At 36.8% G+C, this 60,948-nt stretch overlaps 6 protein-coding genes and 1 pseudogene across 8 annotated transcripts in view; 6 read left to right on the forward strand and 1 right to left on the reverse strand.

Moving 5' to 3' along the window:
* Positions 1 to 751, forward strand: part of LOC101844575 (olfactory receptor 5AC1-like) — a 921-nt gene extending 170 nt beyond the window's left edge. Inside the window, exon 1 of the mRNA XM_005076746.2 lies at positions 1 to 751. This exon is cut by the window's left edge and continues 170 nt beyond it. Within this exon, the coding sequence (XP_005076803.1) occupies positions 1 to 751 (751 nt within the window).
* A 10,880-nt stretch (positions 752 to 11,631) lies between these two features.
* On the reverse strand, positions 11,632 to 12,552 carry LOC121141768 (olfactory receptor 5AC1-like). Its single transcript, XM_040750298.1, has one exon. It carries the CDS (start codon positions 12,550 to 12,552, stop codon positions 11,632 to 11,634), a length of 921 nt encoding a protein of 306 aa, XP_040606232.1.
* Positions 12,553 to 21,420: 8,868 nt separating this feature from the next.
* Positions 21,421 to 22,341, forward strand: LOC121141769 (olfactory receptor 5AC1-like). Its single transcript, XM_040750299.1, has one exon. It carries the CDS (start codon positions 21,421 to 21,423, stop codon positions 22,339 to 22,341), a length of 921 nt encoding a protein of 306 aa, XP_040606233.1.
* Positions 22,342 to 28,569: 6,228 nt separating this feature from the next.
* LOC101844305 (olfactory receptor 5AC1-like) lies at positions 28,570 to 29,745 on the forward strand. Of its 2 annotated transcripts, XM_040750300.1 has the most exons (2): positions 28,570 to 28,577; positions 28,830 to 29,745. In XM_040750300.1, the coding sequence occupies exons 1-2, from the start codon at positions 28,570 to 28,572 to the stop codon at positions 29,743 to 29,745; spliced, it is 924 nt and encodes a 307-aa protein (XP_040606234.1). The 2 variants fall into 2 exon arrangements, with proteins under 2 accessions (XP_040606234.1, XP_005076802.1); XM_005076745.1 differs by lacking the exon at positions 28,570 to 28,577 and having other exon boundaries at positions 28,819 to 29,745.
* A 3,404-nt stretch (positions 29,746 to 33,149) lies between these two features.
* On the forward strand, positions 33,150 to 34,125 carry LOC121141770 (annotated as a pseudogene).
* Positions 34,126 to 42,752: 8,627 nt separating this feature from the next.
* LOC101843775 (olfactory receptor 5AC1-like) lies at positions 42,753 to 43,685 on the forward strand. The gene has a single exon (XM_005076744.2). The coding sequence runs from the start codon at positions 42,762 to 42,764 to the stop codon at positions 43,683 to 43,685; it is 924 nt and encodes a 307-aa protein (XP_005076801.1). The 5' UTR covers positions 42,753 to 42,761.
* A 13,231-nt stretch (positions 43,686 to 56,916) lies between these two features.
* LOC101843499 (olfactory receptor 5AC1-like) lies at positions 56,917 to 60,335 on the forward strand. Of its 2 annotated transcripts, XM_040750302.1 has the most exons (2): positions 56,917 to 56,934; positions 59,430 to 60,335. In XM_040750302.1, exons 1-2 carry the CDS (start codon positions 56,917 to 56,919, stop codon positions 60,333 to 60,335), a joined length of 924 nt encoding a protein of 307 aa, XP_040606236.1. The 2 variants fall into 2 exon arrangements, with proteins under 2 accessions (XP_040606236.1, XP_005076800.1); XM_005076743.2 differs by lacking the exon at positions 56,917 to 56,934 and having other exon boundaries at positions 59,412 to 60,335.
* The last annotated feature ends 613 nt before the right edge of the window (positions 60,336 to 60,948 follow it).

The raw sequence follows: 60,948 nt of genomic DNA on the forward strand, positions 1-60,948 counted from the left end.
TCCTATGTACCTTTTCCTTGGAAATTTAGCTTTTGCTGATGCCTGTACTTCATCCTCTGTGACTCCAAAGATGCTCATGAAATTTTTAAATAAGAATGACATTATATTCCTGGGTGAGTGCTTTGCCCAATTTTATTTTTTTTGTTTCAGTGCAACCACAGAAATTTTCCTCCTCGTAGCGATGGCCTATGACCGCTATGTAGCCATATGCAACCCTCTGCACTATGTAATTGTGATGTCCAAAAGACTCTGCACTGTGTTAATAAGTATGTCATATATAATTGGTTTTCTAAATCCTATAGTTCATGTGGGATTATTGTTCAGGTTAACATTCTGTAGGTCTAATGTAATTGACCATTTCTATTGTGAAATAATGCCACTCTACACAATCTCTTGCACTGATCCATCTCTTAATGCTCTGGTAGCTTTCGTTTTTGCTTCTTCCATACAAATCAGCACCTCTGTGACTATTGTAGCCTCTTATGCCCGTGTCCTGGTTGCTGTCCTGAACATGAAGTCTAAGAAGGGCAGACAGAAAGCCTTCTTCACCTGCAGTGCCCACCTGCTCTCTGTCTCTTTGTTCTATGGCACTCTCCTCTTCATGTATGTAAGTCATGGGTCTGCATCAGGCAAACACCAGAATAAAATGTATTCATTGTTCTACACAGTTGTGATTCCTCTTCTAAACCCCTTTATTTACAGCTTAAGAAACAAGGAAGTTTTAAGTGCTCTGAAAAAAGTCATAAAATGATCACTACCTTTCGAAAGTTTCAGGTGTTTCTGTATCCATTTTTTCTCTTTTGCAGTATATCCTACTATTTGAAAAGTGTGTTTTGAAAACAATAAAATAATCTTACCTATTGTTATAGTGCACACACCTGTCTATTATCCAATTGTATTAAAATATTCAGTGTGAGAAGACTGTTTTCAATAATAGTAGTAGTAATAATGATGAAGATGACGATGATAATAAAAGAAACAAAGAAAAGATTTTCTTGCTTTCCAGGTACATTCATTCTAAAATTATTGATTTTTATATTTATATGAAAGACACACACACACACAGAATCAGAGATAGATAAAGACAGAGATAGATAGATACATAGATAGATAGATGGATAGATAGACAGATGGAGAACACCATGAGTGTTTTGGTGCCCCCAGAGAGAGATCCTGAAAGGAGCTAGAGTCCCAGGCAGCCAGGGATGGCTGAGTGAGGATCTTGGATAGAAGAACTCTGATTTTCGGGAAAAGCAGCTCATACTTTGACATCTGGGTCATCATCCCTCCCCTACCCCAATTTCAATTCACACTTATTAAATTGCTTTCTTTAGTATATTGATAAACTTACCCCCAATTTTCATAAATTTAAAACTCTTGATATTTAAATATTGAACATATGCATAGATCCTCTGATCACAAGTCTATTTTTCCTTCTTCATTCTTGAGGAAGTTTCATAGCAAATCTTTTCACAAAAAGAGACATGTAATTATGTCAAATTCTGAAAAAAACAAAGCCTTTAAAATGAGTATTTCTTGAGACTTATGAATAGTCTTAATGGGCTAAATATTTCTTTCACACTCACCAAGACACACTAATTTATTAGCTTAAAAACAAAACAAAAATGTAATGGAAAGCTTGGTAGATGACTCATCAGTACAACATTTGCTGTAAAGCCTGGCAACCTGAATCAGAACCCCAGGACCCCCCTGGTGGAAGGAGAGAAGTGACTGTAACAGGGTTTTCCCTGACCTGAAAACCATGGTATATACCCTCCATCAATAAAAAAATACTAAAAATTAATGGAGCATAACAGAAAAATTATAAATTTTATAAAAATTCAACCATTTGTTTTTAAATTAATATTGTTGTACCCCTGCATTCCCAACTTGCAGATGCCAACTGATTATAACTATTTTCTGTAATCAAAACATTCACCCGGTATTAAATTGACTTTTCCTTCTCTAAAGTAAGGATGAGTCTGTAAGGCAATTATGGAAGTGTGTGGCCTTTTTGTCCTTCTGAATATGTTGGATATGGACTTCTGAATATGTAATAAAGGAAATATGTCCACATATACTTGACATGTTATTTTCCTCCTTGTAATTAAATTTGAAGAGTCTCGTGAGTCCTACAACCTTCAGCCCACAGTGGACAGACTGGCTTCATGCATGTTGGTTCCATTTCTTCCATATCTGTCTTGGCTATTCTGATGTATGGTCTCCAATCCAAGCAGATTGTTCTTTGTGAGTGAAGACTCTGAAAAGGTTATGTCTCAATTGCACCAATTAAACATAGTGTAAAAGTTTTTGCCTTTTAATAAATGTGTAACTCATATGAACTTACCTTATGCATTTATGAAATGTTAATCTATGTATGACTTTGTTGCCTGTATATACCTGCTGTTTCATAAAAGTGTATACTAATTTACAGTGTGATTCACTCAGTAGGGAACTATACAGTATTATGTTTTATCACCCATATTGATTGAGAGCAAGAGAGAGGATAAAAAAGCTGCAGACAATTTATGTTTCAGGTGGAAAAATATTTTGAAAACACGACAATGTAATCTATTATCTTCTTTTAATTTCTTTCTGTCTGTGATCACCCAAGATAGTTAAATTCAATACCTGCTTCAAGACTATACATTCTGAGTTTAATTTTATTTTTGTGCTACCATTGTAGGAGTTAGGAGTTGTGGACTTTCTCTCTAGTACAGAACATATAACACTTGCCTTTCTGCGTTTTGGTTACCTCACTCAACACAGTATTTTCAAATTCCATCCACTTACCTACAACTTCATTATTTCATTTTTATTACTGCATACCACATTTTCATTATCCATTCATCTGTTTAGGAAATTTATGCTGTTTACATTTCACTGCTATGGTGAAGAGAGTGGAAATGAGTATAGTTGAACACGTTTCTGTGGTGCAGGATGTTGAGTACTTTGGGCATACACCAAGGAGTGACATGTCTGGGTCATGTGGTAAATTTACTGATTTCTATTCTTTTAATATGCCATTTAGACTCTGTGTTTATGCCATTGCTACATGCTATATGGTGTCTCTGTTACATGTAATTTCTTTCTTCAAGAAGACTCTCTAATTTGCATCGTGATCTATGAAGCAGAGAACTGCATTGTGTGGTGACTACAGAACAGACAGCTGAGGAAGTAAAATAGGATTGTAATGCTGCCAGGTCCTGTGTCAAACAAGGGACAACAGACCACACATGTTTATAGGTGCTGGTCCTTTTTTGGACACTTTTAATGACTACTTCTATTTCCTTAGGGGTTATAGGTCTATTTAAATTGTCTATCTGATAATGATTTAACTTTTGTAAGTGATATCTATTAAGAACATTTTCCATTTCTTTTAGATTTTGGGGAGTAGTTTTTGAAGTATGACCTAATGATTCTCTGAATTTTCTCATAGTTCAAGTCCCCCTTTTTATTTCTGATTTTGTTGGTTTTGATAGTCTCTCTGCACCTTTTTGTTAGTTTGAATAAGGGTATATCTATTTTGTTCATTTTCTCGTTGATTGATGGTATTATTTTCTTTATATTTTATTGATATCAGACATCAGTTTGATTATTTCCTGACATCTACTTCCCTTAGGACTGTGTGCTTCTTTTTGTTCTATGGCTTTCAGGTGTGCTGTTAAGTCACTAGAAAGATATTTCTCCAAATTCTTCATGAAGGCACTTGGTACTATAAACTTTCCTCTTAACTTTTATTGTGTCCCATAAGTTTGGGGTATGGTATGCATCATTCTCATTGAATTCTAGGAAGTCTTTAACTTCTTTCGTTGCTTCTTGCTGGACCCAGTGGTGCCTTTGTAGAGGGATTTTCAGATTCCATGAGTTTGTAGGCTTTATGTTGTTGAAATCCAGCATTAACCCGTGGTGGTCTGATAAGACACAGGTGATTATTACAATTTTTTATATGTTGAGAGTTGCTTTGTGGTTGAATATATGGTCAGTTTTGAATAAGGTTCCATGAGGTGCTGAGAAGAATATGTATTCCTTTGTTTTGGAGTGAAATGTTCTGTAGATATCTTTTAGATCCACTTGATTCATAACATTTGTTAATTCCATTGTTTCTCTGCTTAGTTTCTGTCTGGATAACCTGTCCATTGGTGAGAGTGGGGTGTTGAAGTCTTCCACTATTATTCTGTGGGGTCTGATGTGTGACTTAAGCTTCAGTAATGTTTCTTTTACAAATGTGAGTGCCTTTACATTTGTGGCATATATGTTCAGAACTGAGAATTCATATGATGGATTTTTCCTTTGATAAATATGAAATGCCCTTCTCCATCTCTTTTGATTAATTTTATTTAAGTCTATTTTGTGATATATTAGGATAGCTACATTAGTTTGCCTCTCATGTCCATTTGACTGGAAAATCTTTTTCCAACCTTTTACTCTGAGGTAATGTCTATCTTTGATGTTGAGGTGTGTTTCTTGCATGCAGCAGAATGATGGATCCTGTTTTCACATCCACTCTATTAGCCTGTGTATTTTTATTGGCAATTTGAGTCTATTGATATTGAGGGTTATTAACAACAAATGATTGTTAATTACTGTAATTTTTTTTGTTTTGAGTGTTGGTGGTGGCTGTATGTGTGTGTGTGTGTGTGTGTGTGTGTGTGTGTGTGTGTTTCCTTCTTTGGGTGTGGGATTATCTATTGTCTTTGATTTCATGGGTGTAATTAACTTCCTAGTGTTTGACCTTTCCTGCTAGTACCTTCTGTAGGCTGGATTTGTGGATAGCTACTGTTTAAATTTTCATTTGTCATGATATACCTTGTTTTCTCCATCAATGGTGATTGACAATTTTTCTGGGTATAATAGTTTGGGCTCTTAAACTCTGCAACACATCAGTCCAGGTCTTTCTCAAATTTAGGGTCTCTGTTGCGAAGTTGGATGTGATTCTAATAGGTCTGCTTTTATATGTTACTTGACCTTTCCCCTTGCTGCTTTTAATATTATTTCTTTGTTCTTTAAGTTTAGTATTTTGATTATTATATGGCAAGAGTAATTTCTTCTTTGATCCAATCTATTTGGTGTTCTATAAGCTTCTTATAGGCATGTCCTCCTTTAGGTTGGAAAATTTTTCTTCTATGATTTTGTTAAGTATATTCTCTCAGTTTTTGAGCTGGAATTCTTCTTCTTCTATTCCTGTTATTCTTAGGTTGGTATTTTCATAGTGTTCCAGATTTCCTGGATGCTTTGTTTTAGGAATATTTTAGACATAAAATTTTCCTTGACCAATGAATCTAATGCCTGAGATTATTTCCTGCATCGCTTATAATCTGCTGGTAATGTTTGCATCTGTAGTTCTTGTTAGCTTTCTCAGATTTTCCATTTCCAGGATCCCTTCTGTTTGTGTTTTCTTTATTGCTTCTATCTTCATGTTCTGGTCTTGAATTGTTTCTTTCACTTGTTTTTTTCTTGAGTATTGATTTCATCAATATTATTGATTTCCAATTTTTTGTTTGTCTTTTACTCAGTTTCTTTAAGGGATTTTTTTTCATTTCCTCTTTAGGACATCTATCATCTCCATAAAGTTATTATTAGGGTTGTTTTATTGTGCTTCAACTATATTGTATTGTTCAAGTCTTGTGATCATTGGACAGGTGGATTCTGGTTCTGCCATATTGCCTTTTCTATTGTTGATTGTGTTCTTACACTGGCATTTAGGCATTTAGGCATCTGGATTTGGGATGACTATAGGACTGGGCATTGATTCCTGTTTGTGTTTGTTGGATGTGGCCTTTGATAAACCTGCTTGGAATATGAGCCCCAGTGTGGAGCCCAGGGGAGGGGAATACAACACGATTATTTACAGACCTTGAAATTACAAGGAATCATAAGGAAAAAAACAACAAAAAAAGCCCAATGATCTTCCTGCAGTTAGGACCAGCTTTCAGCAGCTTAGAAAATGAGAGGAAAGCAACAGAATTAGAAAACAATCATTCAACTTGATTTTTCTGTCTGAGATATTAACCTTAATTCTATGGGGTCAGAGAAAGGGAACAAAACTTAACTCTCTGGGTACAGAGAAAAAGGGAACTCTCTCTCTCTCTCTCTCTCTCTCTCTCTCTCTCTCTCTCTCGGTCTCTATATCATCTTTTTTCCTACCTTTATCCAAATGTATCCATCTGTCTCTCTTGATATCTTCCTTCTAACTACTTTATTCTTTTTTCCTTATTTTTTATTACTTTAATTTTAAATAGCTTGCTTCATGTGTCAATCCGAGTTCCCGCTCCCTCCCCTCCTCCTGCAACCACCCACCATTCCCCCCAGCCTCCTACCCTATCCCCACTTCCTTCCACATCAGGGATATCCAGAGTCTGTCATTTTGCTCAGGGCAGGGTCCAGGCACTCCCCTAAGAGTCCAGCCTGAGAGAACATCCCTCTTTGTGTTATGGACACACGAAGTCCGTTTGTATAACAGGGATAAACACTGATCCACTGCTCAGGGCCCCATAGGTTGCCCAGGCCGCCTCACTGACTCTCACACTCAGAAGGTCTGGTCCAAGAGCTCCCCCCCTGTTCAGATCAGCTGTCTCTGCTGGTTTCACCTGCCCATTTTTTGCCGATTTGCTCATTGCTCCTCTCTTTCTGCCACTGGGTTCCATGGGATCAGTTCAGTGTTTAACTGTGGGTGTTCGCCTTTTCTTCCATCAGTCACTGGATGAAGGTTGTAGGAAGGCAAGTTCATTATCAGGAATGGACATTTAAGATAGTTTCTCCACTATTGCTTAGCTTACAAGTTGGTGTCATCTAGACATCTAAACTGGTGCCAGATATCTCTTCAAACCTATGACTCACATATTATAGTATTTCTCATCCTGTTCTCCCCCTATTCTACCCCCCTCTCAACCTTCCTGTTCCCTCATGACCTACTCTCTCTTCCTCTTCTCCCCATCTCTTCTTCCCAGCTCCCACTCTCTCCACACACCCCTCCCATCATGTTCCCAATCTGTTCAGGAGATCTTGCCTCATTCCTCTTCTGTGGGGTACCATGCATATCTCTCTTAAGTTTTTCCTGTTTTGCAGACTCTCTGTCAGTGGAATTGCAGTCTGTAACTATCCTGATCCATGTCTAAAATCCATATATAAGAGAGTACATACCATGTTTGTCTTTTTGTGACTCGGTTACCTCACTCAGGATGGTTTCTTCTAGTACCATCCATTTGCCTGAGAATTTCAAGATTCTATTGTTTTTTTTTCCACTGAGTAGTACTCCATTGTGTAAATATGTACCACATTTTCTCTATCCACTTTTCAGTTGAGAGGCATCTAGGTTGCTTCTAGGTTCTGGCTATTACAAATAATACTGCTATGAACATAGTGGAACAGATGTCCTTATTGTATGAATTTGCATCTTTTGGATACATGCCTAAGAGTGGAACTGCTGGATGTTGTGGCAGATTGATTTCCATTTTCCTGAGTAATCTCCATACTGATTTCCAAAGTGGATGTACAAGTTGGCACTCCCACCAGCAGTGGAGGAGTGTTCCCCTCTCTCCACATCTTCTCCAGTATAAATTGTCTTTAGTGTTTTTTATTTTAGCTATTCTTACAGGAGTAAGATGGTATCTCAGAGTTGTTTTGATTTGCATTTCCCTGATGGTTAAGGATACTGAGCACTTTCTAAAGTGTCTTTCAGCCATTTTAGACTTCCCTATTAAGAATTCTCTATTTAGTTCTGTACCCCACTTTTTAATTGCATCCTCTGGTGTTTTGGAGACTTGTGCTTCTTGAGTTCTTTGTAAATTTTGGAGATCAGCCCTCTGTCAGATGTGGGGTTAGTGATTATCTTTTCCCATTCTGTGGGCTGCCTTTTTGTCTGATAATGCAAATTTATACAGACAATACAGAAACCAATATGACAGTTCCTTAAAAAATGGGAATTGATCTACCTCATGACCCAGTTATGCTTTGGTTGGGCGTGGACCCAAACCATGTGCCATCCTACCACAAGGACACTTGCTCAGCCATGTTCATTGCCACTTTATTAGTAATTATACAAAACTAGAAGCAACATAGATGTTTTTCAACAGAAGAACAGATAAACAAAAGGTGGTACATTTACAAAATGAATTATTACTCAACTGTTTAAATAATATCATCATGAAATTTGCAGATAGAACTAGGAAACACAATTCTGAGTGATGTAACCCAGACCCAGAAAGATAAACATGGTGTTTATTTTATAAGGAGATATTAATTATTCAGTAAATGATAACCAAGCTTTATTCAGAGAGGTTAGATAAAAAGGAAATGCCAAGGGGGAAATGCATGAATCTCCCTGGGAACTGGAAAATGAGTAGATTTTTGCAGGTGGGCTGGAGGCAGGTGGGGATAGGAGTCAGAGGCACAAGATGTAGAAGGGATCAGATGTGTGTGGAGAGATGGGATGGAGGGAGAGAATGTGGAGATAGATGCCAGAATTGTGGGGCATTTTGTGGGTGGTGTGGAAACCTAGTACAATGTAAACTTCCTGGAATCTATGAAGGTGATCCTAGTGATGATTGCTGATAATGGGGAATAGAGTCTCAACTGACCATTTCTTGTATCCAGGCAAGGCTTGCAGTGGTGTGTCTGGGTTGTATTCAGGTAAGTTGTTGGTCAAGGGGGTCCCATGGAAATTCCCAAACAACCCAGGCTGATGCTAAGAACAAATCCCAAAACTGAGAGCAAGACCACGTTGCCAAGGACAACATCCACACAACTCATTGAATGTGGAGAAGTGGAGATGGTACTTATATTGAGCCCTTCCACTATGTTTTAGTCTCCTTGGTGTGGGGAAGTACTCAGTAGACTACCAAAACATAAATTTAAACACCAACTCAGCCATAAAACCTTTGACCTACAATCTGTTCTTACCATAAAATATGGTAAGACGGCAATGATGGCACAGAACTTGTGGGAGTGGCCAAACAAAATTTGATTTGGCTTAAGGACCACTCCATGAGATGGAACCCACACCGGACACTGCTTGGGTAACTAAAAACCAGAAACTAGACAGACCAAAGACTTAGGGTAAAACCAAATAGGAATGTTAAAAAAACAACAAAACAACAGCTACAACATACACATAAACCAAAACAATAAAATTAATCATGATGGTATTCTGCTATACTCACAGATCAGTGCCTTATACAGTCATCATCAGAGAGGCTTCCTCTGGCAGCAGATGGAAGCAATAGAGACCCTCAGCCAGATATTATTTGGAGACAGTCCAATTTAAAATCTCACCAAACCCTTCCCCTCATTTCTCAAGGAATCTGTCAGAAGAGGATGCAGAAATATTGTAGGAGTCAGAGAGGGTGGAAGACACCAGGAGAACAACACCCTCCGAACTGACTGAGCATGGCACATGTGAGCCCACAGAGACTAAAGCCACAAACACATGGCCTACATAGATCTACATCAAGTCCTTTGCATTTATATATTGTAGCTATTCGTTCAGTATTTTTATTGGACTCTTGACAATGAAAACAAGTGGGTCTCTGACTCTTGTGCCTGCTTCTGGGACTCTTTTCCTCTTACTGTGTTGCCATGCCCAACATGAATATGAAAGTCCTTGCTTAATTTTATTATATTTTGTTTCTGACATGTTTGGTTGTTATCTCTTAGAAGCCTTTTCTTTTCTAAAGAGAGTCAGAAAGGGAGTGGGTCTGGAGGGTGTGGTAAGTAGGGAGGAACTGGAATGAATGGAAGGAAGAAAGGCTATAATCAGGATGTATGGTATGATAAAATAACCTATTTTCAATAAAATAAGACAGTATGGGACCATCAAATGTAGGAAAAATCATTGTGAAATGTATTTTTGATGAAAAACAACAGGAAACAGAAGCAGCTTGGCATAGAAAACAATTTTAGATTGTAAATGTTTGGCTCTAACAGTAAATGATTTTTCCAAAATGTAAATGCATACGATGAAACTAGGGGGTTAACTATGTTGTACAATGCATGAAAGATAAAATTTAAAGCTAATGTGCATATTAGTAAGTTCACTAAATTATGTATTGAAAATTCCGTAGGTCAAAATTAAATGCACCGACATAAAAATTAATCCTAACTTTATACTTGCAAAATTAAGGTTATATGTTTATTTTAAAATGAAAAATAGGTTGGAAAAATATTTTTATGCTCTATTCACTTATGGAATTGATTATTCGAAACCCGATGTGGGAGAATGTACTCGCATGCCACCATGACCAGGTTAAAAATATTTTAATGCTTAATGCTAAATTTATATGTTTCCTATAGGGTTGAAATCTTCCCTAGTCGGAATATCAGTGCTTCAGCAGTAGGAAATACTATGCTGGGAGCAGTTATTCTTACTCAAGAATTCTTGATACATTACATATTTTGAGTGTTTTGTTGTTGTTGTTATTGTTTTGTTTATGAGAAGAAACATGGGTAGATAAGGAGGTGAGGAGTATCTGGGAAGTGTTGTAGGAAAGAAAAGAACTTCAGCAATACACATTGTATGGAAACTTTTTATATAAAGAACTTTAAAATAAGCTTTGAAATGACTCATAATTATGTGATATTAAAATAATTTAATCTATTTTAATCATTTAATTGCTAAACTTTGGTAACTTAGCAAATATGACAGAATATCACCCCCCTTAAAAGTCTTGTTAAATCTTACATAGTTATTTTAGAGCTGGGAATATGGCTCAATGGGTAAGAAGGTATGTTGGGCAAGAATGTTTATTCCCTGTATCTATAAAAAGAAAGGATAATCAATATCCACAGCATAGTAGGGGCTGGAGACCAGAGGATCACGGGGACTTTCTGGTCAGAATCCAGACTCAAGGTTAAGTAAGAGATCATTTATCAAAATCACTAAGTTGGAAAATGAAAAAGTAGCTGGGTGGTGGTGGCGCACGCCTTTAATCCTAGCACTCGGGAGGCAGAGGCAGGCGGATCTCTGTGAGTTCGAGGCGGGGCTGGTCTGACAGCCTCCAAAAAAATACAGAGAAACCCTGTTTCGTAAAACCAAAAAAAAAATGAGAAAGTAGGACAACTGATATATTCTGACCTACAGGCATCAGACACACACACACACACACACACACACACACACACACACACACACACACAATGTGAGCAATGGCAAAAGTTAACTACACAAAGTAAGAGATTCCTTGAAACCAAGACATTTTGAGCATCAAATGTGGAATGTAAGTTTTCCTGTAATTATGAGAAGATAAACTTACATTCACAATTTTTAACCATTAAATAAAAATTTACTAAAAGTAGTAAAACATATTTTGAAGAGCATAAATATATTTTAAACAAGGGATTTATATAAAAATAGGAGTTCCTTAGGGAATAGAAATTCACATATATATATATAATCTGATATATTAGAGTTTGCTTATATTACAAGGAGATTTAATTTGTTGAGTTAATTTTTATTTATCTGTATGGATTTAAAATAACAGATAATTGAGATATGCTTTTAAAGTGTACACTAATGATTTAGAAATCTGTGATATTTATGTTGCAATCACTATTAGCTTACTATATGTGATAATACAATATTAGAAATTTTGATGTATTTAAAAATTAAACACCAAAAATTTTTCTGGAAAATATTTATGGTTTTATAAATTTTCTCAGAGCACCTAAAACTTCCTTGTTTCTTAAGCTATAAATAAAGGGGTTTAGCAGAGGTATCACAATGGTGTAGAACAGTGAATACATTTTATCTTTATATTGACTTGGTCCAGACCCAGGGCTCACGTACATGAAGAAGAGAGTGCCATAGAACAAAGACACAGAGAGCAGGTGAGAACTGCAGGTGGAGAAAGCTTTGCTTCTGCCCCTCTCAGACTTAGATTTTAGGATGGAAAAGAGGACACAAGCATAGGATACTATGATACTCATGAAAGTAATAGCTTGTATAACAGCAGCAAAAATGAAGACTACTAATGCATTAATAGATGGGTCAGTGCAAGAAATTGTATAGAGTGGCAAGATCTCACAGTAGAAATGATCTATTACATTGGACCTGCAGAATGTTAATCTAAATAATAATCCTACATGTACAAGTGGATGCAGAAAACCGATTACATATGAAACACTTATGAGGCAAGTGCATACTCTGTTGGACATCACCACAATATAGAGCAGAGGGTTGCATATGGCAACATAGCGGTCATAGGCCATCATTACCAGAAGGAAACATTCTGTGGTTGCACTGGATGCAAAAACGTAATACTGGGCCATGCATTCAAAGAGAGAAATCATTCTACCATTGTCTAAGATGTTGACAAGCATCCTGGGAGTCACTGAGGATGAAGTACAGGCATCAGCAAAGGCTAAACTTCCAAGGAAAATATACATAGGAGTGTGAAGATGGGGATCCTTCCAGATGAGAAAGATTAAGCCAAGGTTGCCCACCATGGTGGTGACATAGATGAGGAAGAACACCAGGAACAGGGGGACTTGCAGGTCTGGACGATCTGTTATTCCTCTGAGAACAAACTCAGTCAGCAGGGTCCTGTTCACCTCCATAACATCCCCTCAGCCTGGTCACTGCAAGGAGATTGAGATGCAGAAGCTGTGACCAAGGTTCAAACAAGATGTAGACATTATGAGCAAGATTCAAACAAGGTGGAGTTGATGTCAGTGTCATATTTCTCTCTCAGATTCTCATTAATCAAGTCATATGTACGTGGAATACTTCTGTATTTACAAATACACCTAACATAGGAAGATTCTTAGCATGGTTTTGAGATATAAGGAGTTTTAATTATATGTATTTATGAGAAATATTAGGAGATAGCCTAAAGACACCAATAAGGTTTTACAGTATACTCACAGTCATTTTAAGGTACCTAGATAGCTATAATGGTTTATATACTAGTAAGAATGGAAATTATTCAATGCATTATATGCTCTGGTTACTTTAAACAATACTGATAAAAGTACAAACTGAATATCAATTTCTCAACTGATTTTCATGTTATTTATAATGAACAACAAAAACAGAAGGAACTTTAGTTTTAACAAGATATCACTATTTTTTCCTAAGAGAAACAAAAATGCAATAAATCAAACTCTTATTTCAAATGAGTATTTTTTAAAATTTCTTCAATTAAAATATATTGACCTGGCATTAGTTCATTTAGAAAACTATTTATGTCTTCTATATTATTACACTGTCATTCTTAGCTCATGACATGAAATCCATAGCTGAGGTGACATAGTCAAAAAATTAAAATAACTGTTACTAGAGGAAGCACATTTTTTTCACACAAACACTAGTGATTTGATGCAAATTAAAGAACAATACAAGAGCTCTCCTTACATTTGCCACTTCAAAAAGGTATGTATCTGACAATGCCTTTTAATAGTTCAATTACACATGCTTCTAAGGAGGTTGTGTCTATACTCCAGTTGCTCCTATAGCAGTACAAAGGAAGTTATCAAAGTTAGTATGTAACATTATAAAAAAGTCACAACCCTATAACAAATAACTTCATGCAAACAAGAAATGCTGTGTGGGAAAAATCAGTCTTCTATAGGGAAGAGCACACCAATTGTTTACCCAGTACTAAGTTGTCAGCCCTGAAAACATATATACAACTGAGAGGGTCGTTTTGTATAGCTAGGAACATATATATATATATATATATATATATATATATATATATGTGTGTGTGTGTGTGTGTGTATATATGTATATATATGTGTGTGTATATATATATGTGTGTGGTGTGTGTGTCTGTGTATAATATATATGTGTATAGGTAAGTACGTATATACATATATGTGCATAACAGTTAAAGAAAAAAAGCCATGAATTTGAAAGAGAGTAGTGGTAGGGATTATATGGATTATATGGGAAGAGTTGGAGAGAGGTAAAAATATGTCTCAAAAATTATATTGAAGAGGAGTGGACTGGGGGTGGGCTAGGGCATCATGAAGGGGGATGTGAGGTGGCAAGTAGGTGGGAGGAAGTGTGGGGGAGAGCTATGGTTGGAATGTAAAATGAAATAAAAAATAAAATGGATAAAAACATGCATACAAATAACACTGAAATAAAAGTATTGAAAAAACAGCCATAATAAGAAGTCACAATGTCATCATTTTCTGGATTTTGTTTAAATGTTCAAACTGTAAATTTTTTTAAATAGAAAATCAGATGAGGAGAACATGATGATGTAAATTAATATAAAATGTCTATGACAAAGATACACAAAGCAAAAATAAACTCTCAAAATAATGTTTGAAAGCTTCACAAATTGGAAAATAGTGAGAAGAATAGCTTATGTTGAAACTTGGCATTAGGAAGGGGAATCCAATTCAAGGTTAACACAGTTCATCATTTAGTAAATGACACATTATGCTTGGTTATGAGCATCAGTAGTGATTCATATATTGAAATCCTTGAATTGCTGATACATGGGTGTGCTTATGCTTCTATATCATGTTGATAAGTTCCTTATGAACTTGCTAATTATTCCATACCACAGTTTGTGGCTACCAGAAACACAATTTCTAAAAACATATGCTTTCTAATTACCCTACCTCAATATGTAAAACTTAGAGTTATTTTAAAAAGCATGATAAGAATAATCTTGAGAGTAAAAATTATATGGATCTGTTAAGGGATTTTTTTCTGAAACAAAGAAGTAATACTGTAGAAATTATTCCTTCTCATTTTTTTTGTTGAGAATGTGAAACAAATTCTTTTTTGGGGGCTTGACTTGGCATCATGACATATTAACTAACAGAGAAGCTGATGAAGAGTCTAATAATTATATGGTATTCCACACTAAATCTGCAGAGGCATCAGACTATTCTTGCTTAGTATCTGCCAAGAGTTCAGTAACGAAAGTGACTCTTCAGATACAAGACTATCCTACATATGTGTAGGAATGCTATCTAAACCATGAACCAGGCAAGAACGGAACTGACTATCCTAAGATGTCACACACTTCTGTGGTTCTCAGAAGTTGAAAAAACCTTTCTGCTAAAGGAAGATTTGCAGAATACAGTTTCTTTGTAAAATATACAGCATATTGGTTTTATTGTATTATTTTACAAAGCACACTAACACATATTTAATTTCAAAATCTTTGAGTCTTAATTGCACCTCTGAATACCTGGGTTATCCTCCCTAATCTAACTCATACATCTTCTTTTTAACTTTTCTCTGAAAAATTTGACTTTACAAAGAAGCATACACTCAGCAATCTATGTCTATAGTTTTTCATTGATGTCAATAATCAGCATAGTGGAAACACTAAGCATAGAGTTCTTCACACATTCACATAATTGACTTCAAATTTCTAGTGCACAAATACCTATGCTTAAAGACTAAGAGGATCTGACAAGATTTTAAAGTTTTTCCCCATCAGTACTGCTTTCTATTCAATAATTCCCCTCACCAGAGATATTCACTGTCTATTAGTACTTTTATGAAAAACTGTTAGTATTAAAAGCTTCTACTCAAAAAAGTAATTACATCCAGATAAAATACTGTAACTCACCTGCTTCCCATAAGATGTATGGATGTGGATGCTATGAGATTTAAGTCATCATGAAGATCTCTTCTGGTGAAGAACAAAAAGAACATAGGCAATTGTTCTCTTCATGTTAATTTTCCTTAGGAAGAGTTAGGATTGAATGATTTTTTTCTCACATCTTAAATGCTTCTTGTGAGTTTAACATTGAAATTCCTTCAATGCTAATAAATGAATCCCAGTAGAATAGCCAATCTCTAGATAGTATTAAAAAATTAAGAAGTCACTAATAGAGAACCTATTATAACAATTGTTTTCGTGTTTTCTTTCTTTTGAAAACAAAAGCATTACAACATAATGAAAATAAAACATGTATTCCATTGGGAGTCTCCTGGTGTTTTAAATGTAACTGACTTTCCTACTTGGCTGTAGATGTGAAGGAAGAAACCAAGAAGAACTACCAGACAGGTGCCATATATGCTGATCCCTGTACATAGGAACAGCTCTGAGACTCGATGAAGCATGATAAATTTTGTTGGCTACAGAGTCCTCATGACTTCTTATTAAATGCCCTCCTTTCTTATGGAGTGAATGGAGATTTATATTACACTTTGGTTATATAGTCCAAATGGATTTACAAAGTTGACAGATATCTTCTACCTGCTCCATCACAGAACAGAGAGTCTTCTTCAGATGATTTGTGCACCAAGAATTCCTCACTTGTGTTAATGTAGATATGTATGCTATCTTTAAATTTTTGTCTATTTTCAGGAAAAAAGGACAAAGCACCAATGAGGACAAGTAGCTCAGGTGACCCCGCCTCTCAGAATGCCTCTGTTGCAGTTTCCTCAAAAATCTGCATCTGGTACAACCTCAAAGCCAGCACAACAGACTACTTCATCCAGGGATTCAGTTAAGCCCTGAACTTCCCGTCACACAGAGACTGGACAGGGAATGATACAGCTAGATTCCAGGACTTTACTATTTTCCCAATTTTCCCAGTGTCCCCTAAAGATGCTATTGCCCCCATACATCAGGAAGTAATTTTGCCCACGTTGCCCAAGATATGGGGTGGGTGTTTTTTGGTCATTCAGGAGGTTATGGATATTTAGTGGGGTTAGTTGCAAGTTGTTATGAGTCATAGTCAGGGATGACATTAAACGAAGGAGGTTAGATTAAGGGATTTCTTTCTCTCCTATCTAGTGAAAAAAAGGGGATGCAGATATAAGAATGATAAGATGAAAGGTAGATTATTAAATCCATGTTTAAACTAAAAGGCAACTACTAGTCTCAAACATTTTACATTGGTGTGGAATTTTGTATACTGATGCAAATTTACGGTTATTTTTGTTACAACATTTTGTGTGTGTGTGTGTTCCTACTCTTGTTTAAGGTATTGTACTTATGCTGCTCATTTCAAAATGTAGTGTAAAGTTCTAGACCTTGAAACCTATTGTTAAACTGTTTAGGATAATTAAGAAATTTAAATTCCAGGACACCCTCCAAAGCAATACAGAGAAACCCTGTCTCGAAAACCAAAAAAAGCAACAAACAAACAAAAAGAAATGCAGGTTAGTGGTCTGCTTTTTTCATAGCACTCAGGTTCACCAGCCCAGGGGTGCCACCACCCACAGTGAGATAGGTCTCTCACATCAATCATCAATCAAGAAAATACCTCACAAACTTGCTCATAGTCTAATCTATTGGGGGCATTATAGCAATTGAGTTTCTTCTTCCAACATGATTCTAGCGTATGTCAAGTTCACATAAAAACTATCCAGCTTAATTGATCATCTTTCTATAGACAAATACAAAACTCAAGTCCAAGTAGATCAATGACCTCGACATAAATCTAGTTACATTGAATCTGATGAAAGAGAAAGTGGGAAGTAGCCTTGAACACATTGTCACAGGAGACCACTTCCTAAACATAATACTAGTAGCATAGACACTGAGAGCAAAAATCAATAAATGGGACTTCCTGAAACTGGAAAACTTCTGTAAGGCAAAGGACATGGTAAATAATAATTAGTTCTCTAGGAAACTCTGAAATATGATTGCCCATATAAAACATAAAAACTAAATTTTATCAGTAAGGAGAAGAACTGCATCCAATGCAGCATCATTCTACAGGAGAAACTCTAAAAACTGTTGTTGTCTTGTTGGATTGGTACCAGCAGCTTTCACTACTTAGATAATGAACAGTATACGTCCAGATGATTCATTTATTTCCTCAAAATCTCATTTATAAACCCTTGTAGCATTAACTATATTCTTTAAAACTCTGTAATACATTTATATATCTGATATTGATGCCACACAGTTGTTACAAATATTACACAAATATTATAAATATCAGTTTCTAAAAATAACTTTAGTGACATAGCTACTTTCCTCCAAGTCCTTTCTATCTTTTCTTTCATAGTATAACAAGATAATTAAGTCGTACACACACTTAAAGTTCAACAAAAAGTTACATTAGTTAAGACCTAGATTAACTTCAAACAGAGGCCATAGTAATGTACCTAAGTCAGCATCACCACAGTTCATTTAGTGTGACACATTATACAATTATGCACATTACATATGATTCATATATTGAAACCCTTTATTAATGATCTACAATAGGAAATTATGCTAATAGTTCCTAAAATAATAATGCTTACTTTAATAATTATTTATCATTTCTCTTAGTTCATTTTCTGACAAGATAAATATTAGTCACAAAAATTATGAACATAATGTTATTAAATTTTATTAAATTGAATCTGTAGATTACTTTTGATAAGACGGTTATTTTTACTATGTTGATCCTACTGATGCATGAGCATAAAAGATCTTTCCATCTTCTAATATCTTTTCCATTTACTTTCTTCAAGAAAACCTGAAGTTCTTGTCATAATAGGTCTTTCACTTGTTTCATTACAATTACTCCAAGATATTTTATATTATTTGTGGCTATTGTGAAGGGTGCTGTTTCCCTGATTTTTCTTAACATGTTTATTGTTTGTATATAGGTGGACTTTACTGATTTTTTAAAGTTAATCTTGTATCTAGCCACATTGCTGAAGGTGTTTATCAGTTGTAGGAGTTCCCTGGTAGAAAATTTAGGGTTACTTATTTATACTATCATATTGATACTACTTTGACTTCTTCTTTTCCAATTTGTCTTCCTTTGATCTCCACTGCTGGTGGGAGTGCCAACTCATACAGCCTCTTTGGAAATCAGTATGGAGATTCCTCAGGAAAATGGGAATTAATCTACCACAAGACCCAGCAATTCCATTCTTAGGCATATATCCAAATGAGGCAAATTCATACAACAAGGGCATCTCCTCCACTATGTTCATAGCAGCATTATTTGTAATAGCCAGAACCTGGAAGCAACCTAGATGCCCCTCAACTGAAGAGTGGATAGAGAAAATGTGGTACATTTACACAATGGAGTATTACTCAGCAGAAAAAAACAATAGAATCTTGAAATTGTCAGTTGTTTTATCCTAAGTCAAATGCAATTGGAAAGTATGTTACATATAAAATACACGAAGACTCTTATTGGAATACATGTTTTATTATCATTAAGCTGTAATGCTTTTGTTTTAGAAAGAAAAAAGATATGTGGAAACAATTGTTATAATAGTATTTCTCATAGAGACTTCTTAAATTTTGCATGCTATCTGGGGACTGGCTATTCTACTGAGATTCTTTTAGTAGCATTGAGGGAATTTCAGTACTAACCTCATAAGTAGTATTTAAGATGTGAGAAAAATCATTCAATCCAAAGTCTTCTTAAGGAAAATAAACATGAAGAGAACAATTGCCTATGCTATTTTCATTCTTCGCTTTAAGAGTTCATCGTGATTATATCTCATGGCATCCACATCCACACATCTTCTTATGGGAATTAGGTGAGGATACAGTATTTTCTTTGGATGCTATTATTTTTTAAAACAGAATATTTTAATACTAAGAGTTGTTTCTTAAAATTGCTAATATACAAGGGACATCTCTAGTGAGAGTATTTATCTACAAAATGGTAAAGAGTACCGATTAGAAAAAAATACTCGAAATATCTTGTGTGATCCTCTTAATCCTTACATATACACTTAGTTATTTTTAGACCAGAAATTTGAACTCAATTGTGTGAATGTGTGAAGAACTCTATGCTTAGCATTTTGGTATTATGTTTATTTACATCAGTGTAAATCGCAGACTTACAGATTGTTAAGGGAATGTTTCTTGGTGAAGCCAAAATTTGGCAGAGAAAAATTTAAAAACAAGATTCACAAGTTGGATTAGGATAGACAACTGAGTTATTTGGAGGTCTAATTGAGACTAAAAGACTTTGAAATAAAAAAATACTCCTGTAAGATAATGCTATAGAATGAATATGCTGGATATTTAACTAAGTGAGTGTTTTCTGATAATGACATTGCAAATCTTCCTGTATCAGAAAGATTTTTCCATTTGCTTTGAACCACAGAAGTGTGTGACATCTTAGGATAGTCACTTTCTCTTCACCTGGTTCATGGTTTTAGATAGCATTCCCAGAAATATGTAGAAAGGATTAGATTAGGTATCTAAGGAGTCAGTTTCACTGTTGAATTCTCAGAAGGTATTAAATAAGGATAATGATGACTTTGGAGATTTAGTGTAGAATACCAAGTAATTATTAGACTCATCTTCAGCTTCCCTGTTAGTTAACATGCTATCATGGTCAATCAAACCACAAACAAAGATTGTGTCCCATATTCTCAGCAAAAAGGAAAGTGATAATTTCTGCAGTATATTTATATATATAGTTACATAAAATAACATTCTCAGTCTATATAATGTACTCATATGTATATGCTTTCAGTGCTGGTCATTTAGTATTGGATAACCAGTTAGTACATTCTTCCATATAGAAGACTGTTTTTCCTACTCAGCAATCCTTGTTTGCATGAAGTTATTTGTTTCAGGGTTGTGACTTTTTTTGTAATGGTATATTCTAACTTTGATAACAAACTATGTAATATTATAGGAGCAACTGGAACATTGTTACCATCTCCTTTGAAGCATGTGTAATTAAACTATTAAAATGTATTGTCAGCTGCATACTTTTTTGAATTGGTAAGTGTAAGGACAGCTCTTGTATTGATCTTTAATATGCAAACAAATCACTAGTGTATGTGTGAATATGTGTGTTTCCTCTTATAACATTTGTTTTAACTGCTTGGCCATATCACCTCAGTTATTGATCCTATGTAATAAGCAAAGAATGAAAGTGTCATAATATAGAACATACCAAATAATTAGTTTCCTAAATGAACCAATGACTGGTCAATATAATTTTATGGTGGAAATTAAAACAATATTTATCTGAAGTAAGAGTTTGATTTGCTATTTTTTGTTTGTCTTAGGAAAAATTAATGATATATATTATTAAAACTAGAGTTCTTTTTGTTTTGTTATTCAGTATAAAGAATTAAGAAGTAGCTGAGGAATTGATTATGCAGCTTTGTATTTTTATCAGTGTTGTTTAAAGTAACTGCTGTGCATAATGCATCAAGTAATTTCCATTCTTATATATAAATTGTTATAGCTATTATACAACTTAGAGTGATTATGACTGCACTCTAAGACCTTATTGGTGTCTTTAGGCTTTTCCTTATATTTCTCATAAAAACATATTAAAATTTGCTGTACCTTATAATCATTCCAAGAATCCTCATATGTTAGGTGTATTTGTAAAAACAAAAGTATTCCATACTCATATGGATTTATTAATGAGAATCTGAGAGAGAAAATATGACACTGACATCAACTCCACCTTGTTTGAATCTTGCTCATAATTTCTACATCTTGTTTGAACCTTGGTCACAGCTTCTACATCTTAGTCTCCTTGCAGTGAGCAGGCTGAGGGGATGTTATGGAGGTGAACAGGACCCTGCTGACTGAGTTTGTTCTCAGAGGAATAACAGATCGTCCAGACCTGCAAGTCCCCCTGTTCCTGGTGTTCTTCCTCATCTATGTCACCACCATGGTGGGCAACCTTGGCTTAATCTTTCTCATCTGGAAGGATCCCCATCTTCACACACCTATGTACATTTTTCTTGGAAGTTTAGCCTTTGCTGATGCCTGTACTTCATCCTCAGTGACTCCCAGGATGCTTGTCAACATCTTAGACAATGGTAGAATGATTTCCCTCTTTGAATGCATGGCCCAGTATTATATTTTTGGATCCAGTGCAACCACAGAATGTTTCCTTCTGGTAATGATGGCCTATGACCGCTATGTTGCCATATGCAACCCTCTGTTCTATCTTGTAGTTATGTCCAACAGAATGTGCACTTGCCTGATAAGTGTTTCATATGTAATCGGTTTTCTGCATCCACTTATACATGTAGGATTATTATTTAGATTAACATTCTGCAGGTCCAATGTAATAGATCATTTCTACTGTGAGATCTTGCCACTCTATACAATTTCTTGCACTGACCCATCTATTAATGCATTAGTGGTCTTCGTTTTTTCTGCTGTCATACAAGCTATTACTTTCATGAGTATCATAGTCTCCTATGCCTGTGTCCTCTTTTCCATCCTAAAAACTAAGTCAGAGGGGAGCAGAAGTAAAGCTTTCTCCACCTGCAGTTCTCACCTGCTCTCTGTGTCTTTGTTCTACGGCACTCTCTTCTTCATGTACGTGAGCCCTGGGTCTGGACCAAGTCAATACAAAGATAAAATGTATTCACTGTTCTACACCATTGTGATACCTCTGCTAAACCCCTTTATTTATAGCTTAAGAAACAAGGAAGTTTTAGGTGCTCTGAGAAAATTTATAAAACCATAAATATTTTCCAGAAAAATTTTTGGTGTTTAATTTTTAAATACATCAAAATTTCTAATCTTGTATTATCACATATAGTAAGCTAATATACTGCTAAATAATGAAATGTAATCTTTTGTCTCTGTGATTGTCATAGAACTATTATGGACTTTTAAATCATTAATGCACACTTTAAAGGCAGATCTCAATTATTTGTTATTTTAAATCCATACAGATAGGTTAAAATTAACTCAGCAAATTAAATATCTTTGTAACATAAACTCAAGTGTTTACAGGTGTATAAATTTTAATAGTCATGTGTGACTATTAAACTCTATATTTGTAGAAATCCTCAGTTTAAAATACATTTATGCTATCCAAAATATGTTCTACTACTTTTAATGTATTTTTATTTAATGGTTAAATGTTGCAAATGTAAGTTTACCCTGTCATAATCACATTTTATATTTGCTATGGAGAAAAATCTTGTTTTTACGTTAAGCTCTTACTCCATGTGGTAACTATCCTAATTGTTCACAGAATATGTGTGTGTGTGTGTGTGTGTGTGTGAGAGAGAGAGAGAGAGAGAGAGAGAGAGAGAGAGAGAGAGAGAGAGAGAGAGAGAGAGAGAGAGAGAGAGAGAGAGAGAGAGAGAGAGAGAGAGAGAGAGAGGTCAGAAAAAGATATCGGTTGTCCTGCTTTTTCATTTTCAACTTAGTCATTTTGAGACAGGACCTCTCACTTAACTTTAAGTCAGGGTCCTGTCCAGCAAGTTCCAGTGATCCTCTGGTCTTCAGCTGCTAGTATGCTTTGGTTAATAGTGAGCCTGTGCATTTTACATGGGTACTGAGGATTCAAACTCAGGTTTGCCCAACAAACTCTCTTATCCATTGGTCCATCTTCCTAGCCCTCGAATGGTTATTTATGTGAGATTTAACAAGACCTTTGAAGAGGTCAATATTTCTCACATTTATTGAAGTCATCAAATTTTAATATTTAAATAACTAATTTTAAGTACTTTAATATTATATAATTCTGAGTCATTTAAAAATTTTTATTTAATAAGTTTTCATACAATATATTTTCTTCACATTCTTTTTCCTCCCCTGATACCTCCCAGATACTCCTCACCTCCAGACCTACCCAAGTTCATGTTTATTTTTTGCAAAAACCAAACAACAGGAAATAAGCAACAAAGACAACATATTCAGAAATATGTAAGTCAGCAAGAATTCTTCAAATAAGAATAATTTTTCCAAACCTAATATTTCTTACGCTGAGACAATCCTATAGGAAAATATATAAATTCAGCATTAGGGCATATTGTTAACTATGACCTGGTGGTATACTGGTATATTCTACTCATTGAGTTTCAAATGCTCCACTCCATAGATGGAAAAGCATAAAAACCTTTGCTATCCAAGCTAGGTGTTTTCCTTTTAAAACAAAAAGACAACCTTAATTTTGTAAATATAAAGTCAGGATTAATTTTTATTTAATTTTGAACTAAGTAATATTTAATAACCTTTCATTTAGTGTAATTAATCATATACAGAGTACCTTTACATTTTATCTTTCATGCATTGTACAACATAGTTTGTCGTCCTAGTTTTATCCTCATGCATTTGGTGATGTTTCCCAAGCCTTAGGTATAGGGGTTGTGTTTCAGACATATCAACTGGGGTTAGATACCCCCTCATTTTGACCAGCCATGGCTTTTGGTAATGGTTTTCATTTGCTACAAAGAGAAGCTTCTTTGATGAGGCATAAGACATACACGTATCTGTGAGTATAGGATGGGCATTTAGAATGAAGTTAGGAATTATACAGGTTTAGGAAGGCAACAACATTGGGTTCTCCTCTAAGATCCATGACCTCAGGAGTGAGACTCTTCCTTTCCAAGTGTTTATCAGGGCACTCCAACAGACTCCTAAAACAACATTGGCTCATTATGCTGCCCTTTGTTGCCTCCTAGAAATTGAAGGTAAATCTCTGTTGTTGAAGACACCATTCACTTTGGACACAGGACACAAAGGAATTGGGATGAATCTGATCCCAAATCCTCCTCCCTGAGGAGTTTTGTAGTGCTGTAATGTGCTTTGAAAATTTGCAAGGTACAGAGGCCATCAATATTCCTACTCATCTGTGGTTTCTATGAACCACAACAATGACCAGCATGACAGATATCCTTAAAAGTGCAATAGTGGCACTCATAGTGGTCAGTAAGCAACACCTGTCTAATTGGTTGTAAGACCCACTCAGCAGGAAGTACATAAAGCCTGGCACTGTATTCTAGCTGACATAACACCTTCAAGTGATTCAGTTCTGTAACGTGTAGTTTTCCTCTGCCAGCCACTTTGGTTTTTCCCCACCAGCCGCTTGGGCTCTGCCACAATTGCAGTCCCCAAATAACGCACAGGAGGCTGTATTAATTATGAAGCTGTTGGCTCTTTTCTTGTTTCTTACTGCCTAATCCATAATTGTTAATCTAAGTATTTCTCTTATCGGAGAAAAGGGTCTAGACATCTTACTTCTCTGGTGGGCTACATTGTCTCTGCCGTGTCTCTCTTTCCCAGCATCCTCCTTGACTCCTATGTCCACCTATCTTGCATTCTTATTGGACAACGGTGCTTTGTTGACATATACACAGGACTTCCCCATCACAGTTCTTCCATACTGACAAACAAATGTACCTGAAACAAAGATACTGCTTGACCTTAATTTCACTGAACTTGTAAAGGTCTTGTAAATTCCTGCTTTCTTATTTAGAACAGTTTTTTAAAAATAAAGTCTTCTGCCCAAATAGTCCCTTTAGAGTTTCTTCTTTAAAGCTGAAGGATTTCCCAGTTTCAGTCTCATGAATTTGTCCTGTTATGAACAGTGATATATTTTACACTATACGTTAGCATTTTCCAGTGGCTCTTAATGTTTTTCAGTCAGATATATAAACCTGATACAACCCTTCAGTACAGATTTGGTTTCCTAAGAACACAAGAGGAAAATTAGGCTTAGGAATGGGATAAAGACCATCTTAGGTTTGAACTTGTTAAATGTCAAGTGCCTTTGGTATTTGTTACATGAAAATACAGTTAATTAGAGAGTTTTGATTGTGCTCAATTATGGAAAATAACAGGAAGGAAAACAAACGCACTGTAAATTCTGTTTATTATAAGTGCTAAACAAGCCCCTGCAGAGCATCTGAGTTACACATGCACACTCTTAATTGATGCTTTGTGTGGATGATTTAATGATGGTTGGCAATGCCCAGTAGAACAATGCAGGCATCATCCCATTGGGAGTCTTTTCAACGTACTCAGGGAACTTCAACATTATTTAAAGGGTGGGTTCACAGTAGATGAAAGAAATGCTATCCTGCTCCAGTTTGGAGCTTTTGAGGAAAATTTGTACACAAATAACACTGCCTCATTCTGTACTTTGCATGGTTCTTCCAGAATATGAACATGGTTCCAGGTTTCCAATGTTTTGCAGGGATTGGGTGAGAGTGGAGATATTTTCATGATTTTCACTGTTACAAAGTTGCTTTTTTTCTGTTAAAATATAGAAGCAGCTCCAGGCATAGAAATTGATGCTCATTGTTGATGCTCCATTAATATTTCATGGTGGAAGGGGCAGCACTGTTAAGAAATTTGCATTAATTAATAGAGTAGTGAAACCCAAGCGAGTAATTTCCCCCTCATATATTTTATATACAAAAATCACAAAGTTTATTAGTTTTTTGCCTCAAATGAATTCTGCATGATCTGAAACGGCAAATATCAGCAGTTTGAGAATATGAAGAATCTTGAGTCTTAGAAGATATGTATCTAATAAGTTATAATTTTAAACAGTATTTGGTTTTCTTTTGCATAATAGAGTTTGTGTAGATATTTAAAAGAATTCCGAGTTGCTCCCATTCTTGCATTTTCAGTGAAGACAGAACAACTAGACAGAACATGTTCATTCTGCATGGTGATATGTATTGTGACAGCTGATATTTTAAAACTAGATGAACATAGATTTTCTAATACTATAATTAAAATTTTATTGTTTTTAAGTATTAGCTATTCCTATCAAATTATTTATGCTTTCTATATATGGAAACATAATAACATATATTCTTTTTTTAATTTTTTTTAATTTATTATTATTTTTTTTATTTTCCATTTTAAATTTAGATAAGAAACAAGGTTGCTTCACAAGTCAGTTCGAGGTCCCTCTCCCTTTCCCTCCCCTCCTCCCGTGCCCTCCCATAACATATATTCTTGCATTTATTTTTCCTTAAAATATTCATATAAAAACTGGATATTCTTTCAGAAATGGTCAAGAATGAAAATGTCTCTATTCATGTTTGTATTACATGTCCTTTTATGATAGGGTCAGAAATAAAGAACACAGGAATAAGCTGTATCAGAACAGTGTTGGACAAACAACAACTTTCATTTTTTGTCAATCTGACTCTTTATTTTATATAATTAAAGATAAGTTTGAGTTTTTAGAGAAGGTATCTATGCTCTATGCTAAAAAGTTTCCTCACTTAAAATATCCAAGTCAGTGGTTCTCATCCTGTGTATCGTGACCCCCACCTAAGACAATAGGAAAACACAGATATTTATATTACAATTCATAACAGTAGCACAATTACAGCTATGAAGTAACAATGAAAAAATTATATGTTAGAGGGTCACCACAGCATGAGACACTGTATTAAAGGATCACCGTGTTAGGAACCTTGAGAACCAATGGCAAGTAAATATGGTTCTTTTCCTCAGTGTCATTTCTGAACTTAGCTGAGTTTTAGTTGCAAAATTAAAGATGAAGAGCTACTCGTTTACACTGGAATTTTTCAGTGCAGAAATACCCCTACAAAAAATGGCAACATGAAGTCACTTCTCCTTTGTTTCTGCCTCTATTCTATACCATTAACATGTAGAAGCCCGATTTCTTTCTTGTATCTCCCCTCACAAAATAAAACAATTCCATGCCCCAAAGAGAGTAATGTATTTAGCATCCTTTAAAAACATGTAAAATATATTTTTAAATGCTTGTTTTTATACAAAATTATTGACTGTATGGCAATAATTATTTTCATTAGGTTATATGTTACTCTTAAGATTTGATACTTTCTGGCAATCTCCAGTTTTTGTTGCCATTTCTCCTTTCATCACCAAATTTTAGTCTATATTATGAATTATCATATTTTCTCCTATTTCTTCATTCTAGATATGCGGGTTCCTTCACACCTTGAAAAATAATGCATTGCATATTACACACACACACACACACACACACACACACGCACTGACACACACAAACACAAAGAGAGAGGGAGAGAGAGATTAATCCTTGTGTATTTATGCTTTTATTTCTAGGGTATGTTCTTTGTCTTTAAGATACTGTTTGTCGTTGCTGTGGTTTGTTTGATACTGAATTTCTACCTTTGGATAATAGCGCAAACCTACCCTTTCTTTGCCATGTGTTGCTTTCTAAGTTTTGTGTTCCATGGTGTGAGCGTGGAGCCTAGTTTATTGTAGTGATAATTTGTATGTAATCTAACAAATAAAGCTTCCCTGAAGATCAGAAGGCAGAACTAAGTCACTAACTAGCCATAGAAGACAGGCTCCACTTTTAATCCTAGCACTTTGGAGACGGAGGCAGATGGATTTCTGTGAGTTCAAGGCCATCCTGGGGTACAAGAGAATTAATCAGTCTGAAAGGGAAACAGAGCTGACACCGTTGATGCCAGCACTTGGGGTGAAACGCCTTTAATCCCAGCACTAAAGTTGAGTATAAGGCAGGAGCTCAGTGCATTCTCAGGGCAGTCTGAGGTGTGGTGGAGAGCATCACAGTCTGCAGTCACACTGGGGGACAGGATCACCCCTCATTGGTCTGAGCCTTTGTAGAGTTGAGAACTCTCTAGTGGCTGGCTGCTTTGCTTTTCTGATCTTCAGCTTGAACCCTGATATCTATCTCTGGGTTTTTATTATTCATGCCATAGGTTATTATTTCTAAACACATAGCTGGTAGTTACAGACATTCTTTCCAGTTTGAATCTAAAATTTTTATTGTTTCATATCAGTCATATGCACACTAGAATTCATTTTTAATCTCTCCATTCTGTCCACTTACTCTCTTGTCCTAATGTTTTGCTCATTAAGCCTTTAACTTAGTTCACTATTAACTCCGCTTGACTGTTCTTACTCCTTATATTACCCAATATTAACTAATTTTTCATATGAACTTCAAGATGAATGCATGAAGGTGTAGAAACCTTTGCTGGACTGAAAAGTAAAGTATTTGCATTAAATTTACATGTCTCTTTGTGTTCATTTTTTAATTATAAGAAACTTTAAGTAAATATAAGTAAAGAAGTAAAAGTAAACATTTAATACTAGTAGAGAAGCATCACATAGGAATACATTAGTAGCACAAAATGCCCACCATCTTACAATTCTGTCTGGTTGTTTCTCACCTTTTTCATCTTAGTGATTGTCCAGGTCAGATATGGCGGGAAGAAACCAGACTCTCGCGACTGAGCTTGTCCTCACAGGACTCACTGAGCGTCCCGAGTTGCAGGTGCCACTCTTCCTGGTGTTCTTCGTCATCTACCTCGTCACCATGGTGGGCAACCTTGGCCTGATTGCTCTCATCTGGAAGGACCCCCACCTTCATACTACTCCCATGTACTTATTCCTCAGCAGTTTAGCTTTTGCCGATGCGTGCACTTCCTCTTCTGTGACCCCCAAGATGCTTGTCAATTTTTTATCTACAGATCGTGAGATGTCTCTGACTGAGTGCTTCACCCAATTTTACTTTTTTTGCTCTAGTGCAACCACGGAATGTTTCCTCCTGCTGGTGATGGCCTATGACCGATATGTCGCCATATGCAACCCCCTGCTTTATCCAGTGGTGATGTCCAATAAGCTCTGTGCTCAGTTTATAGTTGTTACGTATTTTATAGGTATTCTGAATTCAACAATTCATGTGGGGTTGTTAGTTAGGTTAACTTTCTGCAGGTCCAATGTTATACATTATTTCTATTGTGAAATTGTACAATTATTCACAATTTCTTGCACCGATCCTACACTTAACATGCTGGTGGTTTTCATCTGCTCAATCTTTATACAATCCTTCACATTTGCAAACATTGCAGTCTCTTATACCCGTGTGCTCTTCACCATCCTGAGAAAGAAGTCCGAGAAGGGCAGAAGCAAAGCTTTCTCTACCTGCAGTGCCCACCTGCTCTCTGTCTCTTTGTTCTATGGAAATCTCTTCCTCATTTATATCCGTCCTGGGTCTGGACCAGCTGAAGATAAGGAAAAATTGTATTCTTTATTTTACACAATAATAATCCCCTTGCTAAATCCATTTATTTATAGTCTGAGGAATAAAGAAGTTTTAGGAGCCCTGAGACGACTAATAAAGAAATAAACACAGCTGACCCGAACTAGTGGGAACTCATGTTCTCTGGACCCACAGCTAGGGAGCCTGCACAGGACTGACCTAAGCCCCTGCATGTAGGTGACAGTTGTGTAGTTTGGCCTGGCTGAGGGCCCCTAGCAGTGGGATCAGAACCTGTCCCTGGTGCATGAGCTGGCATTTTAGAACTTATACCTGGGATGCCTTGATGCAGTGGGGGGAGCTTAATCATGCCTCAACTTGATATGCCACGGAAGGCCTGCTTCTTTCTAAATAGAGGAGGAGTGTATTGGAAAGGGGGTGTGGATGGGGAGTGAGAGAGAAAATGGGAAAAGAGGAGGGAAGGGAAATTGTGGTTGGTATGTAAAATAAATGGAAAAATTAATAAAAAAATGTCGGGGAAAACGAAACAAACATTTGTTGCAAGTTTCAAGTGTTTTGTTTGTTCTGATATCATACAATCAGAACAAAGCACAAACAAAAACAACAAACCCCAAGTTCACTGTATGAGCCACTACTCTGCCTATTAGCTGCTATTCAGGATGTTTGTGAGCTCAGTATGAAGGCACGCAGTTTAATGTTGGGGTCTAGCTGCTGTGTGGACATTTCCTGTACGTGAGTTTAGTGCTGGAGAGTTAACATTGTCTATAGCCACCTTGTTCAGGAGCATTGTGCTCAGTTATATATCAGCATTTTTGTAAACTAGCCATTTCCTCGGGATTTCCACAGTTATAAGCAGCCACTGGTGATTTTACTGATAAATAATGAGAAACATTAACTGGAAAAATGAATAAGAAGGTAGCCACTAGGGTAAAAGTTAACAACTGAACTGTTGCTTATACCTGCCGGGAGAGGGAAAACCAGATGGGAACAAATACAGAGACCCAGTGACGGCATTACTGAAAGAGTGAGATTTTGGAACACTGAGCCCTAAATGAGAGGTCTCCATCAAATCTCTCCTTTAGAGTTCAGAGAGCCCCATGGAACAGGAGGCAGAAAGAATGTAAGAGCCAGAGGGCGTGGAAATAAGAAAACAAGGCCCTTTCAACCAACATGAGCCAGACTCACATGAACTGGATACTCAAGCAGCATCGAAAGAGCCCGCTCAGGTCTGCACCAGGTCCTCTGTGTATTTGTTTTTGCTTCCAGTTAGTGTTTTTATGAGATTCTGGAGTTTGCAAAGAATGTGCCTTCTCTTGGGCTCTTTTCCTTCTGTTTGTTTTGTCTGAGTTTGATGTGATATGTTTTCTTTTATCTTCTCATATTTTATTTTGTTATATTTAAAAACGAATGAATGAAAACCTAGCCACTAAATAAAGGTTAACAACTGAACTGTCACTTACACCTGCTAGGAGAGGGGAAATCAGTTTTCTCCAGTAGAATGACACTGGGTATATCTGTTAGTATTCAGGAATCTGTACTGGCCTGTCCTTGGGGTTCTGACAGGATTCACCCTCAGCTGCAGCCACTAAGAGCACCACCTGTGCACATTCACTGTGTTCCCTTTTAACAGGTCTCTGCCTACCTCACATCCCTCTCTCTCCTTTCTCTCTCTCTCTGTGTCTGTTTCCCTTCCTCTCCCCCTCCCTCTCCATGTCCACCTCTCCCCCTTTTTCCTCTCCCATCTCTCCTGTCTCCCTTTCCCCTTTTTATGATCCCTTTCCGTAATAAAATACCCCTCTGCTTGAACCCTGTCAAATGGTGATTTTTCTCTCACATGCCACTTTTCTTAAATTACAACAGTAACCACTACTTCAGAATACGTTCAGGAGTAGTTGACTAACATATAAGGGACTCCATAGTGTGTGTGTGTGTGTGTGTGTGTGTGTGTGTGTGTGTGTGCGCGTGCTCGCGCACGTGCTTTATTTGGTTACAGTTTGATTTTTTCTTTTTGGGTATGACTTTATTTATTGGTTTGAAGGCTCTTGTGTTGTTGTTTTGTTTGTTATTTGAGAAAGGATTTATAGTTGGGTGTGTAGAAAAGGGGAGATGATCTTGAATGACTTGGAGGAGGGGGAAATATGATATAATATATTTAAAATTGTTTTAAATAATAAGGCACTTCCTGCATAGTCTAGCAACCTGAGCTTGACCCTCAGGACCCTTGGGTGAAAGACCTAACTACTGAGAGTTGTCTTCTGAGCTCTACATGTACACAGTGGCAAGTACACGCTCACCTTATGCACGTATTTATGTACATGCAAATAAATACATGTCATTAAAATTTTAAATATTTGCAATTTAATAGATAAATAGAATTAAGCTGGCCTAAAGTGTTGCACATCACTTTATTAATATCTCTTTTAACACCTCTAAATGATACTTTTGTTAATTACATTACATGTAGTGTAATACTCAATAATTTTATGTTTAAAAACATTTAAATGTAACAAAACAGTTGTACACTTCAGCCCTGTGATTGCATTGTTGTTTCTATCTATTTTTGTAGAAGGTTCCCATGCAAAATTCAGGGAGACTTAATCTGGTATACAAAACTGGCAATGTGAAGATAGCAAGTTAAAATTTGCCATTTATTAATAAACATAAATTCTCTCTCTCTCTCTCTCTCTCTCTCTCTCTCTCTCTCTCTCTCTCTCTCTTGCGTGCGTGCTTGTGTATGTGTGTGTGTATGTTGGGCCCTTCCCCCATAACCAATCTGTGACTAGGAGATTATCTAGCAAATACTTCTTATTTCCCTCCTTTTGATAAGGCCTGAACTCAAGTTCCTGTTACCTGCCCATTCTTATTGCCGGAGGGGCCTTGGAACTTGAACTTCTGACCTTGGTAGCTTTCCACCATGCCTGCTCACTGGTATATAAAGCTTCCTTCCTTTTTAATAAATGGCATTTTCCTTGCACGATTGACCCACTGTCTTGTCTTTATTTAAATTCTCTGGCCCCTTGCCCAAATCCATGAGAAGTGTTGTAGTACATTCCCCCCCTCTCTATCTCTCTCTCTATATATATATGTTCATATCCTCAGAAAATATATGTTTGAGTATTCACAGTCACATTTGTATGTCTTACATTTAGAATGAAGCCATACATAGAGGGTGCATTCTAAAGGTAAAACAAGTATGTTTTTCCTAAAACAAGTATGTTTCTCCATTTAAAAGGAAATGCTACACAACAGTTAAAAAGAAAGGATGCTTTTTAATCTACTCCCTATTAATAATTTATCATTTTATGTCAAAAATACCAACAAGCATATTACATGTTTTATTCAAATACCAGATACATGGCATTTTTATGATTTAAATCTATATATCACAAGCAAGATATTTAGGTCTGTATGTAAAAACTATTTTTTGTGTGTTTGGTCTTAAGAATAATTTCTAGCCCCAGAGTCTGGGAGTCAAAGCCGGCTGTCAACCCAGTCCTGTCCCGCGCTCGTCTGCCTTTTCTCTTTCTTTCAACATGACAGAAGCTGCTGTGTCCTTCACCAAGGACTTCTTAGCAGGTGGAGTGGCTGCGGCCATCTCCAAAATGGCGGTGGCATCCATCGAGCGGGTCAAGCTGCTGCTGCAGGTGCAGCATGCCAGCAAGCAAATCACGGCAGATAAGCAATACAAGGGCATTATAAACTGCGTGGTTCGTATCCCCAAGGAACAAGGAGTCCTGTCCTTCTGGCGTGGTAACCTGGCCAATGTCATCAGATACTTCCCCACCCAGGCTCTCAACTTTGCCTTCAAAGACAAATACAAGCAGATCTTTTTGGGTGGTGTGGACAAGAGGACCCAGTTTTGGCGCTGCTTTGCAGGAAACCTGGCATCAGGTGGTGCCGCTGGGGCCACATCCTTGTGCTTTGTGTATCCTCTTGATTTTGCCGGTACCTGTCTAGCAGCTGATGTGGGCAAAGCTGGAGCTGAAAGGGAATTCAAAAGCGTTGGTGACTGGTTAAGATCTACAAATCTGATGGGATTAGGGGCCTGTACCAAAGCTTTAATGTGTCAGTACAGGGCATTATCATCTACCCAGCTACCTACCTTAGTACCTATGACACTGCAAAGGGGATGCTTCCAGATCCCAAGAATACCGGTATCTTTATCAGCTGGATCCCAAGAATACCGGTATCTTTATCAGCTGGATGATTGCACAGTCCGTCACTGCTGTTCCCTTTGACACGGTTCGTTGTCGTATGATGATGTAGTCTGGACACAAAGGAACTGATATCATGTATACAGGCACAACTGACTGCTGGAGGAAGATTGCTCGTGATGAAGGAAGCAAAGCTTTTTTCAAGGGTGCATGGTCCAACGTTCTCAGGGGCATGGGTGGTGCCTTTGTGCTTGTCTTGTACGATGAGATCAAGAAGTACACATAATTATGTCTTAGGTGTCTCCCCAAGACCTGGAATGTTGTATAATACACCATATATTGAACATTCTGGACAGATTCTTTGGGATTGTCTGTTTTATCAATGGCAACTATTCACCAGTTGAAAAAGCGGGAAGCAATAATATTCATCTGACCAGTTTTCTCTTAAAGCCATTTCCATAGTGACAATAATGATGGGACTCAATTATATTTTTATTTCAGTCACTCCTGATAATAAAAATTGAAGAAATAAAAATATCTAAGACAAAAAAGAATAATTTCTCTAGGTATTCCAAGGTAAACATGTAAACCTAAGGAGCTGCTGCAGTGTGGGAAAGAAAGATCTTAAGGGAGGCAGGGAAAGACAAAACAGGTAGTATGAAGGAGAATGGAGAACAACAGGGAGAGATCTGGTTAGGGAAGGACTTGGGAGTAGGGTAGGGGAGATAAGGAGATGGGGAAGAGATAACTAATATTAAAGATGTTTGAAAAGCTAAGTGGTAACCTATTTTATAAGCACACAGACATACACAATATGTTCCTGATCATATATCCATGGGTAAAGTCAAGATAGAGGACCTTTGCTGTGTTTCAGGATGGAGAAAGGGATAGATGATATGCTTAAGGATTCTGCTCTTTCTGATCAGAGCTATCAGAAACTATGAGAGCATTCAGAAGGAGACACAGAAACAGGTGTGAGAGCAGTAGTGACTTCAGTTGTTTGGCATTTTGTCAAGATGATCCTGGCCCTAGATATGGAGAACATCCACAGAGAAAGTTGGAAGATACACACAGACTTCAAAATTTTACTTTAACGTACCAAGGAGATGGCAGACACTTATGAAAACTTGAGAATTAGATGATTTCAACAGAGAGGTAAAAAGCAATAGCTCATACATGCTTTAGGAATTCAGAGGAGTTAATCATTAAAGATAACACTCAAGGTCATCTAAAATATATTTTAGTTAACTAAGTTCAGCCATTACACATTGTAAATGAAAAGGATAACAGTTTACATGATAACTATATGCAACTCACTCTTGACAACTAGAAAAAAATGAGAATAAGCTGGGTAGATTATGATGACAGAGAGGCAATGGGGAAGTTAAGATTGGAGCCATTGAATTTGTATTTAGACATTTGATTTTGGTAAATGGTCCACATTTCAGATCAGATGAATATGTTTCTGGGACACAGCATCTTGAAGAGACAAAAGAGAAAAGAAGTGGTATATCCCCTAAAGAATACAAAGAGGAGTACTGAATTCAGGATTTGCCTACCCTGTTACTCTACATTATGTAAAATCTGTTTTTTTCCTTTTCTTGGGCTGTGACTACCTTAAGAGATAATTTTCTTAGCAATCTTTTATTCTATTTAGAAAGTGGAGGATAATTCTCCATCTTGTCAGAAATATAAACCACAGCACTGTCTGATACCACCCACAAGGCACAGAATGGCAAAAAACTTATGCGTAGTAGAAGAGGATCCATGTTATAACATTAGCAATGTAAACTGATATGTTTAAAAAGTAAATATTTCCTTAATTCTTTGAGAATTTAATGTAAGGTATTTATTATTTTACTATAAAATTAGCAAAAGAAAATTTTTATTAACAATACCAAATGCTACACATTGTTTTGTCTCTTGAGAAGGCTCTCAACTATAAAAACGGTCACATCATTGACCCAGGTATCTCTCTTCTGCAGTGGGACATTAGAGAAGGCTATCTAAGGGAAAGAAAGATATTCACAGTTGTTAGAAAGCAACATATAAGGAAATTAAAATGCACCAGCAAGAGTAAATATTCCATAGGCCTCATCAGGCATTGCTGAGCATGATAGTGTACACCTGCAGTCCCAGAGCATGGGAGGCACAAGTAGAAGGCTCTCCATGAGTTCCGGCCCAGCCTGGTCTATAAGGTAGGTGCCAATGTCAGCCAGGGCTACATACTGAGATCCTGTCTTCACAAAGAGTATGCCTGGAGAGAACCAGTTCCCTGGGGAAAAGACCACCAGTCACAGACATGATTAAATTAATTAATGTAGCAAGGTTATTCCATGGAATCCTTCAAAGATTAGTATTTTTATTAATGTCTCAATGGCATGCTTGTTTACTGTTGTGGAAATGTAAATTTTCTGACTTTCTGAGGACCATGCAGCTATCCAACATTATTTTAGAAGGTAGGTGGGCCCACAAGGTGGCTCAGCAGGTAAAGGTACCACCAAGCCTGACAACCTCAACTCTATCCCTGCGACCAACTCCTCAGACCTCCATACACGTGCACACTCTCTGTCTCTGTCTCTCTCTCTCTGATGCATGTGCACATTCATATACCAAAAAAGGGGCTAATAACAGCTGTGTGCTTCTGGATCAACCTCAGCAATTGTAACATTCATGTGACTTCATGTGACTTCTTTGAATGGCAGTTTAGCATTATCAATCACAGTTTTAAAGGCATAAATGTTAAAGACAGTTGCATTTTATTTCTACCTTTGGGGGCCCACCATCCAGCTCCCAAATAAAATACACAGAAACTTATTCTAACTTATGAATGCCTGGCCTTAGGTTGGCTTGTTTCTAGACAGCTTTTCTAACTTAAATTATCCCATTTCTCTTTAACTACACTTTGCCACTGACTTTTTAACCTCTTTCTTATTCTATATGTCTTTTTTTCTTCTTATTCTGTGGTTGGCTGTGCGGCTGGCCTCTACTGCTTCCCTCTCTTCGCTAGATTTCTCCTCCTGTTTATTCACTTTCTGCCAGCCCTGCCTATTTCTCTCTCCTGCCTTGCTATTAACCTTTCAGCTTTTTTTTTTGGTTTTACTAGACAGGGTTTCTCTGTATTGTTTTCGAGGCTGTCGGTCCAGCCTGGCCTTGAACTCACAAAGATCCGCCTGCCTCTGCCTCCCAAGTGCTGGGATTAAAGGCGTGCGCCACCACCGCCCGGCCCTTTCAGCTTTTGATTAGACCACTCAGGTATTTTAGGAAGGCAAAGTAACACAGATTTACAGAGTTAAATGCAACATAAAAGAATGCAACACATCTTTGCATCATTAAGCAAATGTTCCACAGCATAAACAAATGTAACACATCTTAAACTAATATTCTACAATAGATGCTTCTCAACTTACAATGGGAGTTATGTCTCTGGAAGTCCCACATAAATTGAGACTACCCTACGACAGGTGCCTTTGTACCACCACAGAGTAGCAACTCTGTTGGGCCCCAGCCTGCAAGGATTTCTGTGCTTTGCTTGTCAACTGATAACCACAGGTGCATCCTGCTCTCTAGTCCTGGCTTACAGTCCCGGCCTTTCCCACCTGACATCAATATCTAGCATTAGGAAAACATGAGCTGGGGTTTCTCCACTGTGCTGTAAGTCTGTATATAAGGCTGCTCACTTCTTACCACACACACACACACACACACACACACACACACACACACACACACACACACACTCCTGGCAATAAAGGCAGCAGATAAATTCTTTTAGCACAAATGGTTGGACGTCTTGTCTTTCATTTCCTGATACCTCGGACTTGCTTGTGGCATGGGTGTCACACAATATAGCACACTGGGTCTATAGATAGGTTTGCATCCTTGTTCTGTGGCTGATGCCAGCTGCTGCTGCCCAGCACGCCTGAAGAGTACCACACCACACACCACTAATCCCCACTAATCTAGGAAAAGTCCAAGATTCAAAATTGAAATTACAGCTTCATTTGAATGCATTTCATGTTTGCATCATGGTAAAGGAGAAATCATTAAGTGAAATTATCATAGGTTCTGGACCAACCTGTGTATGCAAACTCTAATAATTCCCTGCAAATTAGGGTACAAAAGTAATTCCTTCTGTGAACAAAGGTGAATTGTATTAAAACATATTAAAAGGTACATTAATAAGTTGTCCACTGATGTTCATAAGTTGTCCTCTGACTACCAACATGGAGCCACCCTGAGGAGGGCACATTGGAGGATAGAGAGAACTTTCTGTTTGCCCTAATATTAGTTGCTTGTATTCTATTTTGTCAGTGTTACTTCATGTGGTTCAAACACTGTTGTGTGTTGTATTTTGGCATGACTTCCGTCTGGCTTCTGCTCTGGATGAGTGTCTTTGAAGGAGCTTAGTAACTAGGATAGGGGAGAGAAGAATCCATGAGTGACAGAGGACTCTGCTTCAGGGCTCAACCCTACCTCTGCTTGTTCTGTGTCCCTGAACAGTCCCTTCTCATCTCCTGGGAGTCCTCTATCTACCCTGGGCCTGTCAGTCTACAGCTATCTCAGTCCTCCTGGTCCCCAGTGCTTAATCCCATGTAACATATTTTAATCATATTCATTTCTACTCCTAACTCCTCCCAATTCCATACCCATGTTCTAACCCCTGCAACTTTGTATCCTTTCAAGTATTTTAATAATTCATGGACTCTAAACTGTGTAGTCCATATACTTAAGGTGGGACCATCTACTAGACTCTAGTAGTTGGAGGGTGGTCAATCTACTAGGAATCACATACTTAAAGAAAGCTGACTCTCTAGGGAATTATGTATATGTCTGGGAAGTAGAAATTATTGCAATGATTCTGAGGTGAATTATGATGATAGAAAGATCTGGGTATAAAACAATTCAAGCCAAGATGGATTGGCCAATATTGAAACAGCAGAGTTAATTTTAGAGTATGTCCAGTATGTGTTCCTTCTTCATAGCTTGCATATCTATTTGCTTAGTGACCCTGTTTCTGGTCTCAGAATACTGGAAGTTCATCAGTGTTGGAAGGAAAAATATGGAAATATGTTCAGCTGATTTGCATGTGCTTTTTCTGAAGTATCTTTGGGACTTCCAAGTGATTATCAAATTAATTAGGTAGTTGTGACTCAGAGGAATGAAAATAAACTTATTCTAAGTTTTGGCTCAGTGATATTTTTTATGAATCAGTCTCCCTTGTGAACTCTGAGGACACAATACATTTTTCTTTATGTAACTAGTTATGTGTATGATGTGATGATTTGCTCTCAATGCCCAATGGAACAACTTTGATTTTATCCTGATGGGAATGCCTTGGGAACTTAGAATTTGAAGATGATTTAAAGAATCTGTTTGAAATAGAAGAAAAGATGGTAAATCTCTTTATTTTGGAGTTTCTAGGGGAAGTCTGGCTTCCAGATAGTAGGACTTTCCCCCATATATTTAACATAAGCTCCAGAAAATGAGCATTTTTCAACTTGTCCAGTATTTCACAGGAATTGGGTGAGAAATCAAACTTTCAGATTATTGTTTATTGCACCTTTGTGATTTATACAAAATGTTTTCATAAGGAATTAAAAATTTCTAGAAGATTTTTATAAAAGTCAGCAGCTGAAATAGAGACAACACATGCAAATGACAGTGTAAAAATGCATATCACTTGGGATTGTACTGCATCAGTAACACCATTGCTGATAATGTTCCCACTGATTCAGAAAATGAAGGGAAAAATCGAGTAGTGATGACAAAAATTCAGTGTATTCAAAGGATACTTTACAGTGTGAAAAGTTTTCTTAATTGAGGATGATTATGCTAAAATCTCACTTATTCATAATATTTCTAAATGAGAAATTCTGTCTTAGATGGTGTGGTTGAGTGAAATAAGATTTCTTCAAACTCATAGAATCATAAGAAAGCTACAGAAAGCAACAGCCTCAGACTCTGCTTGTCTCCAAATGTATCATGTAACTGTTAAGTTAAATAATAATTATTACCTTATTATTTTAACTGTTAAGTTAAAATTATTAGTTCTAAGCTAAAGTACACATTGCTATATCTGGGGAGACTTGAAATAATTGTATCTGGCCAAATATCTTTGGGTAGAATTTTTATCTTATATTTTGTCCTGTTGTATACTTAGTACTCTGCATGTATTTAAAACTAAAAATTTTAAAATGTTTATTTATTTTTTGTGAAATAGCATAATAGCTCAAAAATCATCCCTTGTGATTACATTCAATTATTAAATGAAACATGTATTTATTTTAAAGACCTATGTAAGCAAATTTCTGGACCAATTAGCACACATGCATGTTTTGATATTTGGATATAGGACAACAATTTTATGCTTTCATTTTCATATAAAACTTTTTGAAGTTCTTCTAGAAATGACAAAATGTCAAAATATCCTCTTATTCATACAATTTTAAAAATTTATAAATTTTATATTCTAAGCAGATGCACGCAGGGCTCACACAAGGAACATCTTAATAAGAACATGATTGAAATAGAAAGATATCCAAAAATCTTTCTCCTATTATCCCTTCATATACAATCATAGGTACATTTTGAATTTTACAAATTCATATCTCTTTGCAATGTTGAAAATTTCTTAACCTATAATATGTAAAAGAATATGACAGTTTCCTGAAGGTTATTTCTATATTTTATTTAATTTTGTGTGTAAAAATTTAAATCATTACAAAAGAGTCCCTTAAAAAGACAGTAATAAGACTCATTATTCTGACATTTATAAACTATTAACATGTTTGAGACAATTTTTCACCCTCTACTTAATACAAGCATATTGATATGAACACATACATATAGATACAATTTTGTGTAAAATATCAATTATGTGAATCTGTTCTTATGAAACTTCTAGTTGACATATCCTTCTTCCCTACCTTTCCTTCTCTCATCTAAGCCTCGACTCACATACCATAAAAGTCAGTATTATAAATTTATTGTATTTTATCCATATTTTTGAAGTTAAAAGGATATTTAAAAATCATAGCTTCCCTTTCAGACATGATCCCCCCTTTAAAAAGCCCAACAAAAAGGGAACACAGACGATAAATATAGTTGAAGCATGACTGTATCTTTAAAATAGTTTGGCTTTTAGTATATATCACAGATAACTTGAACACTGTCCCTATTGTTTTGTTTTCATTCTGAATTGTCACCTTCTTCAGGTACCTGTTTTCAGAAAGGGACCCTAAGTGACATTTTTCTTTACCTTTATTCTTTACCTGCTCAGTGCTCACTGGCAGACTACCAGAGCAGGGTTTATGAGTTAGGAAGTTATACATGTGCTATTGAGTTTTCATTTGCAGAATCATGAACTTTGATAGAAGCAGGAGGGACACCACCTGTGGCCCAAGCCTTCTGTGTTCCCTACAAGGGCTTCAAGGTTGCTCAAGCTAAATTCTACCGTGTATTGTCATTTCTCATGTTGAATCAGCAACAGAGAGTCAATATCCAGTATGTGTTATACGACTGCCTGGCTCACTTCAGAGTTATTTCTCTATGGGTGTTGAAAACATTGTCCCCATCATCTTACTGGTCTCTAACCAGAACACTTTAGTTCACTTTCCCAAATTGAGTTGAATTTAAAAGACTTAGTGGTGTTTGCTCTATGTAATGCTGTAAGAAGGTAGTATATTTTAGTAGAATGAACATAAAAATCAGGGATTTGGCTCTAAAATTTATCAACAGTGTGATTTAAGAGTTTAGGGACAGTGAGATATCTCTGAAAAGATCATAGCTTATTTGGCTATAGGTCAATCATAGAAAATTTTTACTTCTGTATGTTTTGAACTTCTGAGATAATATTCATGGAGGTAATTTTTAATACAATTGATAATAGCTCTTTTTTGTGGCTGATTTTGAATATACCATGATATACAGCCTGTTTCTTTCCTTTGTTCCTTTACCAGAAATTAATTGCATATTCTTTGCATATCTGTTTTTATAATATGGTGCTTTGATTTCTAAAGTATAACTAAAAGAATGGTAGATTGACTTGTGAATGTATTTTATTCAAATAAGTTGAATTTCATAAAGTTGTTTCCCAAAGGCTGTTGCAATTATTATTCCACAAGTAATATAGGAAAGCATGAATTTCCTCACCTTAGTGTTCAGTGAGCACCTTGATGTATTTTATTTATGCTAATTAAATATATGAGGAGGTGTGCATATGTTCATTATCTGTTGAGTATATGCATAGTATACAGTAGGAATTTCATTCTATTTCCAGATGTATATCTTATAGTGATAACATAATCTACACAGACAGTTATACTTTCCTACTGTTTGAAGACACATATTTGCTTATATTTTATTGCCTTCATGTTAGAACCTGAGATCTCTTATAATTCCTTACCCACTTCTCTAATTACAATATCTGAGTATCTAGATTAATAAATCTTTAAACTACAGTTCAATATCAACTAAGATAGGTTCAACTAATCTTACTGTTTATACTCTTGATATAGCATCTGTTTTATTCAAATGTGTTTTAAAAAGTTATGTAGTTCTAAATACTGAAAACACATACAGTGTTTATAAGGTTTAAAGTATTTCCACAGCTGGGCGGTGGCAGCTCACACTTTTAATCCCAGCATTGGGAGACAAAGTCAAGCAGATCTCTTAGTTCAAGGCCAGCCTGGCTTATAGAGTGAGTTCCAGAACAACCAGGGTGGTTACACAGAGAACCCCCTCCCCAAGAAAAATCTAAAAGAACTTCTACTAAATGCACATATTACTTTAGGTGTGTTATTATTTAAACAATTTTTTGTTATGCAGAATTTCCAATGTGTATTAAAGTAGACAAAGACCAATTTTTTTGAAGTCCTGGCATGAGAAACATCCATTTGGAATACACTAGTGACAAGGATATCATCAAATTTATATTTGTTATAACTGTATTTACTGATTATTTCATTTTAGTGACTGCCAAGGTCAAACATGATAGAAGAAAACCACACTCTGGTCACTGAGTTTATTCTCACGGGACTCACAGATCATCCCACACTAAAGATTGCCCTGTTCCTACTGTTCCTCATCATCTACCTCATCACCATGGTGGGAAATCTTGGACTTATTGCTCTCATCTGGAAGGACCCTCACCTTCACACCCCTATGTATTTATTTCTCAGCAGTTTAGCCTTTGCTGACTCATGTACTTCATCCTCCGTGACTCCCAAAATGCTTATCAACTTTTTATCTAAAAACCATGAGATATCCCTTGTTGAATGCTTTGCTCAATTTTATTTTATGGGCTCCAGTGCGACCACAGAATGCTTTCTCCTGTCTGTGATGGCCTATGACCGATATGTGGCCATATGCAATCCCTTGCTTTATCCAGTGCTGATGTCGAATAGACTTTGTACTCAGTTTATAGCTGTGACATATTTACTTGGTGCTCTGCACCTGGCAATTCATGTGGGTTTGTTACTTAGGCTGGCTTTCTGCAGATCCAACATCATACAATATTACTATTGTGAAATTTTACAACTTTTCAATGTTTCTTGCATTGATCCTTCAATTAACATGTTTGTGCTTTTAGTCTTTTCAATTTCTATACAAGCCTTCACCTTTGTAACCATCATGGTCTCATATATCCGTGTACTCTTTGCCATCCTGAAAAAGAAGTCTGAGAAGGGCAGAAGCAAAGCCTTGTCCACCTGCAGTGCCCACCTGCTCTCTGTCTCCTTGTTCTATGGAACTCTTTTTCTCATCTATGTTTGTCCTGGGTCTGGACCAGTGGGAGACAAAGAGAAGATGCTTTCTTTATTTTACACAGTAATAATTCCTTTGCTCAATCCATTTGTTTACAGCCTGAGGAACAAAGAGGTTATAGGTGCCTTAAGAAGAGTACTAAAGAAATAATACTTGCACAAAAGTTCAGACATTTACCCTTCACATTATATGAAAAATAAGATGACAACATCAACAGAAAAGAAACAGGTCCTAAGTACCGACCAGAAACCTGCCATTTCACTGGAGAGTCAGTACCCTCTGCTGGGGACATCCAGCTTTGAATTTTGTGTCTGATGCCCTGTTGGTTTCTTTCATATGGTCAGGGAAGTTGTGGTAGCACAACTCAAGAGACCTTGTCTAGAAATAATATCTCTATTTTACTTGAGTTTTTAGCTTTTCAGATTAACTATTTTCACTGGCTTTTCCACATTTGCGGTTGTGAATTTGTAGTTTTACTAAGACATCCTGAGACACATTCGCTGAGTCACAACTCTAATTGTTGTTGCCAGATACAATTAGCAATTTGCAGGAATGAGTAGTTTACCCCTCTGAACCTGGAAGTTAATAAGGCTTTTGAACCTTTACCACACTAAACAACATTGTTAGATTGATAAAAATAAAACTGTTTCACGATGGAATCCATTCCAGAGAAAAAATGTACTATTGAATAAGTGTTAAAGAAAAGTGGAATTGAGTGTAAAAATGGTATTGATGGATGTAGCTATAAGTTAAAATTTTCAGCAACAAAATGGGTCAAGTCTATATTTAGAGCTCAGAATACTATCTTATCAGCAATAGTGAATATGTGTTCAATAACTTACAAAATTTAGTGCAGTGAAAAGCAATTCCATAGAGCTTCCTGGTGTTTATGTCATCATTGCTCTCAAGTTTAGTAAGAGTTGGGAAGTGGATTCTATGAGATTGTCTGGCACCTGAAATAATAGAACTGCAAAGTTGTACCAATGAATTCTCAACTATAGATAGATAATGATTGCAGGTATGTATTAGATGTAAATTAATTGATGATAATACAATTGTATATTTTAGTTTATGTGAGTATTATTTTGTAGACATATGATTCATTCTTTTAAAAAACAATTATATTCTTCAAGTATGCTTATTTTTGGAAATAATTATATCAAAAGAATTAACTTTAAATTGTTGGACAGCTGACAACTATGCCTTGTTCTACTAGTTGGAAGCAGCTTATTTTTTGCCATGTCATTGGTTTCAACAACATTATTGACAGTTTCCTATAAAGATGTAGCTGTATGATATCTTTAAAAATCATGGCTATATGTTGTATTTTATAACTCTACCCTGTTGAATATGTACATTATTAGCAACAAAGTTAACTTGTGCATCTCTTGCTAAAATAAATACCCTTATTTTCTCTGTGTCAATAGTTCTTTAAAAATATCCCACATAACTAAATTCATTGTCTTTTTTTGCTTTTTTTTAAAACAATGTTTCTCTGTGTAACTTTGAAGCCTGTCCTGGTACTTGCTCTGTAGACCAAGCTGAGTCTCGAACTTACAGAGATCCACCTGCCTATGTCTTCTGAGTGATGGTATTAAAGGCATGTGCCACCACTGTTGGCTAAATTCATTGTATTTTAACAATTATTTGCAGCCAGACATGGTAGCACATGAGTTGAATTCTAGGACTCAGGAGGCAGAGACAGGCAGCTCTCTGAGTTCAAGTCCAGCCTGGTCTGCAGAGTAATGTTTCAGGACAGCCAGGACTATGCTTTTGTGAAAAACTAAAAGAAAAATTATTTGTATGTGTAGGTAATTTTAACAAGTTTAATTCTTTTGAAAACTTTGTAATCTGTTTCCTAACCTTTTTCTCAAATGTGACATAACGTAATTTAACTGGAGTACCTACTTAAAATCTATGTTATCAAAATCTCTCTTTCCTTCTCCCTTTCTCTGTTTTTTGAGACACTGTTTCTCTATGTAGCCCAGGCTGTCCTGGAGCTACCTCTGCAGACCAGGCTTGCCTCGCACTCATAGATCTGACTGTCTCTGCCTCCCAGGTGCTAGGATTAAAGATGTGTGCCACCAGCCACCCAGCTCAAAATATCTTTCACTATCCCTAAAATTATATAAATAACCTCAGTTCTCAGGAGCACTTGTTGCTCTTGCAGAGGACTGGGGTTCAGCTCTCTCCATCCACTTTACAGCTCACAACATGCTGTAGCTCCAGTTTCTGGGAGATCACAGACCTTCTTCCCACCAGCGACAAACCTGCACATGGTACACGTACATGTGTGTAAATACTCATCCAACACTCCCATTAGTACCAAACATGGACATGGTTCACATACATGCATGTAGGTAAATACTCATCTGCACTCCCATCAGCACTAAGCATGAACATGGTGCACACTCCTAACAGTATGAAACATGCACATGGTGCCTATGTATACACACAGGTAAATATTCATCCACACACAAAAAGGTAATTGTTTAAAAATTTACAAATATAATTATGTCAGAATTATTTTAAGAGAAATATTCAGATATGATATTGCTTCAAAGAGAAAGCCTTAGTCCTTCACCTGTAATATTGGCTTGACTTGTGGTTGGGGCTATTGATCATGGCAAATTGTGGGGGTTAGATGATAGATTCAAACCTTGCTATAGGTAGATATTGTATAGGCACAAAAGCTGAAAGGGCATTGAGTGAATTAATTATACTGCAGTGTATAATAAACAAATTGGAGAATTATCTATCATAAGTGAAATGTTATCCAGGTTGATACTATGATAACTGAGAAATAAACATTCCAGAAAAATAATGCAGTATTTATGTCCTTGTGTATTCTCACACACAGTGAATGGGAGAGAGCCCACTGGCCATCTTTTTAACTCTAAATTTAGTTTTTGAAAATTTCATGCATTAGTAATATATTTACACCATTTCCGACTTTAATTGTCTCCTCTCTTACTGTTGTGTCCCAACAAATTCATCTCAAATTTATGAACATGTCAATGATTATAATTGCTACACACACACACACACACACACACACACACACACACACACACACCTGAGCCCATTTATAGTTGACTGCTTGGGACTGGATAATCTATCAGAGGCTTGGCCTTGCAGAAGAATAGTTGTGGATCTATAGTAGCCTCCATCTGCTGAAGAAAGATGCTTTATTACTGAGGGGTAAGAGCTGTACTTATTTGTGAGTTGATGCTGTAATGATAAACGGCACACTTACTGAAAGTAAAACTAAGTATTTATTGTAGAAATTACTCATAAGAGACCAAACAAGTAACCCAGATGAGCCGAGTAGTTTTCCGCCGCCAAACTGTAGGCCGGAAGCCGGAAAAAGAGACCAAGACTTCCGTTGTTCAGTCTTTTATACCTTCCCCCATAACACCCCTAGCCATGCCCAAAAGTGGGCCTGGCTAGTGACGTAGTTCACCGCCTACATCTGTATACGTCTTTATGTCCATCCGTATACGTCTTTAGTCATGCCTAAAGTGGGTGTGGTTAGCGGTGTGGTAAACCGCTCTTTTATTACCTCATCTGTATGCGCCTCTAGTAAGTCACATGGCTAATGGCGGCACACGGCTTCTTCCTACAGTGAGTATACAAGTAAGAATTAAGAATACACTTAGAAATTATATTGGTATAGGAAAGTTGCAGTAGTAGGTTCTCCTCTAGAACCTATGACATCTCCAGCACAGATTGTTGGCTAAGTTTACAGTACTAGGAAGAAGTTGACTTCTGAGTGGGCCTTATGTTCATTTAGACAAATGTTGGCTACCATCTAAAATAACACTAACACTGTTTTTGTCATTTTGGTCATTTTACCAGTCTGGTCATTGTAGCTTTTAAAGTTGTGTAGGATTATTTTATTTTTCCCTCTTGTCCACTTGGATAGCACCTTCAGGTCTTATGTTCATTTGTCCTTAGCAGGGAGGCTTCTTGACCACTTTCAGCTGGACTTCTTGTATCTAAAGTGTGTGTTGATTTTAGCTACAGTCTCTTACCTTCAAGTTCTGGGAGACAGCCAAGGGCAAAGGCAATAGTGTATATTGTTTGGTGAATCTCTTTGACACCCTTCGGACAGCATCTCAAAGGGAGGTTTCTCTGAGCCTGGTACTTGGCTTGGGTTACTTATCTCTCCTTTCTCCCTTCCCTCTGTATTAGCCCCAATCTCTCTTCCATAGTTGTTCCCCTCCCAGTTTTTCCTATTTCCCATTCATAGCACCTGTGTCCCATTATCCTCCCCTCGGATTCTTCTCCTCTCCCTCTTCCCCCATGGTCCCATTCTACTTTTCTGGGCTCTGCAGGTATCAAGATAAAGTTATAAGAATACTCTCAAATCTAAAGCCTCCAAGCTAAGATCCACAAAGAGAGATCATGCGTCTGCATTGCCTCACTCACTATTATATTTTCCAATTTCAGTTGGGCTGTGGTAGCTCATGCCTTTAATTGCAGCATTTGGGAGGCAGAGACAGGCAGGTCTCCGAGTTCGAGAACAGCCTGGTCTACAAGAGTTAGTTCCAGGACACCTAGAGCAACACAGAAAACCCTGTCTCAAAAAGTCAAAAATAAAATAAAATTCCAGCCTTACTACTTTACCTGCAAATTTCAGAATCTTAGTGTTCTTTTCAGTTGAGTAGAACTTCATTGTGTATGTGTACCATGGTTTTATTATCCATTCATCAGTTGAATGACATCTAGGTTGTTTCCAATTGCAGTTGAAGTTTCCTTTTGCCATTTACACTATGAACCAACCAATCTTAGCACCAGCAGAGCTCACCCCAGGGTATGAGAGCTTTCAACTAAACTCAAACAAACTTGACAAAACCATTCCATCTTAAAAATTTTTATCTGCTCTAACCTCTTATTAAGTGCTCTTTATGATCTGGACAATCAGGTTTTTTAATACCTTCATTCTAAAACACCGAAGAATGGCCAATTTATAACTTATAACAATGTAGTTATTCACAAATCACACAGAAATGCATTCTGCAAAAAATTCAAGGTGTTGATTTTGTATAGGACATCACTAAGACAAGTGTGTTTTATTTGCTTTCATCAGCTGGTAAAGCCCAGATGGAAAGCAGTCATGCAAAAAACAAGAACAACAAAAATGTAATTTAAAAGCATCCCAATAAAACAACAGGAAGATGGGGGAAGGACCAAACCTGAGTGTATCCGATATTTTTTTATGTCTTTAATTTTTAATTTCCCTGAGCTGGATTTGTACTGACTGTATATTTAAAATGTAAGGCAAAAGTAAAACCTTAAAAAAGTTATTTGTGTCTATACAAAGAGCAACCACAGCAATGTCAATGTCAATGGATACCTTGGCATGAATGGGGGAAATCACAGGGTTCCACCCCTAGAGAAAGAGTCACCAGCAACTAATGACTGCTGGGAGGAGAATTAGCTTCTCCTAGGGATGAGCCATTCTCGGTTGTCCAGCACAGTGTGGTCAATCTTGAAACCATTTATACATACAAACAACAAAAATGGAACCTGAGATATGTATGTTTGTATGATATGTATATATATATAGACATATATATATTGTATGTGTGTGTATGTGTGTGTGATATACATGTGCATACACACATGTGTATATGTATTCACAAGAGGCATATCAACTTTTAAGATAATTTCTTTTTCTATTTCTGTGAAGAACAACACTGGAATTTTGATTGGGATTTGTTTGAAATCTGTAGCCACTTTGTGTCTGCTTCCTTCTTCTTGTTTGGCTCTCTGAAGTCCTTTACTTAAGGACAGTTCCTCTATTTGTGTGGGTGGGGTGGGGTGGGGTGGGGGTGGGGCTCTGTCTTAAGTCAATGCATTTGTTATCTGTGGTTGTGGTTCCTTTTCAAAGAGAGGGTATGTCGTCCTGTAAGATTCATGGATAACATCTAGATAGACTCAAATTTCCTGTTCTGTTACACAAAGTGTTCTATTTTACTTTATTATCGAAAGGAAAGATGTCAACCATCATACACCTCTTCCAATATTTGCTATTTAATTTTCCTTAATTTATGCCCTGGAGATTCTAGCATATTGTTAAATATCTTCTACCATATCCCCTCTTCTCTCCCAGTGTTTCCACTTTCAAGGACAGTCTAGAATTTTTAGGTTAATTATAGAGATAAAAAACATACTTATTACACAATAAAAATTGGGGACTTGGCAATGGTGGAAATAAAGGCATTGAGGCAAGATGTCAAAGATATTTTTCTGGTTTGTTTGTGGTGATTTTATTCCCCGAAATAGGAAGCCAGTTTGGGGACTACAATCAATAAATATCTTAATCTCAGATTTGATGATGTGAAGCATAAGGCACATTTAGTATTTCTAAGTGGAAACCAATGTTATGAAAAAAATAAGTTTTTCACTTGCTTGGTTAAAGTTATCCCAAGATATTTTATGTTTCTTGAGGATACAGTGAAAGGTGTTACTTCCCTGATTTCTTTCTCAGTCCATTTACCATTTGTATACTGAAGGCTACTGTTTCTTGTGTGTTAATTTTGTAAGCTGGAGGAGTTCTCTGGTAGAACTTTTAGGGTCACTTATGAATACCATCATATCAGCTGAAAATAAAGATACTTTAAATTCTTCCCTTCTAATTTGTATCCTCTTAATTTCCTTCAGTTGTCTTGTTGCTGTAATTCAGACTTTAAGAACTCTACTAAATAATGTGGAAGGAGTGAACAACACTGCCTTGTTCCTGATTTTAGTGTAATAGTTTTGAGATTCTCTCCATTGAAATTGATGTTGGCTATAGCTTGTTTTAAACTACCTTTAATAAGTTGAGGTATTTCCCTTTTATCCTTAGTCTCCCCAGGACTGTTATCATGAAGGGGTGTTGGATTTTGTTAGCCCTTTCTGCATTTAATGAGATAATCATCTACTTTTTTCTTTCAGTCTGTTTAAATACTGGATTACATTTATTGATTTTTGTATATTGAACTAACCCAACATTCCTGAGATGAAGTCTACATGATCATAGTGGATGATCTTTTTGTGTTCTTGAATTCAGTTTGCAAGTATTTTATTGAGAAAGTTTGCATCTTTGTTCATAAGGGAAATTCTGTAATTATCCTTATTTGTTAGATATTTATGTGATGTAGGTATTAGGGCAACTGTGGGCTTGTAGAAAAGAATTGTGAAATTTTCAACAAGGTAATATAACTGGGGAAACAAACAGCCCTGAAAAGTAGATCTCATGACCCGCAGCTGATGGTCAACACAAAATTAGCTCAATGATATCTTTTTGTGTTCTTTGTCTCATAATGTTGAGACAGGCAGTTCTTATTTTAGTTTTTTGGTTTTTCAAGACAGGGTTTTCTCTGTGGTTTTGGAGGCTGTCCTGGAACTCGCTCTGTAGACCAGGCTGGCCTCAAACTCACAGAGATCCGCCTGCCTCTTCCTCCTGAGTGCTGAGATTAAAGGCATGCGCCACCAACGCCCAGCCCTATTTTAGTTTTTAACATATATATTATAGCTGTTTTTTATGATTTCTGTGTGTAGGAATGAATGTGCTCTGTACTATACACTCCTTGTGATTTCTCATTGACTTTTTCTTCTGTTTACTTGTTTTATCCCATTTCATATTGTTTGTTTTTATTATCTTATTGTATTTTATTTTTTATTACTCCTTAGATATGTGCTTGTCTTCTAAGAAAAAATAGAAAGGATGTGGGTCTGAATGGGTGGGGAGGTGGACATGAACTGGGAGGGATGGAGGGATCATAATCAGAATGTACTGTGTGAAAAAACTACTTTCAATAAGACAACAAAATAAAAAAGATCAGAAAAACCAGGGTAAAAAAAGAGGAATCTCGGAAGTAGCTGTCCCTCTGGCATCATCAGGTAAACAGGCCAGCTTCCCGGCCTGTGTTCCAGAGCCTGCAGATCGCCTGGGAACTGCACAGAGCTCCCAATCCCGGCAGGAGCCAATCACCCCAGACTCCAGATCTTCTCTCCCACCAAAGAGACCAGGAAAATAGAGGAGCCAGGGAGACCAGGGGAGTAGCTGTTCCGGATCAGGTACAACAGGACCCAGCATAGGGTCCAGGGGACCAGGTAGGAGGCTAAGCGCCCCAGATTCCTGTTCTTCTTCTCTACCCACGGACCAGCATTTGGACAAGGCATAGAAGAACCACCAGATTACTGGACTTACTAGCACCCACCAAAAGAGATGGGAAAGAGACAATACAAAAACACAGTCAGCAACAGAAAAACAAATATGACACCGCCAGATTCTAGAGACTCCACACCAGCAAGACCCCAATATTCCAACGCGAAGGAAGCAGAAGAGAACGACCTTGAAAGCACTTTCATGAAAATGATAGAGGCCCCAAAAGAGGATATTGGAAAATCCCTCAAAGAAATGGAAGAAAAAACAAACCAAAAAATGCAAGAAATGGAAGAAAAAACAAACCAAAAAATGCAAGAATTGGAAGAAAAAACAAACCAAAAAAGGCACGAAATGGAAGAAGAAATGAAGCAAAAAATGCAAGAAATGGAAGAAAAAGCAAAGCAAAAAATGCAAGAATTAGAAGAAGAAACATACCAAATAAGGCAGGAAATGGAAGAAGAAACAAAGCAAAAAATGCAAGAAATGGTAGAAAAAACAAAGCAAAAAATGAAAAAAATGGAGGAAGAAACAAACCAAAAAAGGCAGGAAATGGAAGAAGAAACAAAGCACAAAATCCAAGAAATGGAACAAAAAGCAAACCAAAAAATGCAAGAAATGGAAGAAAGAACAAACCAAAATTTCATAAAAGGCAACAAACGGACGAACAGATAAACAGAAAATTGCAAGAAGCAATGCAAACGCTGCAAGGGTTGAAAACTGAAATAGAGACACTAAAAAAACACAATCTGAAGAAAGGCAGAAAATAGAAAAGCTGGACAAACAGTCAGGCACTACCAATACAAGCATTACCAACAGAATAGAAGAGATGGAAGAGAGAATCTCAAGTGTTGAAGATACATTAGGAGAAATGGATTTATCAACCAAAGAAAACCTTAAATCCAACAAATCCTTAACACAAAACATCCAGGAATTATGGGACACCATGAAAAGACCAAACATAAGAATAATAGGTATAGAAGAAGGAGAAGAAATCCACCTCAAAGGGGCAGAAGGCATAGTCAACAAAATCATAGAAGAAAACTTTCCCAACCTTAAGAAAGACATGCCAATGAAGGTACAAGAAGCCTACAGAACACCAAATAGAGTGGACCACAAAAAAAATCCCTCGCCACATAATAATCAAGACCCCAAACATACAGAATAAAGAAAGAATATTAAGAGCAGCTAAAGAAAAAGGTCAAGTAACATATAAAGGCAGACCTATCAGAATTACACCTGATTTCTCCATGGAAACTCTGAAAGCCAGAAGGTCCTGGATAGATATTCTACCTACACTAAGAGACCATGGATGCCAGCCCAGAATACTATACCCGGCAAAGCTCTCAATCACTATAGACGGAGAAAACAAGATATTCCATGACAAAACTAGATTCAACCAATATGTGTCCACTAACCCAACCCTACAGAAAATTTTGGAAGGAAAACTCCAACCCAAGGAAGCTAACTACAACCAGAAAAACATAAGCATTAGAGAATCCCTCTCTACCAACAGCCAAAAGAACAAAGGGGCGAAATTCCACCCATAATTCCACCAACAACAACCATCGCAAATCGAAGAAGGATGAGCAATCAATGGTCATTAATATCCCTCAATATTAACGGCCTTAACTCACCCATAAAAAGACACAGACTAGCAGAATGGATTCGAAGACAGAACCCTTCCTTCTGCTGCATACAAGAAACACACCTCACCCTCAAAGACAGACATTACTTGAGAGTTAAAGGTTGGGAAAAAATTTTTCAATCAAATGGACCCAAGAAACAAGCAGGGGTAGCAATCCTAATATCTAACAAACTAGACTTTAAAATAAAATCAATCAAAAGAGATGAAGGAGGTCATTACATACTCATCACAGGTGAAACCCACCAAGACGAAGTGTCTATCCTGAACATCTATGCCCCCAATACAAAGGCATCCACATTCGTTAAAGAAACATTATTAGAACTTAAATCTCATCTAAAGCCCCACACAGTTATAGTGGGAGATTTCAACACACCACTCTCACCACTAGACAAGAATACCAGACAGGAACTCAACAAAGAAGCAAAGGGTCTAATAGAAGTAATGACCCAACTGGGATTAACAGATATCTATAGAACATTTCATCCACATAAAAAAGAATATACCTTCTTCTCACCACCACATGGAACCTTCTCAAAAATCGACCACATACTTGGCAACATATCAAACCTCAGCAGCTACAAAAAAATTGGAATAACTCCATGCATCTTATCAGACCACCATGCCTTAAAATTAGAATTCAACAACAACACAAATTGCAGAAAACCTACAAACTCATGGAAATTGAATAATGCTCAACTGCACCATCCCTGGGTCAAAGAGGAAATAAAAAAAGAAATTAAAGACTTCCTCGAATTCAATGAGAATGAAGACACAACATACCCAAACCTATGGGACACTTTGAAAGCAGTGCTACGGGGGAAGTTCATAGCACTAAGTGCTCACATGAAGAAACAGGAAAACAGTTATACCAGAGAATTAACATCACAGCTAAAAGCTCTAGAACACAAAGAAGCAAACTCCCCCAGGAGGAGTAGACACCAGGAAATAACCAAATTGAGGGCTGAAATCAACAAAGTAGAATCCAGGAAAACAATACAAAGAATCAATGCAACGAAGAGTTGGTTCTTTGAGAAAATCAACAAGATAGACAAACCTTTGTCCAAACTTACCAAACAGCAGAGAGTGAACACGCAAATTAACAAAATCAGAAATGAAAAGGGGGACATGACAACAGACTCTGAGGAAATCCAGAGAATCATTAGGTCATACTTTGAAAACCTGTACTCCACAAAATTCGAAAATTTAAAGGAAATGGATGACTTCCTGGACAGCTATCATTTGCCAAAACTAAATCAAGAACAGATAAGCAATTTAAATAGACCTATAACCCCTATGGAAATAGAAGCTGTCATCAAAAGTCTCCCAACCAAAAAAAGTCCAGGTCCAGATGGCCTCAGTGCAGAATTCTACCACAAATTCAAAGAACAGCTTATACCAATTCTTCTCAAAGTGTTCCACACAATAGAAGCAGAAGGGTCTTTGCCAAACTCTTTCTATGAGGCTTCAATAACCTTGATCCCCAAGCCACACAAAGATACAACCAAGAAAGAGAACTTCAGACCAATATCCCTCATGAACATTGATGCAAAAATACTCAATAAAATACTGGCAAATCGGATCCAAGAACACATCAAAACAATCATTCACCACGATCAAGTAGGTTTCATCCCAGGGATGCAGGGATGGTTCAACATACGAAAATCCATCAACGTAATCCACCATATAAACAAGCTGAAAAACAAAAATCACATGATCATCTCACTAGATGCTGAAAAAGCCTTTGACAAAATCCAACACCCCTTCATGATAAAGGTCTTGGAGAGATCTGGGATAACAGGGACATACTTAAACATAATAAAAGCCATATACAGTAAACCAACAGCCAACATCAAACTAAATGGACAGAAACTCAACGCAATTCCTCTAAAATCAGGAACAAAACAAGGCTGTCCACTCTCTCCATACCTTTTCAACATGGTACTTGAAGTTCTAGCTATAGCCATATGACAACAAAGGGGGATCAAGGGGTTACAAATTGGGAAGGAAGAAGTCAAACTTTCACTGTTTGCAGACGATATGATAGTTTACATCAATGACCCAAAGAACTCTACCAGGGAACTCTTACAGCTGATTAACACCTTCAGCAAAGTGGCAGGTTACAAGATCAACTCAAGAAAGTCAGTAGCCCTACTATATACAGATGATAAAAGGGCTGAAAGAGAAATCAGAGAAACATCACCCTTTACAATTGCCACAAACAACATAAAATACCTTGGGGTAACGCTAACCAAACAAGTTAAAGACCTGTATCGTAAGAACTTTGAATCTTTAAAGAAAGAAATTATAGAAGCCCTCAGAAAATGGAAAGATCTCCCATGCTCTTGGATAGGTAGGATCAATGTAGTAAAAATGGCAATCCTGCCAAAAGCAATCTACAGATTCAATGCTATCCCCATTAAAATCCCAGCACAATTCTTCACAGACCTTGAAAGAACAATAATCAATTTTGTATGGAAAAACAAAAGACCCAGGATAGCCAAAACAATCCTGTTCAACAAGGCAACGTCCGGAGGCATCACTATCCCTGACCTCAAGCTCTATTATAGAGCTATAGTCCTGAAAACAGCTTGGTATTGGCACAAAAATAGACAGGCAGACCAATGGAATCGAATTGAAAATCCGGGTATTAACCCACACACATACGAACATCTGATCTTTGACAAAGAAGCTAAAAATATACAATGGAATAAAGAAAGCATCTTCAACAAATGGTGCTGGCATAATTGGAGACTGGCATGTAGAAAAATGCGGATCGATCCATGTTTATCGCCATGCACAAAACTTAAGTCCAAATGGATCAAAGACCTCAACATAAATCCAGCCAAACTGAACCTCTTAGAAGAGAAAGTGGGTGGTACCCTTGAAAGAATTGGTACAGGAGACAGCTTCCTGAACATAACACCAGTAGCACAGACAGTGAGATCAACAATTAATAAATGGGACCTACTGAAACTGAGAAGCTTCTGTAAGGCAAAGGACACAGTCAGCAAGACAAAAAGGCAGCCCACAGAATGGGAAAAAATATTCACTAATCCCACATCTGACAGAGGGTTGATCTCCAAAATTTACAAAGAACTCAAGAAGCAAGTCTCCAAAACAGCAAAGGACCCAATTAAGAAGTGGGCTGCAGAACTAAATAGCGAGTTTTCAATAGAGGAGTCTAAAATGGCTGAGAGGCACTTGAGAAAGTGCTCAACATCCTTAGCCATCCGGGAAATGCAAATCAAAGCAACTCTGAGATACCATCTCACTCCTGTCAGAATGGTGAAAATCAAAAACACCAATGACAATTTATGCTGGAGAGGATGTGGTGAAAGGGGGACACTCCTCCATTGCTGGTGGGAGTGCCAACTGGTTCAGCCACTTTGGAAAGCAGTATGGAGATTCCTCAGAAAAATGGGAATAAACCTACCACAAGACCCAGCAACTGCACTCTTAGGCATATATCCAAAAGATGCCCATTCATATAACAAAGATGTCTGTTCCACTATGTTCATAGCAGCTTTATTTGTAATAGCCAGAACTTGGAAGCAACCTAGATGTCCCTCACCCGAAGAATGGATAGAGAAAATGTGGTACATCTACACAATGGAGTACTATTCAGCAGAAAAAAATAATGGAATCATGAGATTCGCAGGCAAATGGATGACACTAGAAGAAACCATCCTGAGTGAGGTAACCCAGTCACAAAAAGAGAAACATGGCATGTACTCTCTCATATATGGATTTTAGACATAGATCTGGGGAGTGCCAGCCTACAATCCTATTGCCAGAGAGTCTGGGAAACAGAAACTTCATTTACTGGCTGGTTAAGTACTGAGCTGAACTCAAGAAAGCCAGTATCAGAGAGGGAGGACTGATGATCAAAGGGATTAAGACTGGGCTGGTTGAACCCCCAGAAACAGCTGACCAGACAAAGGTTAACTCTTGAATCCCAGGCATCAGCCTGGGAATCCAGCATGGGACTGATCAAGACCCCCTGAATCTGGGTGTCAGTGAGGAGGCCTAGGTAATCTATTGAGCCTTGGACAGCAGATCAGTACCCATCCCAAGTATACACACGGTCTCTGGACTCCCATAGAACAATGTGAGGGGCACTCTCACCCTGAACTCTTGGGGAAGGGTCTAGGCCCTGCCCTATATGAAATGACAGACTATGGACACCCCCATGGAGGGCCTCACCCTCCCTGGGGGAATGAGGGGATAACGGGGGGGGGATGGGGTGGAGGGCACGGGAGGAGGGGAGGGAAAGGGAGAGGGACCTCGTACTGACTTGTGAAGCAACCTTGTTTGTTATCTAAATTTAAAATGGAAAATAAAAAAATATTAATAAAAAAAGAAAAAAAATATCAGGCTAATTTAAATTAAAAAAAAGACGAATCTCACTCTTAACCCAATTCCCCAATATTTTATAAACAGGCCCCTACAAGACACACTGTGGAACTAGTTATGTGGATAATTTGGTGATTAGTTCACCATGCCCAGAATATTCTTGTCTTGATCCTCCTAGGATCTCTGGAATGCATCAGGGGAATTTTGAAGTGATTTAAAGAATCATTTTGATACAGAAGTAATAAATAGTGTCTTCTTCTAGTCTGGAGTTTCCACATAAATAATTTTGCTTCTTCCTATACTTTTTGTGTTTCTTCCTGAAAACTAGCAGCATTCCATTTTCTACTGCTTTAAAGGATTTAGGTGAGAGTGAAACAGATTTGCATGATTCTGTTTTAGATTTGCACCATGTCTGCAGATAACACAGCATGTAAGCCAGAGATTAAAATACTAAATAATCTTAAAGAAAATCAGCACCTAACATATTTATGAGCACTGTAACTACCCAGATGAGTATGAGAAATAGACATTTTATGTTCATGAAGGTAACAAAATTTTCAGGAAGTTGGGGTGTGAACTTTGAGTAATAGAAAATAAATGAATGATTAGAAAGCTTCAACTGATTCTAATTGTGTGAGTCTTTCTAACTGAAGTACAAGCCGAGGCTCAAACATTACTTAGCTTTGTTTTTAGATTGAGTAAGTTTTGGCTTTAGGGTGTGTAATTGTGTGTATGTGTGTCTTTGTGTGTGTGATTTTGTGAATGTATGTGTGTGTATGTGCATGTTTATGAGTGTAATAAAGATTCTTTGATTTTATGGATAATGAGACTATGGGTTTTAATGAATTTAATGGCAACAGACTTAAATTTATGAAGAAAAACTTTACAATATAATATTTTTCACGATAAAAATTCTGCTGCTAAGGATACTCTTACTTTAATAGTTGGAAAACAATTTTTGTGTAAGTTCATATAACTGAAGAACAATCTAATGCTCAAATATTAGTTTATTTTTAGAATGAGGAAATGTTGGCTTTACGGTGTGCATGTGTGTGTTAACTGTATTATTTAATTAAGGAAAATTCTCAATGCAAAAACAGGAGAAGAAAAAATTAAGAAAACTGAGTTCTTTCAGATACTATTTATTAGTTATGAATAAAGTCTTTATTTCATGGAAATAGTAAAATTTGCATTTATAAAGTAACTAAATGCAGGAATAAATGGAATTTAACATTATTGAAAAATCTTCAAAATATGTTACTACATTTTAATTGTAAACATACCTTGTGACACTGAAAAGATTTTGCATTAAATTATCCATACTGAGTGAGTAATTATGAGGATGCACTGTGTATGTAAACATAAACATTATGTGGATTGAAATACTGTATTAATATATTTAGGAATATATATATCATATAAGTATAGATAAATAAATATGTTAACGAAGAAAGAAAAAGAAGCCAAGAACTTGAGAGAGAGGAAAAAGAGAAACATTGGAGGGCTTTAAGGGAGGGAATGAAATGATACAACTACATTTTAACTAAAAAATAGTTTATGAATTTTAAAATGGAGTCAAATGCAGATAAAAATGTAAACACTAAGGAAATGAAAAGCTCCCTTTAGAAACACGTCAGTGGCACAAATCACGACACTTGTGTCATTTCTTTTCGACAGTTCCTTATGTGTTTGTTCATTCTGGTGATTGTCCAGGGTAGACATGTCAGTAGGAAACCAGACTCTGGTGACTGAGTTTGTCCTCACGGGACTCACAGATCATTCCAGGCTTCAAGTTCTGCTCTTCCTGGTGTTCCTCATCATCTACCTCATCACCATGGTGGGCAACCTTGGACTGATTGCTCTCATCTGGAAGGACCCTCACCTTCATACTCCCATGTACTTATTCCTGGGAAGTTTAGCTTTTGCTGATGCATGCGCTTCATCCTCTGTGACCCCTAAGATGCTCATCAATTTTTTGTCTAAGGATCATAAAACATTCTTGGTTGAGTGCTTTACCCAGTTCTATTTCTTTGGCTCCAGTGCAACCACAGAATGTTTTCTTCTGTCAGTAATGGCCTATGACCGCTATGTGGCTATATGCAATCCTTTGCTTTATCCAGTGATGATGTCCAATAACCTCTGTATGCAATTTATACATGTTTCATATTTTGTTGGTTTTCTGCACTCAGCAATTCATGTGGGTTTGTTAGTGAGATTGAATTTCTGCAAATCCAACATCATCCATTATTTCTACTGTGAAATTTTGCAATTATTCAAAATTTCCTGCACTGATCCTACAATTAATGTCCTTTTGGTATTAATATTTTCAGCTTTTATACAAGGTTTTACTTTTATTACTATTATCATCTCATACTTCTTTGTCCTTTTTGCCATCTTGAAAACAAAGTCTGAGAAAGGCAGAAGCAAAGGCTTCTCCACCTGCAGCTCCCACCTGCTCTCTGTGTCCTTGTTCTACGGCACCCTCTTCCTCATGTACGTGCGCCCTGTGTCGGGGTCGGGTGAAAACAATGACAAAATGTATTCTTTGTTTTACACAATAATAATTCCCTTTCTGAATCCTTTTATATACAGTCTGAGGAACAAAGAGGTAATATCTGCCTTGAAAAGAAAAATGAAGAAATAAATAGTTGTCAGATAAATTTCAGAGCATTTCTTCTTTCTTAAGGGAGTGGTGCAATTTCTAGAATGATGGATTAGAATGTGTTCTGCCAGATCTTTAGATGCTCATGAGCTCACTGTAAAGGAAGTGGACTTCTCATTATACTTCCCAGTGAAGTTTGGCAATGTAACTCACAGTTAGCACATTCAGAAACACTGTGTGTCTTATGTCTGAACCTTTAACTTCTTCAGACTATCTCTTAGGGGCTTTCAAATTTATAAGGAATAATTGGAAATACTACTTAGAAATAGTGAGAAATATTAACTAAAGACAGTTCCAAGTACGGCAGGAATAGAATTATTTTCTTGAATGATCCCAGCCTACTCTCCTAGACCAGAAAGTTTTTAGATTTTTGACATGTGTAGAATATATTCCAAAGAAATGTGGAATTTCAGGACAAGCATTGGGAAATGATAATGAGTTCAAAACAATATTGGAGGATCTTAGGAAGGCAAATAGGATGTGGAATGAGTTTAAAAGGATAGAGTCATAAAACAAATCATTGTTCATGCTTCTAACTCAACATGTATTATTAATTATTAATATTCCAAGTACTAGGTTTCCAAGAATTTATAAA

Source organism: Mesocricetus auratus, unplaced genomic scaffold (assembly GCF_017639785.1).
Source record: "Mesocricetus auratus isolate SY011 unplaced genomic scaffold, BCM_Maur_2.0 Super-Scaffold_100008, whole genome shotgun sequence".
NCBI classification, from domain to species: domain Eukaryota; kingdom Metazoa; phylum Chordata; class Mammalia; order Rodentia; family Cricetidae; genus Mesocricetus; species Mesocricetus auratus.

Coding starts and splice junctions, on each gene's coding strand:
- LOC101843775 (XM_005076744.2), top strand. CDS start 42,762: ATGATAGAAGAAAACCACACTCTGGTCACTGAGTTTATTCTCACGGGA.
- LOC101844305 (XM_005076745.1), top strand. CDS start 28,819: ATGGCGGGAAGAAACCAGACTCTCGCGACTGAGCTTGTCCTCACAGGA.
- LOC121141768 (XM_040750298.1), bottom strand. CDS start 12,552: ATGGAGGTGAACAGGACCCTGCTGACTGAGTTTGTTCTCAGAGGAATA.
- LOC121141769 (XM_040750299.1), top strand. CDS start 21,421: ATGGAGGTGAACAGGACCCTGCTGACTGAGTTTGTTCTCAGAGGAATA.